The sequence below is a fragment of the Antrostomus carolinensis genome, unplaced genomic scaffold (assembly GCF_000700745.2).
Source record: "Antrostomus carolinensis isolate BGI_N321 unplaced genomic scaffold, ASM70074v2 scaffold6091, whole genome shotgun sequence".
Taxonomy (NCBI): Eukaryota; Metazoa; Chordata; class Aves; order Caprimulgiformes; family Caprimulgidae; genus Antrostomus; species Antrostomus carolinensis.
In genome coordinates this window covers 1-62,163 of record NW_010293385.1, presented here as the reverse complement: position 1 = coordinate 62,163, position 62,163 = coordinate 1, and the positions used below count along the sequence as shown (strand labels likewise).

General features: G+C 37.0%; 1 protein-coding gene across 1 annotated transcript; it reads right to left on the bottom strand.

Annotated features, from left to right (window-relative positions):
• Window positions 1–26,360: 26,360 nt before the first annotated feature.
• On the bottom strand, window positions 26,361–55,093 carry IL1RAPL1 (interleukin 1 receptor accessory protein like 1; the record flags this gene model as incomplete). Its single annotated transcript, XM_010177242.1, has 5 exons — window positions 26,361–27,079; window positions 28,371–28,541; window positions 41,747–41,890; window positions 52,886–53,031; window positions 54,961–55,093. Coding segments are annotated over 5 exons (1,313 nt in total), but the record flags the coding sequence as incomplete, so codon positions are not given.
• Window positions 55,094–62,163: the final 7,070 nt, after the last annotated feature.

The window sequence follows — 62,163 nt, the reverse complement described above, 5'->3', positions numbered from 1 at the left end:
ATTCTGTGATTCTGTGATTCTGTGAAGTACATTTGTTAGGTTTTAATGAAAACCCTCTACCTTTTCATAACAACAAATACATTAAACGGAGGAAAGCACAATAAAGTGGTATAAGCAAAGAAGAAGGACTCTGGGGAGATCATAACCTTTAATCAAGGCTGTAAAAAATCCCTTGTTCGAGACAGATTCTCAGACATCCTTCATCATGAGATGCAAAAAACCCCACCTATGGGCTTTTCTGGATACTCACCTCCCATTGAAATTGGCATGTTTAAGTATCTCTTCTCAGGTATTAATCTCATAGTTTGTCCCTTTCAGGCATATGTTGCATGTATTTACAATGAAGTCATGAGGGACTTCTGGAAACTAAGCAGTAATCTGCTGTCAAATCATTAAAGAAATTGAGTCTAGGTTTCTTAATCTCCAAACAGAAACAAATTGGGGAAAAAAACCCAGCAGTATTTATTATCTTGTGTTACAGAGCTAAAATTTACTGTTACCAGTTTACCTAATTGTTTTGGAAAAGTGCATGTTTTCCTATGAAACAGTAAGTGACTGAAACAAAGAACATTGCAAAAAAATTCATTTAGAAAAGAAAAGGAAAGCTAAATTCCCTGAAAAACCCCAATATATTTTGAGATCCAGTGCCTTTGACTGTCCCATGTTGCTTGGGAAAAAAAAAAAGAAGTTAACTTGCTGGAGAGAGTGAACCTGCAAACTTGAAGCTAAGTGGGAATGGAAAGAAGAGAGAAGATATATTAATTTAGACATCCTCTTCATAAACAAGCTCCTTACCCATAGGCTACAAAGTAATTTTTCTTATGCTTTCTTTGGACTACTGGATATTTAATTACTGTATATGAAGTGGAACAGCTTCAATGGAATGGATTTATCCTGCCTCAAAAAATCTTACCTGATAATGCTTAAATCAGTCCCATCACCCTAGGCAGTAATGGAGGAGAAAGACAGTGAAGCCTTCGCAACCCTTGCACCAGTCTGAGAAGGAGTTTTCATAGATGCTCAGCTCAGGGGCTGAATTTCTTTTGGGGACAGACAAGCTGTGATGGCCTGAAGGGAAATGTCTAACTCTGAGAGAAAGGTACACTTTATTATATGTGTTTGTTCTCATCATTTTGTATCCTCTGGCATAGATGTTCATTACCTGTGAGTTATTTTCTCTGATTTGCCTTAAACACAAGGTTTTCTTCCCGCATGGTGCAAAGAACATAAACCCTTAGGAAGGGTTGTGGATGCCACTAGGTAGCCATGTACCATAAAGATAGGCAGTGCATTTACTGTCTGCACTTTGAGACTAACTTCTCTTGAGCAATCTCAAATTCCTCTGTAAGGACACGATGTACACCTGTGTTTTGACAGGTGGCAGTGACCCTGGCACCGAAAGACTCAGTGATGGGCAGAGCATGCTGACAAAATTATATTTGTTTTTCCTTCTCCATCCAACTTGAGGTATCAAAATCAATCTTTTCCAACCTCCTTCTTCATTTTTTGTAGTATGTATTCTCCAGGTCAAATCATACCCTCATGTATATTTTTGCAACCCTACTGATTTCCCCACTCCCTTGGTGACAGCTGTGTACTCACATTACCTTCATTTTATGTCAGCTGTGGCACCTGAGCAACTGGAGGACATCAGTAAATTGGATCATTGCGTCAGATTACCTTAGACTGCAGTCAACTTTACTTTGGCTATTTCTGTGGAGAAGCTCCACTGTAGCTGGCTCTACAGGACTGATAACAGCAGAAGCAATAAAATCTTATATTTTTTACCACATTTAAAAGGTATTAGTCTGAATAAGTATCAGAAATTTTCCTGCTTCATACAAAAAAAATAAACATTTATAATTCAGACACTTTGCAGATCCACCTCCCTGTTCTCTACCCCAGTACATTTCAAGAATCTGATTTAAGTTGACAGAAGATAAGAAGATTTAAAATAATGCCTGACACTTCATCCATAATCCTCACCATGGTGCATCTTCTTGCCCTCTTTTAATTTAATTTAATACAGCGGTAGGTGGCAAGGATGAGTTAGGTGCCTTCATTTTAGATTTTCTCATTCTGTTAGACCACTGTGGTTATTTGTATGTCAACAGTATACTTCATAACAAGAAACATAATTCCTCTTTTGTGGAAAGACAATAAACATAGCCAAGAAAAGCAAGCAGATGAATTCTAAACTGTAGATTTGTGGTTAAACTAACTAGGAAAATAGAGAACTGAAAGGTGCTTCACCCAGGTGAGGCATAACACGATAAATTTGAACAACCTGTGCATAGATTTTGCAAGAGAAGTATTAAAGAGTTAAAATTCAGTTTAAAGTACCTTAATTTAGTGGTAGTAAATGGAGTTAAATCCAGCTGGAGCCTAGTTGCAAGTGGTGTTCCTCAGGGCTCAATGTTGGGGCCAGTCCTGTTCAACATCTTTATCAATGATCTGGATTAAGGGATCGAATGCACCCTCAGTAAATTCACGGATGACACCAGGATGGGTGGGAGTGTTGATTTGCTTGAGGGTTGGAAGGCTCTACAGAGGGACCTGGACAGGTTGGATTAATGGGCTGCAACCAACAGTATGAGGTTCAAGACCAAGTGCTGGGTCCTGCACTTGGGTCACAAGAACCACGTGCAATGCTACAGGCTTGGGGAGGAGTGGCTGGAAATCTACCTGGTGGTAAAGGACCTGGGGGTGTTGGTTGACAGCTGGCTGAATATGAGCCAGCAGTGTGCCAGTTGGCCAAAAAGGCCAATGGCATCCTGGCCTGTATCAGAAACAATGTGGCCAGCAGGACCAGGGGAGTCATCCTTCCCGTGTACTCAACCTTAGTGAAGCCGCACCTTGAATATTGTGTCCAGTTTGGGGCTCGTCATTACAAGAAGGACATTGAGGCACTGGACACATCCAGAGAAGGGCAATGAAGCTCGTGAAGGGGCTGGAGAACAGGTCTTATGAGGAGCAGCTGAGAGAACTGGGATTGTTTAGTCTAGAGAAGAGAAGGCTGAGGGGTGACCTAATTGCTGTCTACAACTACCAGAAAGGAGGTTGTAGCAAGGCAGGTATGTGCCTTTTCTCCAAGGTAACTAGTGATAGAACAAAAGGCAATGGCCTTAAGTTAGGCCTTGGGGAGGTATAGATTGGATGTCAGGGAGTACTTCCTCACCGAAAGGATTATCAAGCAATGGAATGCAATTATTGACCTAGGGAGGTGGTTGAGTCACCATCCCTGGAAGTGTTCAAAAGACGGCTAGATGGGGTGCTTGGAGATATGGTTTAGTAAGTAGATAAGTACGGCTGGATTCAATGATCTCAGAGGCCTTTTCCAACCAGGCAATTCTATGACTGATTAGTATTTTTTTGGCAGTGTTTATTTGGTCAGTATAAAACCTAGAAATCCAGAATAGGAACATTTTGCAATTTTTAGGGGACAGGAATCATCTTTCAGTATAATGTTGACTATATAACCACTGAACATCTGTAAACTGACACTCTTCCTTGGTAAATACACACAATGACAACTTATAAAAGAAACAGGAAAGCTTCAAAACAAGTGATCAGAAGATCTTATTGCAGATCACACTAATGGAATATATTGGGTGTACCTGGCAAGGTTTTGGCAGCAGGGTGGCCGCAGAGGTGGGTTCTGTGAGAAAATGCAGAAGCTGCCCCCATATTGGACAGAGCCAGTTCCAGTAGGCTCTAAGATGGATCTGCTGCTGGCCAATGCTAAGCCAATCAGCAATGGTGGTAGTGCGTCTAGGATAACATGTTTAAGGGGAAAAACTGCTGTGGAACAGCTGCTGGAAGACAGGAGTGAGAAATTGTGATAGAAACAGCACCGCAGACACCAAGGTCTGGGGGAGGAAGTGTCCCAGGCACAGGAGCAGAGATTTCCCTACGACCCATGGTGAAGACCACGGTGAAGCAGGCTGTCCCCCTCCAGCCCAATAGAATCCATGGTAGAGCAGATATCCATCCTGCAGTCCGTGGAGGACCCCACACCAGAGCAAGTGGATGGGCAAGGAAACAGTGACACAATGGATAGCCCTTACTGGAGCAGGGTCCTGGCAGGACCTGTAACTCCATGGACAGAGAACCCTGTGCTGGAGTAGGTCTTCTGGCAGGATCCTTTGACCTGAAGCAGGAACCATGATAGATCAGTTTGTTCCTGAATCCTGACTGCGCCCTATGGAAAGATCCCACACTGGATTAATTAATGAAGAACTGCATCCATGGAAAGGATTCACGTTGAATTTGTTCATGGAGGACTGTCTCTCATGAGTGGGACCTCATGCTGAAGCAGGTGAAAAGTGTGAGGAGGAAGAAGTGGCAGAGATGAAGCGTTATACACTGACCACAACCCCCATTCCCCATCCCTCTTGGCTGCTCATGAAGAGGAAGCAGAGAATTTGAGAATGAAGTTGAGCCCGGGAAGAAGGGACAAATGTAGGGAAGATGTTTTTAGATTCATGTTTTGGAAATTCTTTGTATGCTAACGCAGATCAGGAACTTTCTTAATATACTCAAAATTATTTTCAACAGAATGAAATAGTGTGACCAGAAAAACGTGGTATTTTTATGTAATGGGAAGTATGGAGGCCTAAGTCATGTATTGGAAAAGCTTGTTGGATAGAACAGAAAAAAAGGAACAACCCCCCCCAAACAGACTGTTGTTTAAATACACAGATTTACTAACATATACCCGCTTTTTCTCTCTTTTACTCATATCACATTATTAATAATGCACTTTTGTTTCAATCTGTGAATTACTGGAGTCTCATTTTTTGATGGCACAAAATAAATCTCATGCTTTGCTTTCTACTTTTTTTGCTTGTAGCTGGCTGTTCTTTCAAAACCATGAAAAGCATGTTTCCAAATATTACCTGTGTTGTTTTGTGCTTTCAGTTAATCCATAACCTGTCATGGTCTGATATTTCACATTAGAAGATTCTGCAGACTTTGAGAAGCATAAGTGCTGATTCATGTCCCAGTTCAGTTTTCTCTAGTAAAAGCTGAAGATTATAGTTTAATTAGGTCAGTAGTTGGTATGAAAATGTAGAAGAAACTACTGAAAACATCTTTCTAATTTTTTCAATCTTAAGTCTACTGGTATAGAAATGAGGAGAAAATAACAGAGTTCAGAATACCTTTTATGGAAAGTTTTTTGTGTTTATAGTAAGTGATATTTTTTCTTTCTCCACTAATAGATTTAAAACCCCCAGCCTATTAATGACAGCATACTATTGCGCTGAAGGCAGATACTTTCTCTATATTTTTGAATATATCACATTAATCCCTTCCATCAAATCAAAATGTGTTGAAATTTTATTACAGTACAATTTCAGCTCCTACAAACAAGGAGAGTGCCAAGGATTCTTCAGGCTGCCCCAGATTCCTTGCTTCCTGTCTGGGGATAGAAGATACTGTGGTCTCAATACTTGACCCTATATACACAAGTAGATTGACTGTCAAAGAACTCGTCTGAAAACTGCTTAGTTGCAAGCTAGATCATGCTTAGTAATGTTAAAGTTGTAGGAAGTCTGTAGTTTCAAGTGGTCTACAGTCTCAAGTATTCAAAGCTGTAAATTAAACTCCTCTCACCAAATTAACAAGACATTTACTATTACATAGGGAAATATTTCAGGTCTTTAAGCCTGTAGTATGTTGCTACTTAGTGTTTTCCTGATGTTTTTTGACTTCATGAAGATTGTGTGTTTTTTTTCTGAAAAGGATGATAAAGTTATCCCAAAAGATTTCTTTCTGAGTGTTCAAGCTTTAAGTTATACTCCGAAATGTGTGAAACTCATTATAAGATTGTGAGAATTAACAACTTATTTGCAGTGAATGTGGAGGAAGAGCTGGGTAACTCAGTGACTCATCTACGCAAGTTAATTAAACATTGCCTGTGGTGTTCTATTATCTCACTCTTACATTGTTAAAAGGGTGTCTGGCATGATTTTTCTCGGGGCCACTGAGGGCTCTCCTAGTCAGTGCCTGAGCAAGTCTGCGTGACTGTTCCTAATAGACAATTTGGATAAGGCATGTCTTTTGGATACCAAAAGATTTTAATAGTATTGATGCAGCAGTTATCCCAAGAGCCAAAGAACGGCCCCAGTCACTGTTTAATTTCCTAGTTCCAAGGTAACCAAAGTGCGGAAGACTTGTGAAAACATATGTGGAAAAAGTACAGCCAAGAGCAGTGGACTCATTTGGAAAATCCTTTACTCAAAAAGAATAAATAAAAACGTCACTAAGGAATGGAAAAAAAGAGGTAGATACTTGCAAAGTAAACTTAGAGGTCCCTATGATCAGATAAAATCAACAACGTCAAAAGTCAAACTGAGTTAGAACTTGAAAATGAATATATACCATAAAAGTAGTAATATAAATAAACAAGAACAAGAAGAGACATCCCACCTCCACCCTTACCTCTGCTACACAATAGGGATGGAGCAAAGATTAAAGGCAGTGTCAGCATGAATCCAAATGTAAATGAAAGTTTTTCCTTTCTTCTGGTATCATTGGTGAAGGTGACTAGCTGGCTATCCCAAAAGATAACGGGAAGGGCAGTAGGCAAATGGAATTGCTAAATCCAAGACTGAAGTAAAACTCAATTTGGATATATCCATCCCAGAGGTCTAAAAAACCTGCACATTAAACCTAGGTCAAATAGTAAGAATTATTAATACAATTATGAAGTTGATAGCTGCACCTCTTTGCTAAAGAATTGGAATTGTAGTACCTGCATTTAAGAAACAGAGCAAAAGTGACAGCTTAGTACAGAGTCTACTTGACTTCAGCACCAGGTAAGATTTTGGAATATTTCATAAGAGACTACTGAAAGTTGTGGAGGCAAATAAAAAGGAAGTTGAATAGTGTGGGTCTATCATCTATTCATTGTGTAACATCATCCAGGTAAAGCCTCTGGTTTTCTAGAAAATGGAAATAAAATAGATCTAATCAAGCCAGATTTCAGTAAAACATTTAATATGGTGCTGCATGGGAAATTATTAGTCAATAAAGATAAATTGATAAAATAATAGATAAAGGAGGTTATGTTGGATTATGTTGAAAAGCAAATCTCTCAGTCAGGAGAAGCTGATAATGGAGTTTTTCTTAGATTAGTCTTGTGGTCGGTCTTATTACAGTGCCTTTGCTCTTAGCTGGCTAAAGAAAAGTTCTGATTCACAACTTGGGGATGCACTGCCAAGAAATAAATCCAATAATAATAAGTGTAAACAACAGAATACCTTATGATTTAACTAAAGGCTGGAAATTGATGAGGCATTATAGCAATTATGTCCAAAAACAACTATCAAAAATAACCCCTAACGCCAAACCCTTACGTATAGAGTTCATAGTTCATCATGAGACAATTCTGAGTCATTGTTTTAGATATCCATAAAAAAGGATTATTGTAGTCAGGAAAAATATGGCCAAAATAAAGATAGGCATATCACTGACATTTTGCAAAGCCTTGGTGGAAAATTTATTGCACATCATTAACAGGATACCATAGGCACAACCATATTAAAGAAAGATATTTTCAAACCAGAACCATCATGGAGAAACCTTAATTATGCTGAGGGGGAAGGATATTATGGGAAGACCAGACTCACTTGTTTTGTTTATCTTCTCAACTTTTTTTCTAAGGTTGAGAAGAACATGGATGATACCTAATATCCTATTACTTTGTGGGTAAACACAAAGAATGAGAAAATTATTTAAGCATGGAAACAACATGGACACGGAAACAATATATTTAGGATAGATATTTAATGACTTCTGAACAGTAGAAAATGATGGTCAGGAACAATATATCTAAGAAAGAAATAAGAAAAAAATATGTTCAGATTTAATATTAAGAAATGTACCACATTAGTTACTTAGAGTAAGGACTGGACTTGACAGCAAATACTGTTTGCCCTCATGCAATATTTAGAGGACTGTCCTTTATTTCTACTCAGTGGCACCTTCTATGAGATATCTTAAACAGGTATCAAGCCTTTTTTGGACTTGTCTGGGCTTCTTTTATGCCGTGTATTTTTTATAACTAATAAAGGAGATTTACACTTCTACTTCACCGCTTTGCAACTAATTTTCTACATTGGCCACTACCTACAAATTATTTTAAGACAAGAAGGATCTCAAAAGACAAAATATTTCCCCAGAAATAATTTCCCATTTGTCGGAAGGGTAGGAAAAATTACTTCATACCCATTGTAAATTCATTTGTAGTTCTGGGAAGAGGATTGTAGTGGTTTAGCTGCAGCCAGAAGCCAAGAACCACACATCTGCTCACTCCACATCTTTCCCCCCCCTGCCTCTGGTGGAATGGGGAGGAGAAAGTACAAAAAAAAGAGGCTTGTGGGTTGTGACAATGACAGTTTACTAGGATGGAAAAGGAAGAGGAAACAAAGAACAAAAAATAGTAACAATAATACTAACAAAAGAATGCGCAAAGCAAATAATACACAATACAAAATATGTCAGCTCCTGATTCCTAACCTGTTCCTGACCCACAATCTCCTGCTGCCCCAGAACTTCGCAGTTTAAATACTGAGCATGATGTTACATGGTATTGAATACCCTCTTTGGCCAGCTGGCAGCTCCCCTTCCAGCTTCCTGTGAACAATTAACTCTGTCCTAGCCAAACTCAGGACAAGGGTGAAGTTTTTTCTCTTTCCTCTGGTTCCTAAGTCACCTACAGGTAGGAGTCAGGAGGAAAACCAAATTCTTTTCTGCTGTTTGTGATTGGATTTTTTTTTTTTTTATCAAGACTAATAAAAAGATGAACAGTTGCATAAATTTTTAATCTCTGAGCATAATCTCTCCAGGAACAGAGTTATCTCTTTCCGCATTGAAAGGAAAGTTCTGTAACACTATCACTTGTGCTCCAGATTCTGCTAATGTATAAAGCATATTAAACAGTAAATCTTAAAAAGTATCTACTTAAAGTTAATTTAGCTTCAGACCACAATATTTTTTGTAAAGTGGTCCATGTAAATTTGAAGGCCAGACCTAATTTCTCAGTCCCACAGGACAAGCTCTGAAGGGAACCACCAGCGACTGGTATTTTATTTTAGCATGAAAACAGAAATCAAGGATGGAATATCCTTCTGGTTTTTTAAGTCTGATGGCTTTTGACACTTTAGAATCAAATCCTTGATGGTATTTGAGTATTTGTATAAAAGAATTTCTGATTCTCCCATTTTTAATTAAAAGTTATAAAATGCATTATTTACCCAGGAGATTAGATCAGAGTCATTCCATTCTATTTACAATAAAGAGAGCCTGTAATAAGTCCTTGAAACCCCTTCTAATCTATTATATACATATTTATTTAACTAGTTTAAAAATGCTAATTATTTACCAGAGAAACCAAGATAACTTCTACAAAGTTACTAGGGATGAAAACATAGCTTTTAAAGTTTTTTTTAAAGTATCACTTACTTAATAGCTTGAAAGAGTTCCTTTACATGATGCCCAAACCTTTTTGGCAAATGCATATTTAGGTTGCTGTCTTTTTACTGTATTTCATTTAACTTTAATTGTGGTGGTTTCACCCACAGGTATGACCATGTGGTCCTGCACTCACTCCCTCCCACCCAGTGAGATAGGGAGAGAAACACAACAAAGGGCTCATGGGTTGAAAAATGAGGAAAGGAAGGGTTCACTCACCAATTATGGTCATGGGCAAAACAGACTCGACTTGGGGAAGAAAAATCGATTTAATTTGTTACCAAACAATCAGAGTAGGATAGTGAGACCTAACAACCACATTTTACAACACCATTCCCCTATCCCTCCCTTCTTTTTGGGTTCAAATCACTTTGCTCCTCATTCCTCTATCTTCTCCCCTGCAGCGGCACAGGGGACAGGGAATAGAGGTTGCAGTCAGTTCGTCTATGCTTTTTCCAGCATGAGTTCCCTTTGCGGACTAAAAGAATTCAGGAACAAAGTGTTCCAATGCAGGCTTCCCATGGAGTCATGGACCTCTTTGGGCACTGCTCCCAGCTTTGCCAAAGGTTGCATGGATCTAGTGCATCTCCCCCCCCTACCTCTAGCATTGAGCATCTCTGGGGGTCTCCTTGCTCATCAGCTGAGCACTCAACGTAGTCACAACTGCCCTCAGGCACAGCTTCCTGCTCCAGCACGGAGTCCTCCATGGCCTATATGTGGGTGTCTGCTTCACTGTTGAATCTTCATGGGCTGTAGGGGACTTCATTTATCTTCCCCCTATTCTTCTATGTACTGATCTGGGTCTCTGAGGTTCTCTGTCTCCTCCCCTCCTCCTCCTTCTTCATGTTGTTGGTGGTCTTTTTTGTTCAAGTCAGAGGTCTCTCCTGATGGCACTCTTCCTCCTGCTAAACTGGTCTTTCCACTCATGAATATGGATTTGAAGAGGCATTTCCCTATCACTAACTGTCTCAGCCTGGGCTGAAGGTGGATCTGCCTTGGAGCCAGGGGAGCTTCATGAAGCTTCTCACAGGGACCATCACCATATCCCCTTCCCCCACTACCAAAACCACCCCTCCCCCCAAACCCAATACAGTAATCTAAGGAGAATATTTTTTTTTTTTCAGGCCTCTATTGATTACATTAATTGCTAATTAGATATTTGCTTAGAAGTGTATGTTCTGTGATTTCAATAATTGGAAGAAATGTTACTCTTCACCATTACTTACAATTTCAAACTAGTCTCTCCATTCATACCACCCGTATTAGATTTGCATGGCAAGGATTTCGTAGCAGGGTGGTACAGGGGTGGCTTCTGTGCAAAGCTGCCACAAACTTCACCTATGTTTGATAGAGGCAATGCCAGATGGCTCCAAGATGGACCCACTGCTGACCAAGGCTGAGCCCATCAGCAATGGTGGTATCACTTCTGTGATAACATATTTAAGAAGGGAAAAAAGTCACTGCACAACAGTAACTGCGGTTCAGAAGAGAGTAGTGAGAAGATGTGAGAGAAAGAACTTTGCAGACACCAAGGTCAATGAAGAAGGAGGAGGTGCTCCAGATGCCAGATCAGAGATTCTCCTGCAGCTTATGATGAAGATGATGGTGAGGTAGGCTGTGCCCTTGCAGACCACGGAGGTCCATGGTGGAGCAGATGTCCACCTGTAGCTCATGGAAAACCCCACACTGGAGGTTTCTTCACATTTCTTCAGGCATTCTTCACATGCTTGAAGGAGGCTGTGACCCTGTGGGAAGCCTGCACTGGAGTGGGTTCCTGGCACAACCTGTGGCCCTGTGGAGAGAGAAGCCCATGCTGGAGCAGTCTGTTCCTGAAAGACTGCACCCCATGGAAGGGACCTACACTAGGGCAATTCATGAAGAACTGCAGCTCGCGGGAAGGACTCACATTGGAAAAGTTCATGGAGGACTGTCTCCCATGGGAGGGACTCCATGCTGGAATGGGTGAAGAGTGTTATGAGTCCTTCTCCTGAGAAGGAAGAAGTGGTAGAAATAACATGTGATGAGCTAATTGAAACCCCCATCCCCCATCTTCCTGCATTGCTTTGGATGGAGGAGGTAGAGAAATTGGGAGTGAAGTTGAGCCCAGCAAAGAAGGGAGGAGGGGTCGGGGGGAAGGTGTTTTAAGATTTGGTTTTTATTTTCTCATTATCCTCCTCTGATTTTGGTTGGTAACAGATTAAACTCCTTTCTTCAAGTTGGGTCTCTTCTACCAGGGATGGTAATTTCTAAGTGATCTCCCTTATATCAACACAGAAGCTTTTTGTTATATTTTCTCTCCCCTGTCCCACTGAGTAGGGGAGAGTGATAGAGTCACTTTGTTGAGCACCTGACATCCAGCCATGATCAATCTACCACACCACCACATCCTCACTTTTGTATACAGTCCTTAACATTACAACCAGTTTTCCATAATGTGAACATCCACTTAGATGTATTAAAACAAGTAGGATATCAAAAGAAAAAGCTATCTCCCCAGAAGACAGCAGAATAATATGGTGTATTGACAGTACATGAAATACTATAGGCAAGTAAACCATCTCATTAGTAGTTACATCCAGATGAGTTTTGAAAGTTAACTTGGAGGAAGTAATCTCTTGCAGTAGCGAGTGTAGAGGTGGCTGACCTAACACTGCATGGAGGAGTTCAAATGGTGTGTCTTGACTCTGTCTATCTATATCTGTCAGGGGTCAGAATCTGTGACAAAACAAAGCCTAGCAGAGGCAACAAGGAATTTGTCATGTGGGATGAGATGTCAACCAGGATAGGAGGAATAGCTCTTTTTCTTGCATCCTCTACCATGGTATAGTCCTTCTTTAGTGCTTATATATTCTTTCCTTTCTCTCCAGTACATGTGGGGTTTCTATGGGGTGCAGGATGATGCTCACTGGAGAACAAAAACCTTGTGGTTGTTACTGGCATCATATCCAGTGCTGCTGGCAGAGAAGCCACAGTATATTTCCACATCAAATATTTGGGCTATGTTTCTTCTGACAGCTGTCTCCACCATAGCCAATACTGAAGCTGATGATAGTCAACACCTAATTTCTCAAGACAGAAATGAGAGTGCCTTATAAAGTAATCATAAAGGACACAGGCTTTGTTCTAGCTTTACCTTGCTCAGTGCATATTCCTCTGCAATATAAGTATGGAGAAAATACTGAAGAGGTTAAGGTTAATCAGTGTTCATAGTCTAGAAGAATAGTTATTTGATTTTTGAGGGATGCATATTGATTTAAAAGAACAAACACATTCTGAATGTAACTGGAAAGTTAAGCACTTTAAAGATCTCTGACTAACTTTCTAGAGTCTATTTTTCAGTCTCTAGACAACAGTATGTTACTGTTTTATCTGCTCTATTAGCATTATTTTCTTTCTTGTTCTACTGAAAAATATGCTTGCTGTTCATTTTGCTCTTGACATTTGCTTTCACTGAGGTTTGAAACTAACCTGTGTGTAATCCAAGAATCTATTTCAGGTGAGGATGTGTTTCCCAGGCCTTTTAGAGGGATTTTGAAGACTTAAACTGCAGTCAAAGATCTACCTTGTATTGTAATGTCTCTCTTTCTTATTCTCAGCATCATCTTTTGTAGTACATGACTATCACAGTGTCTTTCATGATTCTTAGCAGGTTGTTTAACTGAAAACCTTGTATATAGTCCTCTGGTTAAAATGAAACAGCTCTTTACTTACAAACAACAGCTTTATTTGCACTTCAGTGGATACCATAAATACCTGAGCATTTAGTTTTCAGTTATGTATGTATTAAAATGACATTCTAATCTCCCTGATTAAGTAGTTAACACATAGGCCTACAAGCGTGTGAATAGTTTCAATTCACAGCGCTGTTCAAGAACCTATGTTTCAATTACAGATACTACATTGAATTCCTAAGAAGGCAAACATAGTACTTAGAAGATGTATATTTTTTCATTAATTGCCAAATTCAATTATTTATGCAAAATAATTATGAAAAAAGAACAAATAAAAAAAGCATGTTAGGAAAAATACAAAGGGGAAATAAGTACTCATAAAGGTGAGGGAAAATCTATAATCTAATAAATGAATGAATTTTATTATAATAATAATTTGGTGATCCAAAAGACCCTTGAAATAAGAGATAGTTTCCTTTGTTTGCAAACTTTGTTTCCAGTACTTGAGTTACAGCATATTGAAGGGAAGGGCCTTGTGAGGATGAGAGCTCATAGGCAAAGAAAAAGAAAAATAAGAATGATTCTGTGGTTTTGTCAGGTAACAGTCATCATGAAATGTAGAGTTTGAGATAATGGCTCTACATGGTGCAGGTCAGGTACCACCAAGAAAGCTTTTGAGATATATGCTAAGTGTTTTAGTCAGTACTGGAGTTTGTTGGTGCTTTTTCTCCGTCTTTTTGTTTCTTTGTCTCTGTCTCTGTCTTTCTCTCTCTTTATTTGTTTAATTTTTGGGACCAGGACTGGAATGCTTTTCCAAACAATCTTCTTGTCTGCTTAATTTTTTTCCTGTGATGGTCTCTCTTCAAGCATGCAGCCCTATGTGGCTTCCCAGTGTGTTTACATATGTATGATTTTGGGAAGGAATACCAGCAATTAATAAATTTTCTACCTTTCTACTTGTCTCACTCATGAGTCTAAGAATTGTAAGGAATGCAGAGTAATGCAGTAAAGAATAGAGCGTTGTGTTCTTGAACATTTTTTTATTAATGTCTGTTTAATAGAAGTATTTAAAAAATTTAAGTAAATATACATAAATAGTTTTTGAATTTACAGTGGATACTATATTTCTGTGCACTTGACATGCTGGTAGTTGAGCAATCACGACTCTTATGGTGTCTAACAGAATGCTAAATACATTTTCCGCCACCATATCAGGCCAATGAATTGTGTTGATATTGGTAAAAATGTGATAATAGAATCAGATTATTTTACTGATATTTTGTATAGCAAAGATAAAAATATCATGAGAGATGCAGCAGACAGCATCAAAGTTCAAAAAGGTGACTGTCTGTAGACACGATATTTTGTAATATAGCTTGGTTGACTCCACAGTCCAGACTGCAGGTGCAAAATACAGTGGTTATATCAAAAATGCATTTAAATATGACTTGCTGCAGGTAAACTGATTCAGTTGTTATATCTTAAAAGTCTTCTGATACTCATAAGCTACAAAGACATGGGGTAATCTATGGCCCAGTCCTCTGCAGCAAGAAGATATCTAGCTCTTTTGTGAACTTAAGCTCTAGCTTTGACATGCGATCAACCTTTGTAAGAGCTGCTCTGCCCTGGTGCCTGTCTGTTATTGCAAGGCTTCAAATTCTTGTGCCTCAGAGGTTCAATTTAGAGCAATTTCCCTGGAATTTGAGAGGATACACAACTTTAAAAAAAAGTAATGAAGATTGGAAACAAGTTAAGTGGTTTTTGTGTCTTTCAAAGAGTTGAGGAGATAAAGATCTTGACAGGAAAGACAAAAATAAGGTGATTGCAGTTCAGGTGACTGATATAACACGGGTATAATCCCATTGCTTTGGATAATGACACTCCTGATTTATGCCGCTGCAATTGAGAAGAAAACCATAGAATTTAGAGTCCATTCAGAAAACCAAGGATTGAATTTTCCCTGACCCAGGAATGCTGTCATATTCAACAAACTTAAAAAAGAAAAGGTATTCAGTAATAACTTTCTGGACATTTTCTTGTTAGCTTTCATTTGTACAATGACAAAATTGGTATGATTTGAGCTACTCCTGTTCCACCACAGTTCCTGTATCAGTCAGAGACCCACTCTGTTCACACACACCACACATACACACTGCTAAAAAAAATTATTCACTACCATGCTAATCTATTCTCCTGCCACCCTGTGGTTTCAGTGGAGCTAAACAGTCATAAAACTTGAGCAATGCAGTAGCAAATCAAACACATACACGTGCACCCACACACGTACACAAAATCCCTCATTTATGAGACTATGCTCCTTGCTTTACTATGAGTAAATCCACAACCCTTCAAGTTTTTAAGAAAAAAAGAATATGAATAGCATACATATATCCTGAAGAAATCTGCTTAAGAAATAAAACAGCAGAACAAGAGGAAACAGCAAGAAAGAAAATATTAATGGAAGGATATTTACTGTTAGAAGCGTTCTTAAGCAAAAGGTCATGCTCTTAGCTGGTGTAAGTTGGAGCTGCTCCATTGCCTCCAGTGGAGCTGTGCCAGTTTATCCAATGCATATGCTCTGGTCCAGTATGTCCTGCAAGTCAAATCACTGAACTGGAATCTTCAAAGCCTTCCCTATCGTGCTGTTAAATTTGTATTGCTATTAGCAACAACTTATTTTAAAAAAAGTTTGCGTACGAAAATTATTCACATTGCTTTATTTTTTGTTTGTCAGTTCACAAAAAAGTATTTCAAGTTGTCATAACCTTGCATTTAGCCAGTGAAAGCGTAATCTTGAAAGGAGAACATTTTTTTTACAAACTGGACACATACCCTGTTTATTTTTCTCTAAAATTTGCACACCATAAAGCAAGTAGGGTTTTTTGTTTTGTTTTAAAACCTTCTTCAGATATTATACAAAAATATTCATATGCAAGTAATATTTTTTTTAAACATCCAACTTTTTTAAACCTAAAGCAAAGTCACACCAAAAGGTTTTTTTTGTTTGTTTTTGTGGGTTTTTAATCTAGACAAAGTACACCTTGTGCTTTAATAAACCTACGGCATCGTGTGCTCTTTACAAGGATTCTAGTGAATATGCTCATGTGTCATTATTCATTAAATAATGCAAAACTTGCCTACTTTTGTGGATTTTATTTCCCTTAATCCTCTTTTTTCTCCCCCTCTGTGTTGTTTGCGTTTGTATATATGTGTTGAAAAGTTAAGGCAAGTGCAATCAAAGTTACAAAAAACAGTATTTCTATTGCTAACATGTGCAGCATTCATATTTAGTGAGTGATATCTTTTCTCCTGTAAGAATAAAAGTTATGAAAATACAAAAATGCTTAATATGTTATAGTTGTTACAATAAGCTATTCAGTTTTATATACTAGGCTTGGTGAATTTTCCAAAAGTTACAATAACATAAAACATGTTCTTTTTAAAGTAACGTACACTGAAACTAGGCAACATTTTGATCATGACTCTCTTGCTTCTCAGCGATGTATAGTATTACTACAAAAATGCAGTTGCTTTTACCTATGACTTATCTAATTTTTTTAAAAAATAAATATAAGTTAATCTCTTTAGGTAAAATATTTAATATAAAGTAGACATAAATATAGTTTGATGTATCTCTACTTCACTTTAGTGCTTCTGTTTTAAATTCAATGATTTTGAAAAAAAGGTATAAAGGAAGAGGCATATTTCCGAGTTTTTAGGCATATCTGTAGCCTTAAATAAAACCTTGATAAGAATATATATGTTAATCTATGGTTTATATGGCAATAGTAATGAACGTTTAGAAAAGGCAATGATGCTGATTGTAGAATAACCAGAAATCCATGTTCACAAACTCTGGGCCTGATTCTGCTCTTTTTTGCACCAGTTATAAACAGCATTCATTCTGCTGACTTGAGTAGCATTTTTTTTTTTTACTTTTACCAACCATTAAGTAAATTAAGAAGAATGATCCCAAAGTCTAGCATGGCACTTGCTTGTTTCTTTCCTTCAATGCAAAATGTTTTAAAGTTGGTAAATATACATTTATATCTTCAATGTATGTGCATTTATTTAATAGGAGCTACAGAGCATGTAGACTATTGTTGTTCCCAGGATTACAGAAGGCCAAATGAAAGCTTTTGTAACAAAGTGTTCTATCAAGATGCTTATCCAGTTATTAACTTTGAATAGTTCACTCCCAAGAAGGGACTGTTACGGCTTGAGCTGTGTTTTTCACTCTCCTTATGGACAGCGAGCTCCTCCTGATCTGAGTAAGTAAAGTAATGGAATAAAATTAAAAAAACCCTAAATCCCCTAGACAAATTGCAGCTGGTAAAAAGATGCTGCAGTTGACATTAGAATAAAAAAAAATATTTTGTTTCTTTATTTGTATTACATTTGCAGCTTTTTTGTAAAAGTGAAGGTGATAAAATTTTTATTCCACTATTACAGCTAGGTATATGTTCTTTCTTATAAAGGTCTTTTGGTCATTTTGTTTTCTTATCTTCTGAAGGAAGGGCAGTTTATGTACAATAAGCTAATAAAAATACTTACCCATGAAAGGGTGCATATGCTTAAGTTTATATATTATGGATAGTCACATTGTCACTAGTAACTGTACAGACTTGCTAGTGTGCTTTTCTTGCAAAAATCATATGTGACTCAAAATAGCTGTGAGTGACAGCAGTTGAAATTTAGATATAATGTTGGGAAGATGATTTAATTCCATTTTACTGTAAGAGCTAAGATGAATAAAGATGAATATTTTGTCTTTTATCATCTTCAACTCAAACTGTGTTGGCTGCTTCAGAGCTGCTTCAGCACTGCCCAGCACTGGACAGCTGCCTACTTTATTAGCTGATGAACAGTTATACAATAAATATGCAAACCTTCATGATGAAACCAGGATGTTATATTAAACTATTTCTGAGCATATTAGTTTCCTGACTAATATAATAATAAAAAACCTCCTAGTCTGTATTTTTACAGCATATGCAAAATAAATTATAGAAGATGACTATCTAGGGCAGAAGGACAGGAAGAGGTAAGGGAAGAAGGGGCAGCTATCTGCATTCCTGTCAGTTATTTGAAACAATCAGTGATGTTATAATACATTCCTTTGATTCACCTTGACTTTGAAATATCTGATTTTATTTTATTTTTTGAGTCTTCAGAGAACCTTAGAAAACCAGCAGATGGCAATCAGAAGGCCAAAATGAGAATGAAACCTCAGGTTTCTCACAGAAACCTCATTTCTCAGTGAGCTTGTGGCATTAGACTCACTGTGTCTAAGACTTCATGTATTATGGTATCTGAAAGCACCATTTTCCCTTTCAAAACCTCTTTCTTTGAGTGCCTATGAAATGGAGAATTGACTGAAGTGGGACCTAAGGAGATCCAAAGCTCTTTGAACAGCTGCAATGTGCACAAATAGGAGATTTTCAGCCTAGTTTATGACTGCTATACTTCAGTTTTCTGGAACTCATCTCCATTCTTTCTAATGTGGCTGTGCCATCCCTAAACTAATGTGGTGCTATGGTATCTCAGTCCTGATGTCTTTCCTTATGAAAACAAAACAAAATAAAGCAAAGCAAAACAAAAAACAATAGGAGGAGCTACAAGGAATGAAAACACTGTTGAAAAATATATGCATGTGCATTTCAGTCTGTCTCTAATCCCTTATGCTCTAGACTTATCTTTGCCAGGATCTTGAAAAAAATATATAAGGTAAGGTGCCCAGGTGACTGTCCAGTGCATTTTTCTTCAACATTCCCTAAAGAACAACTTGGTAGGCGTCATTTCAAGCAGACAATTTTTTTGCTACTGTTTCTCACTCTTCAAATACCTGAAGTTTTCTGGTTTTGTTGTTTTTTGTTTTTTTTTTTTTTTTTAAAGTATAGAAATGGTAGTTGCTATATGGCACTGAGAGATTTTAACAATCTCTTTTGTTTAGAAGAGTGAAAAGGTAAGCAGAGAAAATATGAACCATATTGACATTGATTACTATTTACAATGAGAGGAGCTCTAGCAAATATTCCTATGAATCAAGTAGATCTTGTAATCTAGAAAAAAAAATTCCCTACCTCTAACCAGGTCATATAAATTGCTTCAGATAGCATCCAGGAGGTGAAGGAAGTACCTGGTACATTCGGGTATTAGTGTCCTACAGGCAAAGAATGTTTGTAATCTCCCATGACAGTAAGACTGCATGAGCACTAGTCTTGTACCACCTACCTAGTTGTGACATGACCAGGAAAAATCTTTGTTATACTTCTTCCACCCCATGTCACCCCTAGCTACATATCTGTGTCGAAATGCCACCTAGCAATGGCCTGGTTACAAGTCTGCTGCCTTCTTGCTGCACATGGAGTGTCCTCCCATAAACAAACACAGGTTTTTGGGACTTCCTTGCATTTTTATGAGCATGCTATTTATTTTGTTGTATTGTTCTATGATTAAATAATTAAAAGATAAAATACCTATGTATAGACCTAAAAATATATAAAGTGCTTTCTGTGATGTAACTAAGATTTGAGAGTGCTTATTGCAACAATTTTTGCCCAGATTTCTGCACATTTTGCGGATTCATGTGTTTTGATGAGGTAGGCATGGGTTAGTGATCTCAAAGGAATCTGCTGTCACTAAACATCTAAGACAGATGGGAGAGACAGTTGTCTCACTGTTTTCCTTTCTAATTTGTATTTACGTAATTGTTCCATTTGAAGTTCCTTGGCTTTTAAGAAGACAAATGTACAACTTTCTAATGTGATGCTGAAGGTACATGTGCAATACTAATTGTTTAAATTTTCTACTGAAATGTCCCTAAGAACTTAATTAGGGTTGCAGTGAGCTGTTCACCAGAGACTATTAACTCTGGCAAACAATTTCTTCTAAGTCTGTAAGTTCATTGCCACTTGTGTTTTAAACTTAGAAAGAAAAATGAGACTTCCTAAAAAAATAAAATCTTGCTGTGATTTACCTGTCATGCAAAGAACAAAAAGAAAATTTTAAACAGTCTCTCATGTAACTTCCTACAAAACAGCAGGAGAAAACAACCTTCTCTGAAAAAATATAGCCCTTAAAAAGCACATTTAAATAGAGTTTAGTAATTGCTATTTTGCTTTTCTTTGTTTATTTTTGCTTTCCAAGTGTGTGTGCAGACTTTGCAGCTTAATCATAGATGCATGGGTGAAAATATTTTGAGCCCATGGCTGACTTAATTTTAAGACTTTTTTTTTACTACACAGAAGGTTCATGACAGTATCAGAATGTTGTTTCATATGAGCACCCTAGAGGGGTGTGAAAAATGATGTGCAATCTGAGAACTAAAATAAAAACTTTTTACAAATCAAGGCTTTGCTCTTGTAAGCCTCTTAGGAGAGAAGACATTTACTCACCCTAGACATCTCTGCAGAGTATTCACATATGCCCCAACCTCAGGGCTCATAGCAAGCTTATTTGTGCTTGTGCTTTTAATACAGCCTGCAAGGTGAATAGACAGGAGAAGATGGAACAGGATGGAATGGGATGAGATGGGATGGGATGGAATGGGACAGGATGGAAGTTGCTGCAAGGGAGCTCAGGTGTGGTGCTTGTTGATAGAGATGGCAATTTCCTGTAACTGTCATTTAGTGAATTGCACACTAACCCAGTAAGCTAACCTCTTTCTATGCTCAGTGCTGGCTTTTACTCTGCACACTGAACAAACAGGAAACATTGTCAGCTGTTTCTGCTCTTCTGCCTGCTTTGCAATAGGGGATCTTTGTGCAGTCAGCTAAAAGCACTCAAGTTTACTGTCACTAAACTCAAGGCTTACTGCTCACCTTCTCTGCGTGTTGCCTATAGCAGGTAGAAGAATGGTGATGTATTGAGCCTGTGGTTCCTTCTGCACCAACCTGACACAGGAGTAACTAAACACAATGTGCCCAGTGCTCTCCCTCTCCCTGTGCGGGTGCACACAGTCTCCCTGCTGCAGAGCTTTTCAGTTGTAACCATGTGGTGCAGCCCCTCACCCCAGCTTGCATGTCTTTATCCATCACCAAATGTGTTTAAGAGTATGGGCTTTGCAGGTATTCATTTTTCCTGGATTATTTTATATTTTTGAGGGGCACAGAGAAAGAGTTAATATTTGATAAAAAGAGAAAGAGAAAGTTAAAAAAACGTCCACTTTATTTTTGGAGTAGTTTGTGTGTTCCTTCTGTCATGCCTTGATGGTTAAGGGAGACGTCTTTATAAAAAATATCAAAAATTATTTCAATTGAAATTACATTATCTAGGATATTGGCTACTTAATATAAGAACACTGAAAAGCTTTTGGAATGAGGCTGGTTCTAATAACAAATAGAATACTTCCCTTCAACAACTCTTAATACCAATGTATTCCATTTTCAGTAATCTGAGCAGTTTCAGAATGTATACATTTTCCAGATAAGATATCAGGCCTGCCTTTGTAATTTCTGCTCTGAATACTTAATGTCTCTGTGGACCCTTGACCTCCCACCTGCAGTGTTTATTAGTCCAGAGTAAAGGTCAAACTTTGTCTTAAACAGAACTTAAACAAACAAAAAGCATAGGAAAATTCTTAATAGCTGAAACATTTCTATTAGCTTCATTCCTCAGGGCAACAACTCCAAGTTCTGGAACATGAACCCAACACCAGCTGGAGAAGTGCAACGCTGCCAACGTGTCTTCTTGGAGGATATAGCCAGAGTCGATGGGAAGCAGTCCAGCAAAATTACATCATGAATAACAGCTCAGTAACCATCCTAAATTCAGTGAATCTCAAATGAAAGACACAATGGTGTTCTCCAACCTCCACTCAGTGGCTATTTAGGAGGTGAATAGTTGTGATTATACAGAAAAAATGCAAGGGAACTTGCAGCATTCATTATGCAAGGAGACTCATTGTTAGGAAATTGCTTACATTTTTTCTGATACAAGTCACATTAGTTTCTTGCTCATCTGAGAAATGGGGTAAAATAGGTGTTGTAATAACAGCAAATCAAATAAGGAGTGGATGTGAAGAATATAGTTTCTCTGGGTAATAAACTCAGTCTGTTACAGAGGGTTTTTTTAGCGCTGACAGATTTCTGCCATCCTTTGTATCACAACAATAGAAGACACAACAAAAACTCCCTGTGCTAGACTACCAACAAGTACAAGATCATTTGGAGTGTATTAGACATACAAGGACATATTTGTGTTGCTGATCTGTCTGGATAGGCCTCCAAAAAGTTGCTTTATATAGGTCAGCCAGAGTATAGAGCGTTGCATGACAAAAAAAGCCACAGTACAGTCAAAAACCAGGTGGGTTATTTTGACCTTTCTTCTCCATTGGCCTTTTCCTATTTTTGAGCTTACTTTACTGCTGTGATTTTCTTTTTCTTGTTTGGATTTTAATTAAACTCTCCTTAGGCTTGCTAGCTTAACCTTTTCTTTTTTTTCTTTTTTTTTCTTTTTTTTCTTTTTTTCCAATTTAAGAATGAAGGAAGCCTGTTTACCAGGCCAGTTTTCCTCAAATCTTGCTATTTTATCTATAATTTAAATGTGTCATTAATGTACAATATCTAAGTAAAACTTTGTGAATTTTAATCAGGAGGCTATAACAAGATTTCCAATTATTTTGAAGCTGATTATCACCCATTATGTAACACACACATGGTTTTCACAGCTGTTCGGTAATAGAAAAATCTTAGTTTGCATCTAAGCCTAACAGTATTTAGCTCTGAACCAGATCATATTGCAAATGTTTCATGTTGGCTGCCAGGTAAGAACTGGGTCCCTACTAAAATGCAGAAGACATTTTGCTGCTGCTTTCCTTGCAGCCAAGATTTCATCTTGACACAGACTGCAAATACGAATTCTTTTCCTCTTTGCTTTTCCAATTTTCTTCCCCCACACAAATCAATCTTACACTCATTCAGCTTTATTAGGTTTACTCTCAAATCCCACTGCTGCAACTGAGAACAGAATCAGACCCAGCAATGCACTTTGCCTTCAAAATAATTAGCTGTATACTGTACGGTCCCTCATTTCTGTCCAGTCATATGTGCTGTCCGGAAAACCTATATACTGAATTTCTACAAGTTGTGCAACAGAGTCCTTTAGTTTTATATCAAGGACTACCCTGATTAGAGAGAGACTTATAAAGACAAAGCACCACACTTGGATAATTCACGTGCATAGAATCCACATACAGACCCAAAGTAATTGACCAGGCAGAGTAAATTTTTCCAATCATCACACTGCAGTTTTTAAAATAAAGTGCTATTTGCTTATGGCTAAATGTTATATATGGCAATTACATGCACACTTCAGTCTGCATTGTCAAAAACTGGAGAATCTTCAAAAAAGTATGGAGCCTAAGCACTAGGGCAATGACAAATTTGGTTGTTTTGGTTGTTTTTTTCATTTTATTTTGCTTTCCAACAGAACTTCTCTCAAACATAAAGCACGTGAACACACAACAGTTTCCTTCACTGTTTCCCACACAGAGCTGTTCACAGAGGAGGAATACTAAGAAGGAATGTTTCTAAAGCCACAAACAGCTTCACCATTTATTTCAGGTTTTGTTTTGTGGTTTGTTTCTTTTTTTGTTGTTGTTGATTTTCTTCTGTTTAACATTATGACAAAACATTATAAGAAATACTTCTTTTAAGTAGTGAGAATACCAAATAGTATCTGTCAATCCCTGAATCATGCTATTCAAAGTGCTTAAATCTATACTAAAAATAGAACAACAGAAAAGTACTCCCCATGTGGCTAAAGAAACAGCTACCAATCGTGTAAAAGTGACTGTGGTCAGATAGTTACATCCTACATTTATTCCACATCCCAGTCTTTACCCCAGGGCATGTAAAGGGGAGGGAAAAGGGAAAGAATAATGCATTGCTTTCAGAGGATACTGGGGCACTTGGCATCCAGATGAATGAAAGAAAATGCCATCTGTGCCGGACAGGTGTCTAAGAGCAAATAAATAATAGCTTTCTTACACTAGCAAAACAACCAAATGTGCAAAATTCTCTTAATTTTTTTTCTGACCTGGCAGCTTCATTTCCATTCTGTGGATGTTTGGCACATGTCCAGAGAGAGACACCATAATAAAGAACAAAAACAGATTGTAGAAAAGGACTTGAGCAAGTTGTCAGAGAAATAAGCATTTTTAAGCAATAAAAGTCAGTGCACATCCCAAAGTTCTATTAGCCTGTTATGCAGATACTAAGATTTCTTGACTTTCACAGCAGGAGCATAGTCATTTCCTCCCACACTGTCAGTTCTGGTTTACTCCCACAAACATCCCCCAAACTGCAGTTTACCCACTCTCTACCCATCACTTCTCATTAAGAAGAGCAAAATACTATAAGCTGTACTTTTCCCCTTGTGACAATCAGGACGAACAAACCCCACGCATCCATTATATTGGCCAATATCATTCAGGTACCATAAAAATACCTGAAGCTAATTAATTACATAAATAGATTATAAGGTCTATTTTCCAGGATACCAGTTACATTTCTGCCAGGGTAAATCAAACCCATGACTATATAACAGCGTGCTGCAACCAGTAACTCCACCCCAGCTCCTCTGCTTCTGCTAGCAGAGACTAGCAGAGAGCTTGTCCTGAATGTGTTGTAGAGCTACGCCACCACTCCTCTCTCTTTCTAAAACCAGAAAGGATTTTTCTGTTATTTGAAATGTAAGTATGTTTTAAATGCTTATTTCATTTGTCTTAAAGATGTACAGATGTAAACATAGTGGTTTGATTTTTTTTTTTTCTTCCCTGGCAGCTGTGGTACACACATTATTTGCAACTCCTCAAATAGAATCATACATAAAAAATAAAACTAATTTATTTATTCATTAAAGTGAATAAATCATTTTTAATACTTCCAGGTCTGATTTAAATATTAATTTTGTATAAATAAAGTTTATTCTGAAAACAAAGATATTTGTTGTTATTCATGTCATTTTTTTCTGCCTGAGTTCTTCCTGAAATCATATTGAAATGAATAAAGTTTTACGTGTCATTACAAGCTAAAACCAAATGAAAGAAGGCTTCTTAATCCTGAATATATCATTTTAAAGCAAATAACAGTTTTTGGAACATTAAAATACAAGGGGACTCTGTAATCCACAGCAAAAAATAATGTTTTGCTTTTACTTTTTTAGAAAATAACACTTTCTATAATACAAAGTGACAAACCATCTACAATACTGTCTTTTCATTCCCCTTTGGTTTGGAAGTCATGGCTGTAAATATCAGTGGGACTCTGCACTTCAGTGCCTATTGCCTCACTTGTCTTACTTGCCTGACAATTGCAAATGATCGTATTTGCAGTATTTTGAAAGGGGGAAAAGAAAAAGTTAAATGCTTAAAAATAAAATCCACAACCATATGAAAACTTTTCGAGGAAGTGTTAAAAATAGGGTTTGTTTTTATATTTATAAAAGGGATACAATAAACTAATTCTTAAAATAAAAATTAAAAAAAAAAAAAAGAAGACAAATCCAAGAAAGCAAAAGCCAAACCATCTCTAGTTTCTACACAGTCTGTAGTGACTACTGTGAAGCAACTGATACAGATTGGGTATATTCTGTTGTTTAACAGGTATCTAGCAAGTTACATGTTAGATGATCAGACTGAGGTGTTACCCCAATTAGGGGTCAGTGTAAGGGCAGGGAAGGAGCAGTGCACATTACGGGAGTAGAAATGAAACTGGAGCTCTCAGTGAGGGATGGGGTCCTTCTAAGAACAAATATTCTCCAAAAGAGGTGAACTGCAGCAGGCACGGCCTTCAGGAATCAGGCTAGACAGGCCAACAAAATGGATGGTGCTTCTGATATCAACATAGCTTTGTCCAAGCATTCCCAAGAGAGGTTAAAAACAAACAAACAAAAAGTCTAAAATTATACTAATGAAGCAAAAAATTTTCCTATCTATACAGCAGTCTCTTCATTTAAAAAAATGTAAATATACAAATTCCAATGACGTATAAAACAAAGTTGAAAATGTGAATGGGAAGAGACATGGGTAAAACAGGAAGACTGATGCTACAAAGAAATTGCAAAAAACATATGTACAAGACCCTGTTTTTCCTCGTATGTTATCAATTGTAATGCATGTTTAACAGCAGCAGTCGAGGATGTAGTTCCAGGCACCGGACTGCAGACTCAGCTCCTGCTCAAGGGGGTTGATGGCCCCTTGCATTTCGGTCACCAAATTACACTTGATATACTGGTCTCCCGTGGCAAGAGGGGCAGTATCGCACTGTTTGTGTGAGCCTCTTCGGGATTCTGCTCCCTATTAGTTTTTGTCTGTGGCCGCTGCCCGTTTATAAGTGTCATAGGGATGTTGCAGTAGGTATGCTGGTTACCTATTGAGGTAAGCGGCAGGGTGCCAGTAGGAGGTACATCGTATTCATAGCTTCGATAATAGTGTTTCTGGCGCATCTGTGAATGATATGTGTTATGAAAGGTGGAGCGTAGGTCTGGATGGGCAGTGGCAAGAGCAGTGGAGGTGGCAGCAGCCATGGAAATTGCGGAGACTGTCTGCAGTTCCCCAAAGGGCCCCTGCTCACTGACATCTAAAACCTGCTCGTGTGTGATGGGTTCAATCCTCTTAAAAGGCATTTCGTACTGTAAACGTTTCCAGAACTTGGAATTCAACTTGTTGCATTTTGGTCCATGCCATTTAATGACAGTGAGGAGCTTGATAGTATGTTTCAGGGCCTCAACCTCCTGGTAGTTCATAACTCCTCGTAGTTCACTGCATTCAATCAGTATCACTTTGATTTCGCCTGTGACTAACATGTTTCGAAGCCTTGTTTCCAGTTCAAAGATGCTCCAGCCTCTTCTTACCACATAATTTGGAGTCATGACGATGATCAGTCTCTTGCTTTGGTCTACACATCTTGCCACGTCTTCAATGTAGGCTACAAAATAAGACAAGTGCTCAAAATTCAATCTAAGAAAACACTTCACTCCCATAGACTGAGGAGAAACAACAGAGGCAAATCCTGCTCCCAGAAGAGCTCACTGAAATATGCAAAAATATCACTTGCAATGTGCCAGGTTGGCTTACCAGGACATGCTCTTGGGAAATCTGCTCCAGGTGGCCCTACTTGAGCAGGGAAATTGGATAAGATGACCTCCAGATGTCCCTCCCTTCCAACCTCAACCATTCTGTGATCCTGCAAAACAACTATTCCCCCATGCACTGTGGATTGTTAGTGTTTGTTCATGAGCTGTGGTTTTGTATAAATGTCTATCTCTTTATTGGAACAAACGTGTTCACCTTTTTTTCCCTTAAAAAAGCAAAGTCACCCAGGTAGGCAACAGACCAGCAACTATGTGATTCACTCTTAAACCTAATGATACTCTAAGGTGTACTGTAAGGATAGATTCCTGTATTCCTTTCATGACCCTGTCACATACATTCACAAAAACAGTGTTGTCTCCTTCAAATTAATGTTTAGTTTGCTGTAGATTTAAAAAATGCTCATGTAATTAGCTTTGATGTTGTACTTTGCTTATACCAAGCATACTTTCTTATCCTCAGTAAAAGATATTGAACCTAGTAGCTGTCTATATGGTTGCACTGAAGTTATGAAGAATACTAGAGCAACTTACAAAAAATTGCTGTATGTAGGCTGGAATGCACGAAAGAAACATGAAAAAGATCTACCTGTACCAGCTGGAATAAATTACGATTTTCAGCCTCTGAGAATGGTCCAGTACCTGCACTATATATTTATCTACAGTGGACACTAACAAAATTCACTACTTTGCTCTGCTGTAGTTGGTGTTATTCAGCCCTTGCCTTAGTCCAAACACAACTGTTTCCTTCCTATCTAAATTTCTGCAATAAATAGACTCATGGATATCTTTCCAGGCAAACTCTAAGGAACAAAAACCAAAGACCTCTGTAGTCATTCTTCTCAAAAATCTGTGAAAAAAATATTAGTCTCATTCATTTTCTTTACTTGTGTATTCCCTTTCTGCACTGTCTCACCTTCAATCCATATAATATTATTAATGAAAAATAATCCTCTTATCTGGGAAATAAAAATTAAGTATGTTTGGTGGTTTATCTTCATTGTTACCTAAAATGAGGAAGGAAAGATGATAATCTGAAGAAATAAGCATAGAAACAATACCAAAACAATCACTACAATGACTGCATTTGCTGTTAAGGAAACACACAAGCATAAATATATGACTTACTTCCTGTGGGAATCAAATCTCTGTCTGGTATGAACAACTTATATCCATAATGCTTTTCAAGCATATCTGGTAGGATCTCAAGAGCAAATCTTTCTTCTTCTCCAGTTTCTTGGTTCCACTGATCAGGATCCACTTTGGTATAGGATAGATATGCATCATAGTCTTTGTTGTCTACAGATAGAGAGGAAGAAAGTAAGTTAGTTTATTCATTATTCTTGCAGATTTCCTAGATAATTACCCAGGAATTATTTCTGGGAGAATTTCACAGGTATAGGAAGTTGTTTAGGTAAAGTGGCAAGCTTTCACCCAATCTCCAGATATTAATCCATTCACCTTTCCTGTTTCACCTGGTAGAGGTAATTCTTATTTACACAGATGCAAAGGAGAAGAGATCCTTATCCATAGGCTGAAGTCAATTTGTGCATAAACATTTGTAAAAGGCTCTGTATGAAGGAAATCCACTCAACTGCAGGGTGACAGCTTGTAAGCACAGAAGAAAAAATTGACTGAAGATAATCTGAATCCTTCTCTAGCTTTACAAGGGAAAAGGAAAGCAGAGAAATACCTAAACTAATGTGCAATTATCTCTTTTGCATAGTAATAACATTTCAGTCTTTCCAGATTTTTACTATAAATTTAGGGCCTGGGGCTGAAATATTTTAAGCATATCTGTGTCCTTACTTGTAAAATTCATTGGCTTTCCAGGTATGAAATTATTACCAAGCTTAAATCTTTGCAGCATCAACTCCTGATAATGCAGTTCAAATCTCTTGAATTCTGTGTGCTTAACATTGCCAATTTAATGTTGCATTAATGTACATTTCATTACTTAACTGTGTGTTATTTCATTTCAATATGAGAAAGAAATATGCCTGTTTCTTAAATGTGCTTGGTGTGCCTATTTGAAAGACTGGATCAAAAGAGCAATCATTAATTTTCATTAGGAGGTCAATAATGCTAAGTGCTCTGGAACTAATTCAGTGGAATAAGAGGTCATGTTTTGACTTTTGTTGTGAAGAAAGCAGAAAAAATCAATGGCAAGAGTAATGAAATGTTAACATCCTTCTAAGTCTCTTGAGAACATTATGCACAGGCTATCAAGAATATCAATTGCTTGTAGAAGAGACCTGATTGAATACTGTGTGTCATACGTAACGTTATATTCCTTCAATGTTGACTTCAGTTATTTACTGAGCCACTGCTTTCCTCATTTTACACCTTTTTGTACTCTGGCAACACTATGTGGAAAAGCCTGACAAATGCAGGATGGGTGCAAAGAGTATAAATGAAATTAATGAAACAATGCTAGTCTTGAACTTCTGAGGGACCATGCATACTATGCTCATTAACATTTGCAGATGATAAAATTAAAATGGTAAAACTGTAATTACTTTCAAACTTACCAAACCCGCAAAATGACCACGTGCTTATGCTCTCCCCTGTACACTTTTTGTGTGATATTATCTTTTGGATTGTTATATACACAGAAAACAAAACGAACAAAAATCCCAACAACAATAAAAAAGAAAAATAAGAAAAAGAGAAGCACTGCCTTCTGTGGTTCACACTTTCCATTATTTTTCTCTGGAGTATTTGTGAAAACATGATCCTTCAAAACAAACAAACAGCTAATGCCTTTGACAATGCCTTGAATTGACACTGAATGAATCAAGTATGAGATAGAGGGAGATTACATAGCAATTTTTTTGTTTCTGCAGTAGGACAGTGTTAACTCAGCAACTGAATTAACACACAGAGAGGTCAAGAGGTCTATGGGGAAATGACGACAACCAACAAAATGAGGATGTGGTAATGCCATTTTCTGTTGTCATCTTAGTAATGGTCACGACCATAGTATATGCCTGAGAGCAAGCGTTGCTCTGATGAAAATCTTTGAGTAAAGATGAGAATGTATAACTTCTCAAAGGGATAAATAATAAGAAATAATACAGTGTTCAAACTGTTTTAAAACCTCAGAGTACTGTCTGTTAAGATGCTTTGCACATTCTTAGTTAGAGGGAAAATTATTCATGCTATGCCACTGTTTTCTTGCATATGTAAACATTACACTAATGCATTTATTTGAAATATACATTTTTCATACCATGGAGGCTCCAGCATTTCCACTGACTACAACTGCATTATTCTGTATTGCAGGGAACATTTCTTTCCACCCTACTTCCGTAGTTTTAGTAACATTTGAAGGGCTATGAATAGCCAGGATCCAGGGTAGGTGTACACAGATGGGTTCAGGAAATCATTAATTTATTTAAACTCCATTCCAGCAAGATGTGTAGTCCAGCTTGGGAACTGCTAGATGCATTAACACAGTGGTTTCCCTCAGCTATTATACTCCCCATCTGTCAGTTATTTTTAACTTTTGATTAAAAGTAAAAAGTTCAGTTTACAGGAGAATTACTTTATGTGCTAATTTTGTTTTCTGATGGGCTTACATACTGGCATGAGCAGAAAATTTGCAAAATGTGAAATGCCTGGGATGATCACATGTGCCTTTGTTTTACTTCTATGATATGTATGTATTAGCCTGTTTTTAGTTAATTAAATTTATTTGGGTTACATTGTCAACTCTGTGAAACATCTTAAGAACTACAGCAGACAGATAGCCATCTTTTCTGTTATGTGATCAAAGAGCAATGGCATTATTTACTATTTTCACTAATTGTTATAAACATTAAAAAAAAAGTAGAATTTCAGTTGTAATGAAAAATGGGAGAAGTTATGAAATGGTTGAACTCTCCCATCTCCAGGGAAGTATTTAAACACACAGTAGATAACAACTCTGAGTGTGGTTCTTCTCAGTTAAATGGTCCCACCTACCCTTGCTTGTAATGTGTGGAACTGATCCCTACATTCTAAATAACATTTCTGATCTTAATTCATAGTTTTTTAACATGATGTCCCAATGGACTGAGAGGGAGAGATGGGAGCCTGCAGACATCCAGATCTTACGGCTGAGTCAAACTGGGAGCTGGGGCTCACATCTTGTCAGTCTCTTGGCCATGTCACGTGGAAGCAGGAGGCTCTCAGCTTTGCTCTCAAGCTCTTTGCTCTCTGGCTGTTTTGCATGAGAGCCTTGCTTTGAGCAATGCATCCAGGAGTCCCCAGACTCCTAGCAAGCATGCAGGAAGTCCATCACAGCTTTGTGTTTTCTTGATCATTCACTGGAACAGGTATTTTACCCATGAAAACATTTAGTGTCAGCATATCTACTTTTTCCAAGGAAAAAAACATTTAATCAGAAAATTCCCGATCTGCTCCTAATCACAAATCAAGTAAGAAAGGATTTGATATTATGACTTATTATGTAGTACAATAATTACAGATTTGGCTACACAACAAGTTCAGACACTGGCTACATTTAATATTCAGTGTCAGAAAAAAAAGTACAAAAATACAAATTCAAAACAAACAAAGCTGATGGTAAACAGCTTTCTTTAAAATGAGAAATTCCTTATTTCCCTTCATCAGCAAACAATTAAGTCTCCTATCCAAGCGTCCTTGGAATGAAAAGGTGATTGGTTGTTGCTTATACTTTGTCTTGAGATATAGATCATATAATTTCAAAGACTTTTTTCTGTCAGGCTTCTCTGTATTAACAAAAAACTAGAATATAGTTACTCACTACCTGTTTCCTCCCACACTTAGGAAGAAAAATACCCACTAATAACCAAAGGTAAGGATGTTGATCATTTAATCTGAAACTTTTTTTCTTTCTTGTGGAGATAGAAAGCAACTATCTACATATACTTTTGCACATGAAAGCACTGTTATTCCCTTAACCATTTCAGGGTTTTTAATTTTTTTATTTTTAAACATAACAGAGTAAGTTCACCTTGCATTGCCTCCAGGTATGTTGTGGAGCTGTATTATGTAATAGCTGTCCTTTAATTTAGTGAACACAGCTGAGTGTGACACACAATACATGCAACAGCAGTACTTTGAAACATTTTGGTCTAGTAAGTTTCTTCCCATTCTTTGTGAATGGTCAAGTAAAACTCAGTTATGTGGTTTTCAGTAGTTTTCTGTTGCCTACAGGTAGCATACAACTGGGCTCTTCAACTCAACATCATCCATTTCTGTGAAGTTTTATTGTATCCATTAACTGAAATTATTGAAACAAAATCTAAAGCAGAGCTTGCGTGGCCAAATTCAACCAGACGAAAACAAAAATTCTTTATTATTGTACTCTAGACATCCAAGAGAGTATGTAGAAGCTCTAGAGTAGTTCATCACAATAGGGTCAAATACAGCCTGTGCTCAAGGTATTATACATTCCATCCATGAGTGTTTCAGTCAGCCCAAAACCATTGATACTCTGGTCCAAACAGACTGTGAGGTACAAACTTTAACATATCATTTTAATTGTTCTTTGGAGTTGAAAGCAAGGACACTGAGTAATGGTCATTAGCTGAACTCAGCCACAGGTCTGAAAAAAATTGGTTGGATCAGTCTTAGGGGCTAACATTGAGAGTGAAATCTCAGCTTAATTAATAACACATGGAAACATTACTTCATTTATTGGCCCAGGATTTTAGCCAAAACACCTGTTGCATCATTACAAAATGCATTCTTCAATGCAATCCTTTCCTTTGGTACTCATCCAAATGTTGCATATGTTATCATACTCCCAGTAATTTTCTACAGTGTTAATCCAGCAGAAGTGATATAAACTTTTAGAGGATGAAGTTGCAAATGCTGCTTATTATTCCAAGGATGTGCTCAGCAGCAGTCAATTAAATGCTCAATGTAAGCACAAAATGAAACCCAGACTCTATATGCATCTACTTTGTCACATGCAAATAGAATCTTTGGGTAAGAAAATTGCTATCAGACATCTAAGAACTCATCTGTATGCATGCTCTTTCAACAGCTTCACATGAAGAAATGGTAAGCTTGTGCCTACAGAAAGACAGATAAAACTTCCTCTTCCACAGGGACCATCAGATTCAACTTTGAACGTGTATTATAGATGTACATGTTTTCTAATGATTTCCATGTTGCGCTCCAAGAAACCAGCAGTCTGGGCCTTCGAGGGTTTATTAAACCTTAAACATTGCAGATATTTCTGGTAATGGGGGACAGAAAAATTATATAGATGGATGAAATTTAAAAAAAAAAAAAAATCCAACAACTTTTATAGAGTATTTTTTTTTCTTATCAGCCATGTTCAAGCTGATGAGAAACTCTGATTTTCAGCCAGCGTGATAGGTTTTAGCACAAGACAGACTAATAGATCAAAACAAAGAGAAATCCCACAATGTTATATTTCATAGTGAATCTTATTTTAATGAAGTTGTAAGACCTAGACGCCAGGGTCAACCCATGCTTCTGTGCATCCTGAAATCCTCCAGAGTAATTAGCAGTGCCTTCAGAAACATTCATTGCACTGAAGGCAGCTGACTGCACACAGGCTGCTCTTGCAGGCTTGGTGTAGCTGGCAACACACCTGTCTGGGGCAGATCTTCCATTTTTATGTCAATAGGGAACTGGACAGCTGATTCCCCTCCTCCAGAGCACATGCCAGCCTTGTAAAGACTCAGATACTCATTACTGGAGTCTAGGAGCAATGTGATGATTTAACTCAGAGTTTCAGGATTTCAAGTGGGGTTCTTAAAAATGACAGATTGGATCCTCCCTCTTTAAAAATGGTGCTGCGTTCAGGAAAGGTTGTTGAGTAGTGGGCTTTCAAAATTTCCTAGAGACTGGAGTTGCTTCAAAATTATGACAACTAGGGTATTTTATAAACTGTTTTTGTTTCATTATTTATGGGGCCACATTTAATATCTGCATTGCAATAGTGTTCATCACCCTGAACGTAATGAAAAATGTAATTTAAACACTTAGTTGAGTAACATAGCCAAATCTTAAGTCTTTCAAAATGCTTATACTTTTCCTCACATTATTTACTGTTGCTTATGAAGATCACCTTAACATTTTCTTTTATTTTTAAATGTCAAGCCCTTTTAATGTTAATAAAAATTAAGAACTTCCAACACTAGCTTTTTCTGTGGCAAAGTATTTGTTAAGTAAGTGCAGCATTCCTGATGATAGTTCATATCCTTGTGCAGAGTAGGTAATAGTGAATTGGAGGGAGGTTTTGTAAATGCAACACGGGCAGAAGTTAAAGAAAAATAATTAATTCTAAATAGGTTCTGGAGTATTCTCAGCACACCATAGACCAGAAAAAAAAAGAAAAAGGTCCTCTGTTCCTAATAGTCACATTTATATGTGTTTCTTTTTACCTTCCCCCTCCCACCTCCCCCCTTTTTTTTCTTCCCATTAAACTGCATTGAATTTTGGAAGTCTAAAGAACATGGAAAAACAAAAGAAATAGCAATTTTAAAGTTGATTTTACAATAACATTTATGAAAACTCCAACATATAAATGCTGCTTTTGACATTTCTTGAAAATTATGAGTGATTCCCACCAGATAAAAATTCAGCTAAAAAAGAACACTATGACATGATTTCAAGTGTAAAATAAATTATCTCTGTAAACTATATTTTCTTTGGTTTTCTATAATTACAGCTAAAATTTGTCATTGATAGATACATAGGGTATGGTATTACTTATTTAAACTGAATAACCCATTATTAAAGTTATTTTTTTCTCTTATACTTAGTCTGATTTTGTATACCTAAGTAAATAGAGACTGCATCTCAAATGTTTCTCATTCTCATTAACAGGGAAGTATAAATTTATTATTACTACTGAAGATATTCCATTCTACTTTCAATATAAAAAACTGATGGAGCATTAATCTTAGAAGTTGCTCTTGAGAGATATGAAAACTCAGAAGTCCGTATAAGAGTTTCAGAATATTAAAAAATTATGAAAGTTAAAAAGATAGCAATAGAAATTATTCTCTTGGTTGCTATGAATTATTTGCAAGTCAAATGTCAAACTAAGAAAAAATATATTATTAGAGGATATTGAAAAGCTGAATGGTAACTACCCAACTGGAAACACAGCATAGCATAGTAGTTATCTATGAAAGACTGGAAGAAACTAGCTACTATTTAAAAAAGGAGAACAGAGGAAGAGGCACTAATGAAGAGTGTCATGTAAATTCTGAAAATGGAAGAATATAATTTTTTCTATACTAAAGAAATTTCTTAAATAAAAAATATATATCAGAGGTGATGCTCTTCTTATGGTCCTAATTCAACAAAGCAACTAGTTACTTGTATAAAATACACGCTTAGTGTATGTTCCTTATTTCAGTGGATCGCAGTGACAGTACTTGGATCGTATCGTTGGGTTAAGTATTGTGAAAACTGGAACTAAGACAGCTTGGATCTATGCAAAAGCAGTGAAAAGTTAACTAAATCATTATAGCTATAAACAAAACTCAAGGCAGAAATGACTTGGAAATTGATTTTCAAGCTAAGATTCTTGAAATCAGAAGCTGATATACTGCATTCATCTCATCTAACTTGGAAATTTGCAATGTGCTTTGGCCTTTGATAAAAAAACTTCAAAGCTTAGGACTATTTGACAGAACTTCTTGTTGAAGAACAACAGATATCTTAGTCTTCATTGATTTATATATGGTAGGTTTTTTTTTCTTTTTTTCACTTTACATTTAGAATTTCTAACCTATAATCTATCTTTTAGTTTGTAATCTAAAGATGTTTTTGGTGATATTGCTATTTTATTTTTTAATATGTATCTATTACTCGTGTATGTTAGATGCTATAAAATAGGAAGAGAGAAAAAAAGCAGGAATTTTTCTCTGGATCAGTAAGTTTCAGGAACAGAATCTGGAAAGTTCCATATTTGGTGGAGATATAAATTGAGATTTTATTGTTTGAATGTCGTTTCAGATATAAATAAATAGCATAAACAAGAAGAGTTAATAGAAGCAGTTCTCCAACAATAAAATTGTAATTAAATAAGAGGAAAACCCCTTTTTGTAACCACTAATATTAAGAAAGATTAAACCTGCATTTTTCTAAAGCTGATTTTAATAGATTTTTAAATTGGTCTTCATAGAGCAGGATTTCTTATTGCCACAATTTGCCAATAGCCAACAAGAACACATAGGCAGAGGTGAGGCTGCAGTTGCAAACTTATTCTATGTGTCCCCAGGGAAGAATCTGTAATTGCAAAGTCACTAACTTCAGTAGTAATTTCAGTCTAGCTATACCTGCAAAGCATAATCATTAGCACAAGTACTTTGGCAGTGCCTAAACCATTGGTAAAAGTTATATTTGAAAGTTAGTAACTAAGTCACAGTGAAACATTAAGAGTCTCAAAGCATTACCTTTCCTTACTATGTAAGCCGTTTACTAGGATGAAACCCAGGAAAGCACTAAGAAGTATATCTTACCTGCTCTTGTTTTGTACAGTTAAGAAGGTATAATCTGGGCAATCCCATAGATCTGTCCATGAACTCTGCTAGTCTTTTGCAGCTAAATAATAGCAAGGAACAAAAATCTTGATTACCTAAGGACTCTCAGGTGAAACAGAGACTTCAAAACAGAAACTGTCTCATCAATATCCTAATTTGAGCATTGATTTGCTTCCCCTCAGCAAACAGTAGAAACTCATGTCTTAAGAAAGTGTAACCAGGCAGCCAAGAAACAGCCACTATAGATGTCATGGACCAAATCCAAACAAGATTTCCTGAATTAAAAAAGCTCAGCAGTGACACATTTTAATCACATTAGGAGCACTTTGTGTTTTTTCAGCAATGTGAGGGGAAAAAAAACAAAAAACAAACAGCAACCTAGAGAACTGAAAGAGAAACCCCGAGGAACTCCCCCGTCCTGGCTTCCGGGTACCTTCCCTGCCTGCAGCCCAGATGCACAGAGGTTGTGTCTTCTCTCAATTCACCAAGGTTTCTTTGGCAAGGAAAACTGAGAATAAGATCAAAGACACCACAGAGAGCTCCTGTCCAACATTGTAGAAGTAGTGGGTAAGACCCACTAGGCAGCAAGGGTCATCAGCTGCTAAGCAAAGCTCTCACTTTCTAGTTATCAGCTGGCTACAGTTGTGGCTTTTTTTGTTAGGTTCTTTTTTGTTTGTTTTTTGTTCCTGAGCCTAAAGCTTGACTTCTCTTCAGCCTAGCTGTGAGAAAGGAAATTTATGTAAAATTCATTATAAAACTCTTTACAGTACATTTGTTCTGAATTTCTCTTTAATTGCTGCTTTTTTATTCTTATGTAGTTTAATGTCAACCTCTTAAAATGCCTTCTTTTTATGATAATGTTCACCCCTTGCTTATTAATTATTTCATACAAAAGCTTCCACCAATTTAAATGGTTACTAATGTACCCAGGTAATGGTAGGGGCTAGAGCCTGCAGACTGTTTCTTCTGCTAATGCTACCATACACTTTTTTTTCTCTGAAACTGGAATCCAGAATATGAACACATATATAAATTCATGATTTTGAGTAATTTCGTTTATCTGACCACGTCAAATGGTTTTCAGCCTGTCTGTAGACTTCTGAATTTATTCTGAGAATACCTCAAAGCTGGCATTCAGACATCTGCACATTCACTGGAAACTCTCAGGTCTTAAAATGGCAAGAAAATGTTGAAAATAGTTATTTTGGTGACTTTGAGCCTCCTGGGCCCTTTAAAGCAGCATCAAGTGGTGCTTCTTAGAGAAGTGGTTCGAGTCCCCCTCTCCACCCTGGCTGTGTCTCTCATGCCTGGGGACTGATCCTTGCACACCTTAATGAGCAGGAGCAGCTTCAAAAAGGAGAAAGTTGTCCCCAGTAAAATCCTGGGGAAATTTCCTTAGTTTTTAGGAGGCCTAAAAGCCAGCTCATACGTAGGCAAAGAGAAGATTTCTATACAGTGGTAATATCTTTTTCTGATACAAATAGCCTTTTAAGGTCACAGAGTGCAAGGTAGAAAGATGTCAGGGCATGTGTTGAGCACAGGTGCTTGTAAATATTTAGTTGCATTTTAACTCTTCTCTGTTAGTTAAAGTACAATACATATTTTGTTCACTGAGTCATTTAAAACCTGGGAAAGGCAGCAAGAGAAGACCCTTGGAAAATAAAATACATAAACAGTAACTGCTAAAACACTCCTCAGAGGATGAATGTGGTATAAAAGCTCTTGTATTGGAGCTCAATGTACAACAAAATAGAAGAAATAATAACTTCTAAAAGTGACTTTTATTAATAAGAGGTTAGGCCTTAAAGTGCACTTCACGGGCAAGGCTTTTTAAAATAAGCTTTTAAATTTAAGTTTAGAGCTGCAAACCTAAAAAGACTGCCTGATATTTAACAATGATCAGCTCTCAGAAGTGGAGTATCTACAAAAATTTTGTTGTTTTCAGAATAATACTGGGCATTTATTTCTTCAAGGTATCATCTTCATTTTGTAGCGAGATCTGGAAGTGAAATTCTCCACTTAAACAGATTTGGGAGCTTCTGACCACCAAACTGTTAGGAGTGAGTTATATCTCTGAGACACAAGGTCATGCCAAACACCTGCAGGTGAGAAAGCTACTGTTTTGCTAAGGGTCAGAGAGCTTTTCTTGCCCCTGTGCTCCAGCTCCCAGGGGATCTGTCAGACATTCACTGTGAGGTCCCCTGACTGTACACTAGCATGTCACGTTGCTCCACACTGAAGGATACAACACAGTGTCTGTCACGTAGCCCCCCGCTGTGGAATCAGCTCCCAGGCAGCTGCAAAGCATGGGCACAGAGTGGGAGGAAAAGTGGTAACATGTGAGCTAGATTTTATTATATTCCAATTTAGTAGGAAATGCAGGGAATTAACTCTGAAAAAAAAAAAAAAAGGATAGTTCAACGACCATTCCCAGGAGACAATAAATGCGAGACTGAGGTAAAGTGTTTGCAGGAGAGAGAAAAAAAAACCCAAACAAACAGTAGGAGAATCTAGTCTCCAGGATGAGAGAGAAGAAGGGAAATTCAAAGCTGCAAGTTAGAGAAATGAGGAATCAACAGCCGCGATCACTTCCTTCATCTGCAGTACTTCTACAGAAAGTAACAAATTAAGCTGCATGAGCTGCAAGGGTTAAATGCTTTGTTTTCAAATATTTCTCACAATTTACCCATGCCTCCCATAGAAAAGTGTCTGTTAGCCTGAGAAAAACTGATGTGTCTAAGGCTTAGAATGGAAAAAGGAATTGTGATGAGATTTGACATCCTGAAGGGCTTGTTCTCTGATCAGGGAAGAAATGAAGCGTTGCATTTCAAAAGACATTTTAAACTGAAAATTTTAATTGGACCTCACTTTTAAAGTGTTTCAAATCTTCTCTGGGTACAATACAGTGCACACAAAAAAGGCTCCGATATTTTGATGTTTGCTTATCTACATGCTGTCCCAAAGTATGATAGAACATGATGTAAATTATGAATAGCACGTGGGTGCTCTGCAGTTGTACTGCAGGAGATGCAGTTAGAAGATTTTAGAGATCAGCATTTCGTGTCTGTCAGTAACAAACTAAGCAAAAAGAAAGGATCTGAATGTATGCCTGAAATTTATTTCTGCACAAGCTGTGGCTTGGTCTTCCGTGGGGAATTTTCTCTCTGTCTTCTTTCAAGAGTGTAAGTGAAGGAGATTAAAAAGTCCAGCTGTAATAACTTCACTGGTACAATGGGTCTTATCCATGTTGCTAGTATAATTAATACAATAGAAACTACAGGTTTTCATTAGGAATCTGTAAGTAGCATTTTTCTTCTTATATTACTGTGGTTAAACACCCAAGCTATCAGTGTTTGCATGGATGTTCTAAGAGAATCCATGCCTTTTCTTCTTTAACAATGAACTTTACTTAGAAGGATAAACTGAGTGGATATTGGTTTTCCAATGTGTGAGTAAAGTAAAGTTGTTCCCAGGTGACCAATGTTTGAGATGGGAGGAGACAGACACAAGCGTCTAACACCTGGTGGAGTAAGTTTGCAAATGAATTGGAAGGATTTGACATAACAATAAATAACAGCTGTAAAAGTAAGAATTACTGATACTGAAAGAGAAAATATTAAATTGCATCTTTTTAAACAATTACTAATTCAACTGCCTATTCTGCATAATATGACTATTATTAAAGTCACACAGTTCATGCAAGTAAGCCTGCCCATTTACACTGGGGGCTGCTTTGTGGAGAAGAGAGGATCTCAGCTCCTGAAAAAAAAAAAAAAAAGTGCCTTCCAAAATCCTCCGTGAGTCACAGTCCCTCTGGGCCTCAGTTTCCTCCTCTGTTATATAAGTAGAATAACCTGGTTTTTTTCCCCCTCTGAGCTGCTATATTAATGCCTCCTTTTTGTAAATCCAGTAGAAGGACACAAATGTTCTAATGTTCTCGAGCTTGTTGTTCTGAGCATTTTCTATTTCAAAACCTTCTGCATTTTTACATAGGAGGCAGAAGTGGGTCATTCCCTAGTGATCTTATTATGGAATTCTTTCCCTTATATAAGGATCTCTAATTTTTCTGCTGCTCTTCTTCCTTATCAGTGACAGATTTGGCCAGCATTTGATTATCAGTACGCATTTATTTTAATATGTCACAGTGGGTTCTGCCCACGGGCTATTACCTTGAACTGTAAAATAACTTTTATTAGTATTTCAGTAAAAAAGAAGATCCTGTCACCAAAGCTGTAGTGGTAGCATAAAACAACAGGAACTCTGACCCAAGAAACAAAACCTAATTAATCAGAGTCTGCAGCTCAACCCAGTTTGCTGTTCAGCAGCAGTTTTGATTAGTAGGGCTAGAGGTGAAGAAGGTCTTTTACTTCAGTGCCTAGAGAGAGAAGAAAAGAAAATGCATGTATACATTTGACACAAGCCAGTGCATACATTGCAGATTACTTTTGTTTAGACTGGATGTCCTTGAATCACAGAACAACTTTAATGACCATTAGCCACTCATTCAATGATTATGTAAATGAACTCAAGAAAATGAACTTCTGGGTGCATTCCCAAACACTCGGTACAGTTTATTGAAACTGATCAGTGTAAACAAGCAGTAAATTGAGATTCACTTCAACCTCTACCTGTTTGGTGAATACAGTTAGGGAAGACAACCCTTAGCTCATGGAGCAGTGAAGCTGGCTTCCAGTAGTGAGAGAAAGTGAAAATCTTTATTGCATCAATGTTGGTAATTCACATTCAGTCTCAGAAATAAAAATCTAAAAGAGGTGGGTGTCTTCTGGAGCTCCAGAGAGCAGCATGTACATCAGCTCAACAATCACTGCTGCTAATGTGCTGTATGAGGAATGCATATTCAAGCCAGTGCCTAATGCAGTGAGAAATAAAAATTGCAGTTGTTAACACATCTCAAACTGAAATGATATTTGGGCCTTGGTGGAGAGAAATGAAAGACGGGCATACTTAGAAAGTAGGAAATGCACTACAAAGCTGCCTTACCTCCATCTAGTTCTTCAGCTCCAAAATGATTCCTGTAGAAGAGCATAATCTCTATCTTGTAACACTTGTAGATAGTCACTAAACAAACAAGCAGCAGCAGGATAGCACCAAGCCCACCAGCAAGCTCAACTGTGTACATCAGCTCTGCAAAGAATTACAAAACGCAGTAACTTCCACATTCCAAACCAGAGAAAAATTAGCAGCAGAACTTGCACTTAGGTTAAACATTAAAATAAAATAATGAATGATGGGTTATTTATGTATTTATTTCATTATGGGGTTCTTGAAGAAATAATTAATTAATAGGGGGTTTTGTTTGCGATTTTTTCCTTTAATAAAATAGTTTTTTCTCTGGTACACCATGCTAATTGCTTATTTAAAAAAAAAAAAAATTGCTGGGCATGTGTGTGCATGTGAGTGTGTGCATATATGTAAGAGCTATTTGATAACTCTTTCCTTCTCTCTCTGTATATAAATTACAGTTTGCTTTACACAAATAAATGTTGACATTCCACTTAAAATAAAAGCAGAGGTGAATGTTTTGTTTTTGGAGACTATAATACAAACACAGCTCCTCCATTATTCCACACACAAATAAGATGATTTTCAGTCTATGGATAAGATTACACTAAGGATTTGATTTTTTTTTTCCCCCTAAATAAAAATAAACATTAAAAAAACCCCAAAACTTGAGAGATGTGAAGACAAATTATCCAAGGAATCCCACAGCCTCACATCTCAGTTATGTGCTAATATCTTTGAAACAGTTTCCCAACAATCCACAAGTCATCTTTGTTCTCCCCTTTTCCCCCATGAGATTTGCTTATGTGTAATCACAGCAAACCATCCCAATTTCTCCATTCTGGCATTCCCATTCAGACCATGACCCGCTGTTGTCTTTACTGCACTCTACCACTGGAGACTCACGTGATGGATTGATATCCTCAACAATGTAGCTCCATTCCTGAGGATGAGGGCTCCGGTGAAATGTGGCCACAACTGTCTAGCCCCACCAGTATCCTCAGTGGGGCCACTTATCAGTGCATGAGTAATACGCCGTTGTGGACTTTCACCACCCCCAGTCTTAACCATTGCATGTTCTAGGACGCTCACACAGTTACATGGCATCCGTTTTGTTGCTAGTTTTTATTTGCTTATTGACTGAAAACTGGTAATGCTAAAAAAGAAGGTTGGGAGGAGGAAGAGCTGTACTAACAAATAAACGGCATATCTTAAGACCACCCATATTTTTCCAATATCATTCAGTTTTGAGAAATGCCAAGAAATCAGATCTTGGAAATGACAGAATCACAGATTCACAGGCGTTGGAAGGGAGCTCAGGAGATCATCTAGTCCAACCCCCCTGCCAAAGCAGTCCTCTACACCAGGTTGCACAAGAAAGTGTCCAGGTGGGTTTTGAACATCTCCAGAGATGGAAACTCCACAATCTCTCTGGGCAGCCTATTTCAGTGCTCCAAGATATACAGTTTTCTTTGTAAAAATATGTGCTGGCAAAAGCTCAGTTCTATGTTATTTTCACAGTACCATCTTCCAGTGGGCACCTTCTGTCCGAGTGAAGCATGGTAGCCCTGAAGTAATCTGGGGTTTTTTTGTGTGTTTGGTTATGTAGATATATTATTAAAACACAATACAATTCAATTAGAGAAATAAAAGGTTAGAGGAAAAACTGACAATTCCATTTATTTTGACCTCGTCTACTGAGAATCACACTCTTTTTTTATTATTTTGAGGCAACTGTAAGAAGATTTCATTGCTCTCTAGAAGACACTAAAAGTGTAATAAAATAAAATAAAAAGGCATTTATATTCCATGTCATTCTCTCCAAAACTGTGCTGGAAACTCCTTTGTGTTAGATATTTTTAAGACCAGCATGGTTATTTCAGACTTTCAATAATTTTCTGGTCCAGAGAGAGGAATGTTATTAAAAACAACCAACAAGAAATTGTTTCCGTAGACAAGTAATACAGTATTTTAGAATATAAATGGAAATGGAAATTACTCTGCATGGGCTTACTATACCCTGTTTATCATTTTGTATTACAGGTGATGCAGCTGTTCAATGGTTACTAGAAGAAAGGCTTTAATATTTCAGGTTGCTAGGCACAAAATATTCTTATGTGCCTGCTGTTATGACTCATTAAAGGCAAGGAAAAATGTTACAACTGGAAAACAGAAGTTTTTACTAAATTAATGATTTTGAGATTCAATGGAAAAAATAACTGCAGGTAGTCATCTGTTCTCTGTCACTGTGCATGCAATCAGACTAATGCACTGCATCACTTTTGATATCAAAGGGTCCCTCTTAGTTATCTTTTTCCCCATAAAATCATTCAATATTATGCCTGTATTTTTATTTCAATAAAGTCCATCTGAACACACATGAAACTGACCTAAATTAGGCAACCAAAGCAAACAACAAAATTCTCTAAGTTATCCTGAAATATACTAGAAATTGCCTTTTTATATGCTGCTGCTGAGCCTATCATGATCACGTATGAGCACAAGGGTAAGGTGGTTCTTTCTCAAACATAGCTGTTTGCAAAGTAAGTTTCACTCTCCATCCATCTAGCATAGCAACCTCATATTTTCCTCTGTGCTGGACAATGTCTATTAGAACATGTTCGTTCTGTCTTGGGTGCTATCGGTCAGGGCCCAGAGGCAGAGAGGAGCAGCTGATTAGCCTGGCAGACTGCTCCATCCTTGCACCCAGCCCTGCAGTGCCTGAGCTAACCCCCAAGGTGCTGGGAGTGGGACAGCTGCCCTGTGCAGCGCCATGGAAGGTGGGTCAGATTGGCCTGGGCACAGGGCTGCACCAAGCTGACTGCACCAGGCCTTCAGTCCTGTCTTGCAGCATTGCTAAACCACGCCTCACCAGGGCACTGCCTGGCTTTGGGCTTACGCAGGGATTTTGTGAACAGTTGCCCTGTGTTGCACTGAACTGAAGGCATGAGGAGCAGAAGGTTTGGTCTGGCCTCTGCTCTTGGCCCCGTGGGTGACTGAAGCCATTTCACATGTCTGTGCCTCGGTTTTCCCAGTTTGAATTGGGGAGGGTGTGTCTGGCTCCCTCATAGGAAGGGTTACTCCTGAGAGGTGCTCTGCGAAAGTCAAGGGCATTGCTGATGTGTAATGTCAACAATGATGTAGTGACTGTTAAAGCTAAGTTAAAGTGTAACAGCAAGGTTAGAGTGTAAGGCTACCTTCACAATAATATTTTTTTCTGCTGCTTTATTCTGCCTTTTGCATTGCAATTTGAGCACAGTTGCTGCAGCAGGCATTACACTCCCTTTAAAGTGTGATCTGTTTCTCCTGTTGAAACTCAAGTTTCCTGTAGTGGCTCCACATGAAAAAGATTCAATTTCAGCACAATTCCACATCAGAGGGGAGAGGAGGGCAAACCTTTTAAAATCTATTTAGCCTCTGTGTTATGTTGCTCAAATTATAGACCTGGCCCTCCTTAAGGAGCTGAGGCTGAATGTAGAAAATAGTAGAGCAAAATTACTCAGCTAACCCTCGGGGAGACAGGGATTCTGTTAAACACAACAAATAAGTGAGTGCCAGGGAGTTACATCCAGAAGCACAGCAATCATTTAGTTACAGGCAATTAACAATAGTCCTCCAGTAGCACAAGAACAGTTCTACTCCAAGGGAAAACACATTGATTACTGCTGCAGTAGTAGATTGGTTTCTGAATAAATAGCTTCAATTTAAAACAAGATTTGTTACAAGCATTTTGTCCAATGGCTACATTTTTTTTTTCATTATTGTGAGTCTTTGGCCAAACAATCCAGTGAAAGAGATGGCTAATTAAAACAAAGTACACGTCCTCTCCAAATATCCAGCAAAATATGGCTGGTAATAAACCCACTCTATCCTAATTGTTAGGTGTATTTGTAGGATCTATCTTTGATCTTCACCTGGCTTTAATATTTGATAAACTTCCTTTCGCTATGTCATACATGTAATTCACTTATCGTAGCTGGACTTCTAACAAGAAAGTAAGTGCCTTCAAAGATTCATATCTTCTGACTTATGTGACATGCTTCCGGGGCTTTTCATTTAATGATCTGTGATAATTTAAAATTAATCATATTCTATTCATTAGTCCACATACAGCTAGCTACTAAGAAAAATAATTATATTTCAAACATTTTTTTTGTGATTTATAACTCTTCAAGGACATGTGATTTATAGCTGTATATTCAATTTCTGAGCCTTCTTCAAAATTCAATTACAGTCTATCTAAGGTTTCAATTTTGCAATCACTTACGCAGATGGCTTAACTTCATGGACTATAAGTAATCCCTCTGAAGTCAACAGGACTATTCACAGAGCTTCACATTAGCACATATATAAATCTTTGCAACTTTGTGGCCTAAACTTATTTCCATTCTCTGCTTTTCATGGATGATTTAACTCATAAAGCTACAAGGTTTGGTTAGAGACAGTTCTTAGTTTGTAAAGGTATACGTTCATAGGCTTCAATTATTAAATGAAGGATAAAAGTAATGAATATAATTTGGAAGCAGTTGAAGACAATACTAAAGCTCTACTGATGACACCTGAGAGAAGGTAAGGAAGGCAGATACTGACACCCAACACAAGACTGATGTGTCATAACATGCAGCTTTGGTTATAAACAGGTATGTTTCTTCTAAAGGAAGGAGGCTGGCTAGCACAGGAATACTCATCTGAGTGTCATTTCAGACATTAGCAGCTAATAGTAGGCAGAGTTTAGGTTATGAAGAAAGAAATCCACACTCACAGTTCAAAAAAGGAAAAGTATGTGCTTTTTTTTCTTATTTTTTCCCTGCTTAATACAGTATTCATTATGGCATGGTTGTAAAACCATTTGTCTTTCCAAAGTATAGCATATGGAACCACAGCTTTATACAGCATATACATATGTAATATATATATATATATAATCTACTCTCTACTTTTTAGGAATTTTTATTTGTTTATTTCAATATGCCAAACAAAATCTGTTTGTATTTAAGGTACCTAGATGACTTTATGTATACTGTTGTGAATAATTATTCATGTATATTGTAGGGCAATAATACTTCTGATACCAGTAGAAACAGATTTGAGATGTTTGTTAACTTGATTATGAAATAGTTTCTTAGCATGAAGTATATACTTTCTGCCAGCATAGGCCATGCATGCCCGTAGATGTCTGCAGAGTTGACTTAAGGTGGCTAAGTTTAGTTACAGATTTTAGTGTAGTTTTTGATAGAGTAGTTTCATTTTTTTTATTAGAACTATTGAGATGCAGTTATCTCACTTTATTTTTTAGGTCAATGTATAATATATATTCCTGGTTCATCTATGAAAAAGAACTAGTTGGATTTGGGAATATATGTACATATTTAGACATGTGCGCAAATACAAGACAGGGATCTTGTTAACCTATTCATTAGTATGGTAAGCAGCATATCTGAGTGTCGTTGGCTTTCTCAGTGTTACTAGAATAGAGACAGTAAATTATTACAACAGAAGTATATTATTACGTATGACATTTTTATTTTTCCTGAGAAGTGGGGGATACCTTTTCCCAGAGAATAATTACACTGACTATCTCCAACAGTATGTTAGCTCAAAAGAGGATAAGGTTGGAAAAAATATAGATGCTGCAATGTTACTGATATTTACTTCATTTAAATATAGAACACTGCATTTTAATGGCAGTTTGTACTTCAGATTGAAGGAAAAAATTAATCATGGTGTGTAATTGCATTAATCTCTGGTTAATTTCCCCAAATAACTTAACTATGTATGATTTAAAACCTTACTGATTAGGAGAGTTTCTATTTGCTTATTCCATTACAGAAATCAGACAGCCCACACAATTACTTCTTTTAGATCTTCTGAAAAAAGTGAATGTAAGAAGCACTGGGAGGTGCTAAAATGTGGGGAAGTACCTTGTACCAAGTTCCAAGGATGTACGATCATGAAACATACTGTTTACATTTTTTCTGAGGATAGCATTAATGAATATTTTAGCTCTGCATGGATTATGGGAACAATTTGTGACATTTTATTTTAAAATATTTTCATCCTTGCCAATCAAGGTTAGAATTGCACTTAGACATTATATAAAGACAACTATGATAGAAGTGGTACAAAAGCTGTTTAAAAAAGCAATCTGTTAAACAAACTAACTTGTCTGACATTTTTGCAGAGGAAAGTTAGATTTAGGCACATGCTAAGTAATCTGACTAACCTTTTTACTGGAAATGTCTTAGTCCAATTTTCAAAAGGGTGAGAAAAACCTTACTGAAAAAACGGTCTTATGAAGAGTCTCTGTCAGGCAGTAGGCTTTAATACTCTGCTAATTTACTGATTTAAGTTGAGATTGAGTGTAAAAAGAACAGTCATTTTTGGTTAGGTTTGGGACAGGAAATCCAATTTCAATTCCAATTCTAAAACTTGATGAGGAACTTAGAAAAACTTTTCCTGCAGTGCAGAATAAAAATTGAATGCTTTATACACTGGAAGATGTACACGTGTAAAGTCTTAACTGACCAAGTAGATCAGAGTTTTACAACAGCTTCACTTCCACTGAGACTCAGAGATTTGCTGAGTATTCAAGTAATCAGGATCAATTAGCATAAGTTGAAACATAAAACTCACTGCTCTCATATCTCACATGGTGAGCTCCCATTTAGAAATTTTAGAAGCACTGTGAAGCTTTATGACAAAGGCAGTTACAACACCTGCAATTCCTTTACAAAGGTTAGAAAATAACTAGTTTCTTTTCTCTTTTATGTCTTAATTGTCACTCATCACTACCACCGTGTGAAATCAAGTCCTAGAGACTGAAAATGCTCATGAGATCAAAAACTTAACTTATTCAAGTCCTTAAGTAATAAAACAAATTTACACTATCATATAAATGACATTGTAATTTAAGGTGCTCATCAGCAATTCCGTTATCATTAATAACCATATGAAGAAAATTCAGAATTACTTTCTATTCAGAATTTGCTATTAAATTGTACAAGAAATATTAATATGATGTTTAAGCATTAATAAATGATGAGTTTAAAGTATGCCTACCTATTTGTAAGTTTCCTCAAGATGCATTTCGAAGAGGAAATATTAACTTGTTTCTTTTTCAAATATATATTCTCAGGGGCAATTTCAAACAGAATAAGTATCTTCCTCTTAATAAGTTATTTCAGTGAAAGCTTTTTTTTGTCCCAACAGAAAAAAAGTTGGTTTAACCATCCCTCGTTACCTTACAGTCAACAAGACCCATATATGCCCATTGAGAACACCTATGACAGAGGAATACATACCCAAAACATAAAAGAGGCCCAACAGAGGAAATTAGACAGCACTGAGAAAATGGAAGGAAAGGAAAAGATGCTTTGAAAAAAAATGCATAAAGTATGTCACCTGCTCTTAGTTCTGGTGTCTGTCCCATGAAAAATACAGGTACGTTATTAAGCTTTTAAAATAATATCAACAACATTAAAAAAAGGTCAAGATATAATTTGAGATTATTTTTGGTTTAGAGTTTTAGTTGCAGATGTGCAGACAATAATTTCCACAAAAATAATCACATAATGAGATAATTATCTGTATTTCCAACAAAGTCCGTGATTAAATGAGACTACGAAGGCTTTGATCCAGTAAGAAAGTCATGCTTTTCAATACATAACTTCGTAGAAGAGCATTCTTTTGCCTTATGCATTACATTTTTATCTACTACACTGATAGACTATAAGCTTGTCTTCTTGCATTAAAAACCTGTGAAAAAAATAGAATTATAGCTTGTGATCCACCCCTTATATCATTTGCAATATGTGGTGTGTTGTTAATAAATTTGTGCTTAACTGCTGTCACTATCACTCTTAAAATTAATTTCTAGAAGCTTCCTCTACCTGACTGAAGATTAACCTGTAACTGCTACAAATGATTGATGATAGCTATCACCAATAAATAAGGAAATCAGCCTTAGATTATAACAAATAGATTTTTTTTTTTTTTTGGCTCATACAAAAGAGAAAATAACTTGATTATTGTAAAGGTGATAGAAAGAGATTTGGGCAACAGCTGGAGGAAGGGTATGAAAGTTAAATCTCATGGGTTCTGATTTCTCTTTTTTTTCTGATTATTTTTGGACAAATTTAGTAGGAATGGACTAAAAAATGAAACAGCATTGGCGTTGTCTAGCTTAAGATGCTCTACTGCCTTTAGCTCTGGGTTAAATGCTCCCTATGCACAGCATCTGAGAAAAATTAAGAGTCTAAAAATGGTTAGCTGACTGCACAAAAACATAGATCATAGGTTTTCTCCACTGGCAGTGAGAAAGTAAAAGAAGCTCAGGAGAAAATTGGGGTTTATATCCCCAAGATGCAGAGTGTGGGCCTCTGGGCTAGAGGGAGGTGCCAGTGGACCCCGCTTTCCCCGGCTGCTGGATGTTCAAACTGGGTTTGCTTTTCCTGCACCAGTGGTTCTGGAGTCCAGGGGAGCTGTGTTTTGCTTCCCTCTCGAAATTCCCTCAGGAAAAGGGAGGCTCTGGGTTTCTGTTCCAGTGCCAAATCTGGGAAAGAGCAGAAGCCCCCTCTTCCTGGCTGAATGTGCCAGGCACTGGTTTGTGATGGGGGCCACCATCAGACAGACACTACTTTTATTTTCTGTGAGGTGAGTGTGTGTACCTCCTGGGCTGACCAGCAGGAAGGGTGAGAAAGATGCATCGAGGTTTTTGCTGGTGATTTAGACTCTGAACTTCTTGCCCTTTCAGAGCCTGTGTAATTGCAGGCATATGCAAAAGCTCCCCCTGGAAGTTTAAGTTTACAGATAATATATTGACCAGGGCAAAGCAGCAGTTGCAAGGGTGTTTGAAGTGCTTAAATTTTGCTCCTGAATCCCCACTGCAGCATTTAGCCCCAAATGCCTCTTTTCCAAGGAAAGCTTTTTGTTCAGTAACAGAGCTTTCTATTTTCCCATCCCTTCTGATCCTGATGGTAATGTACCACATACGAAATTTAAGAAGGATTATGATTTCTTTTTCAGGTATCCAGTATACATTCCAGATTCAGCATTTTGGTCAACTTATACTGCTGGAAAAAAAGATCGCTAATTAGAAAATCAAAACTAATACCTCTGCAAATGCCTCGGTGTTCAGAAATCAAATTTACCTAATTGTTAGGTCCCAGTTGTTCTAAGTGACCCAACAGTCAGAAATTAATAAACAGCTAACTCATTCCGTGCAAAGACTAAATGTGAATCTAAACAAGGAAACCTAAAATGAAATGTTGTCATGGTGATATACAGGAAACTAAGCAAACAGTACAAAGCTCCTCTTCCTAGGAGACCTGAGAGACTAGCTCAAAATTTTATCTGTCATGGTTAATTTATCATTTCACTGAAACAGTTGTCAACATGCAAAGTATGTAGAAAGCCTGTAACAGGTACCTTTTGTTTTTTGAGGGCACAGCAGATTGTATTTCCAAATTATAATTTCAGATTCAGCCTTACTTAAAGAGGAAAAAAAAAATTTGGGGAGTTTTTGTTTTTTTTAGATTTTTACTATTTATAAGGGCAATTAAATATTGAGATTGCTTCCTCTTAAGCATGTCATCATGAGGCCACATACTGTGGTGTGTTTGACGTACTGACTTCTCCAAGAAAGGAAGCAAGAAAAGTAGACCTTGCGAAATTTATGCATGCACACTGTTAGATTAAAAAGGTGGTGGTCACAGAACAGAAAAGTCTTATGTATCAGTCCTGGAGCTACTGCTTATATGGAAGGGAAAATAGGGACTCACCATCAGCATGTGACTTAATACACACCAGTTAATTAAATATTGGTTTTAAAATAATCTGAGCCTCAAAAAATCTTTATTTTCAGTGTTTCATGCACACATGTCATCATTAAGACAAGCCATTGGTTTTCAGTGTTTGTTGGGTTAAGCTCTCATTCTGGATTCAAACGTCTCTGAATTAGGAGTATATGACTACTAGCTGGTAAATTGTTGAGGTTAAATTACTTAATAAGTTAATTTCCTGTCTCAGTAAATTCAAGAAAATATGGCAAATGCCAAGCTAGACAGAACATCTGGTTATGTACATCTGCATCTTTTAAGAAGCAATGATAAAAGTTCAGAAAAAAAGGCTACAAATTACTTCAATTAATTGGAGGTACACAAAAATACATTTAAATGAATAAGTCACACTATCTTGGCTTCCTTTTAAACTTAGGCAGACTTTGCATGCTACAAGACTAAAACTAGGGAAGACATCACAACTTTGATATAAATTGAGATGCCACTAGTTCAGCATCACAGTAAGAACTTGGTTGGCTCACTTTTACAAACAGTCTAAAAAAACCACAGTAATGACAGTGAAGTACAGACGCTGCTCCTGATTATTCTTTGCTCTCTTAAACCAGTGGGATGCTGCATGAGGGTGGGGAGTGTCAAGTCCAGGCATGTAGAGAACCTTCTGGCAGGTAAAGTGAACAAAGTGGATCTGGGAACCTTGCTTTGCAAGAGATTCTCCACCTCTCTGTAATTATCTCCATGGGAGATGGCTGTAGCCATTAAGCAGGCTGGAATCACGGGATGTGAGTGGTGAGTAGAAACAGGAAGGTCCTTAGAAGTTTCTGTCATGATACTTCACTTCAGAAATATTGGCGTTAAATAAATGTGTTAGAAGGAAAATGTCCACAGTCAGGCTATGCAAGAATTCCCTGGGCATGGGTTTTAGGTGCCATTTCTGACAGAAGTGGAATGTATTTTTGTTGGTTTTTCTAATATTTGATTTTATTTCTTACAGAAAATTATTACAGTTACATTACCTGTGACTTCCTATTATTTTTTTCCTCCATTGAGCCTTTATTAGTTTTAAAGTTCATGAATTATTAAATGCATCTTTGATATAAATATAATTAAAAGGTGTTACTGTATTGTTCCCAGTGACAGACATAGTTAACAACAACCTTTCTGTTTTATTTGGAAAGTTGTATAAATGTCTGGGGAAAAATAATCATTGCCTATTAATATCTCAGGAAGCCAAAACATCTCAGGATGTTTGCATCCAAAGGAAGCTCTACAAACTGACGACCCCTATAGTGTAACATTTCATGGAGAAAAGCTGAGTATTTACCCCTTTTATGTAGAAGAATACTAGCATGGCGGCGTCCATTTCCATTTTCAACATAGCATGAGTAATTCCCCAGGTCTGCTTCTTCTACGGAATCAAGAATCAATGAGATGGAAACCTCCTGTTCCCCAAGATGCTCCTTGAGAACCCTGAGAAAAAATCAACCATTGCTGCTATTCTGCTTGTATCACAGCAAAGCATTAGAGAATAATGACATAATAATGCTACTTAAAATTCACAACTCTCTGGCTTCAAATTTGGCTATGGTTTGATGAAATCTTAATTAAATTATATCATGCCCTTTTCTTCCTCACTTCTAATGAGGAGGTTTGGCTTTGTAACTGTTAATGACAGCTTCAGTTAATTGTCTTCTTGAAGCAGAATGATATGCACACTGATAATATATTATTGCACACTGATGGAGGCCCTGATCTATAGTATGTGAAATCTTGTAATGTTGGAAGAGAGAAAAGCGTAAACAGTTATTTTGGGGTGCAGGCTCACACTAGCAGTCTAGGCCAAACATGCTATTTGCACACTTTCTGCAGCTCTTCAACAGGCCACTCAGAAACAGGGTATTCAGGCCAGGGTCTGAAAAATTATTTATTGAAAGTATTACAAAATTTGAATGTGTATTATAAATCAGTTAAAAAAACTGGCATACCAGATGCCACTTGTTCATACAGATGATAAATAAAGACCTCCTGCATAAGACTTCATCTGTCTTCACTTTGCTATCTTTACCTCTTAGCAAGCTCATCAGTGGTTTTAGAACCAGCAAAGCAAATGACAAACTGCTCTAGACTGCTCCCTCACTTCACACCTGACAAAAGGAGTGGAAACCAGCCTTCCTGCTCCTCCCTTCACAGAATAAAAAAATTGTTAATTAGGTTCTTGTCACCTTTTCATCAGCCTTCAGAATGCCAGGTCTCTGGGTGAAGGGCTTAGGAAAAGCTTTAGATGGGAAATATAACTGATCTGGATGTAATGCGCCATTTAGTGTATTGCTCTTGAGCTTTATAGAATAAACTTGAAGTATACCGTGGTGAAATATGCTTCCAATTTGCCTATATCTAGGAGATGGAGATAACCTTGGATGTTTACGTGGCCTGCTTGATTTTGGTAATTATCTTTGTTACTTAGGTTGTACTGAAGAAGTCCAAGGTTGAGCTGAAAATGAGTGTGACTTCATGTCTTTTGATGAGATAGTAAACTCCTATGTAAGAGGTGAAATGTAAGGAAGCTCATTTTGTTCTATTATAGACAATCACTGTAGAGAACACACCTGTGATTATTTAGCTTCCTTTTTAATGCACATTTAGATTTGCCTTTTTTTCTGGGTGATATACAACTATTTCACAGTGATATACACATATACAGAATGATAAATGAAAAAGGAATCTCTTCAGATCCAGGTAGATACTTCAGATTGAATTGGTATGGTATGCTATGTCAAGCATGTAGTTCTCAATATAAAACTGCTTTTTTCTTAATTTCCAAATGAGGCAGCACTTTTAGGAACAGTAAAAGTACATGACGCAAATTGACAGATCCTCTCTAAAACAAGTACTTCAGCAGATATAAACAGCCTACATAACAGGATGCTTGGCTCTCACAGGCCAGATAACATCCCAGGAAATTCAGCTTTTTCCTTGAAGAAAATAAATCAAAACATTCCAAAAAAGAAGCCAGGCTTCATAATTTATTTAAAGCTCTATGTTTTATAAGACTTATTTTAAGCTGTTTTCTTTGATGTATTTATTCTTCTTTATTTCATCTTAGTAACTGTCTTAATGGTTCTTATTGTAAATTGCCACAGTTTAAAAAAGTCACTATGCCAATTCCAGACGATTACACTGCAGTACTTGTTGGGCAGCTATTCTACTTTTACAGCTCTCTAACACCAGATCTGGCCAAGGCATGCATTTTTCTGTTCTCTACTGGTGAGTTGAAAAGGTAGAGTGGATGTTACAAAAACAGGGATCAGACCCAAAGTGTTCCTCAGTTAGTGTGTGATAATAAGTGTTACATTAACTACCAAAAAAAGATAATGACCGAAAAAAAAAAAATTCTTTTACCTGATGTCACTTTCCCAGACTCGACTATCATCCAAATCTTCAATAAACTTCTCCCCTTTCATCCAGTAGATTAAAGGACTGACATCTCCACTGTATCCAAAGAAAGCTCGGCAGGTTAGATTAGCAGAACCACCTGTTACAAAGAATGCAAGAAAATATGTTATTTCAAAATTTGTAAAAAAAAAAATAAATAAAAAAATCATTTTTTATTCAGTTGCTTTTATTGATTAAAAAAAAAAAATAAATCTGTAGAGGTCCTCAATTTCCAGGTGCTGTTGAAAACATCCAAAAATATCACTTGTCTTGCAACTGTTGTTCAACATATTTTCTGAAAATAAATACAATAAAAATGAAATTAAATGTTATACAAAACCAGGATTAAATTTTGTATTCGTTCACCAAGTTTTCTGTGTTTGGTGCCATGAGAAGTCCATCTGGGTTCAATGAATTTCCGTAAAAATACACCACTTTGTGTCAGGACATGGTCCTTCTCAAACATATGACACTAATATTTGAACATCTTTATTCCTTTTTAGTATGGTAAAAAATGCAGGATGCTGTATAACAAGATTAATTATTAAATAAATGTCTTATTTATCTGAAATGATTTGTGGTTTTCTGTAACAGCATATGACTCCTCTACCTAGCTTGAACTCACATTCCCATCATAAAAGGTGCTGAACCAAACATTTGCAAACAAAATATACAACATCAAGGCAAGTACCCTCTATGTTGCTTTCACAAGCTGTTTAGGAACTGAGCAGCTTTTAGTTATTATATGGACTTCTGGTTAGTGCCATACCCTTTGCCAGCAATGCCTGCTAAGGAGAAAGGAATATCCTAGAACTTGAAACTAAGATGGAAAGAAGAGTCTCATTCGAAATGAAATCAAATCTGTGGCTAATAAGACATTTTGATAATTTCATCTCGTTATACCAAAGTTACCAAATGTAAGCTGAAGATCTTCAGTAAGAGGGCAAAAACTCTCTTTGTAAAGACAATCACAGCTTCTGTTTCCACAGCGTGGGGAGCAATGGTCAGGACACCTCCCTGCAAACCCACCTCCTCAACCTCTACACAGCTCAATAAGTGCTCTTTGGAACCACTGAAGAGAAATATTTTTGCAATCTTGAAGCTATTTGCGGAGAATGAGATGAATATTGGGTCACCACTTAATGTGGGTCAAGTACATGGAAACCTGTAATGGAATATGATAAACTTCCTAGTTGTTCCCAGGACATTTTAACAGATGCAAACCCAGTTGTTTTAGCAGTTGCATAACAGATAAGAACTAACTTTTTTGTTTTGTTTTGCATCATAATTATGACACATGAACCTGTGAAAATGAAAATACAAAACCTTGTATTATTAATATCTTGGCCACAATCATCCAGTCCAGCACATACTCAGGGCCATGAAATGCATGATAATCATAGCATTCATGGGCTCTGATCGCTCTTGAAACAGAAGGCACCTGCACATCTAAAGCAAAAGCAAGCTCCTGTGACTCCATAACCCCTATGGCATTATCTACCAGTCTTAGAGGAAAGTGTGCTACCTAATGCATCACTGCCACTTCTTGGGCTTTTTCTGGAGCTTTCCCACCAAGTCAAGGCCCAGTTGAAAATTTTTAGCTTTTAAGAGCTGGCAAGATCACAGCTGGAGAGACTGTAGCTTCTGGCCAATTTATCCATGATTCACAGAGATTAGGCATCACAGGCACTGAACTATCAAAGTTCTTCAGGCTCCTGCAGCTAACAGGCAACCACTGAGAACTGATTTTTGCACAGTGCAGGCCTCTAAGCCTTTTACAGGTGAATGTTAACACATGTAGATTTGTTTTTTTAAAAATACACATATTTTGTTAAGGGCAAAAGATAAGAACATAAGAGCTTGTAAGATTAAGGCTTATTTCCTCATTAAATTCTTAAAAGAAATTTCCCACTTAAAAAAAATATATAAACATATTTTTAAACACAGAATCCAAGGTTTCCATTCAACCTGAAATATTTACACCTCAGAAATAAATTAGGATGAATGTAATGCCTTTTAGTAGTACTGTGTTGCTTATACCTTTGCTGAGGAAAGGTCATTAGCATCCCAGGTGTTCAGCTATAAATTACTTATACTGTCTACCTTGACCAGTCTTCACAATAAGCCAGTGGGAAGTTCATTAGCAGGTCATTGAGAAAGATTCAGGGACCAGCTAATGACCAACTGTGACCATTAATGGGGAGGTCTGTTACTCTGGAGCTCCCAGCTCTTTGCAGAGGGTAGTGGAGCTTATTTGTTGGAGCAGAGATGCTCACAGCTTCAGGTACATGTAAGTAATGGGCAAAGGTTGACTGAAGAGCAGCATTTTAAATGAACAGAATATTTTGGGAGCATATTTTGATCTGTGGTCCAGAGCTGTCCTCATGTGAATGAGTGTATGCTGTAGGCTAGGCTGCATTTTTGCCTAGAATCGCACCTTTGAAGTGAGCAGTCAGAGGATGCTGAGATTGGCCTAGAGTGTCTGCTTTACATGGGCACTCTGTGTTTAAGAAGTCTGCATATTTTTAGAAAGCATACAAGACTTAAGTAAATAAGTGCATTTAAGTAAAAAAGCTGCTTCATGTCACGTATAAACTAATGTACAAACCAACCTATCAGCCAGTTAATAGAAATCACTCACAGTTAACCCAAAACCCTAAATCTCTCCATGTTTTCTATGCTGAGAAAAACTATAAAAGTGATTTGAAAACTATAAAAGTTTGATGAATTAATATGTAATGTTTTCTATGTCATTAATTTAATTTTTTTCTGCAAATGCTGGATTATTACAGTTTTATAGTCTATCTTTGAAGGAATTTAAATACATATTTTCAATCCATATCTCTCTCTTGGTCCCCTTTTCTGTGAGATGTTGTAAATTCTTGAGAATGTTCTGTCTCAGTTAAGGTGCTGGGTAAACTACCTTTTTTAATGGACTCTGGAAAAGTCCAAATGGATGAGATTAGAATTATTAAGTGAAACTGATAGTACTGAGGTTTTTATTAACACATCCTACCCCCCTACCCAAAAAAATTCCAACCCCAAACCAAAAAAAACCCCACCAAACAAATACCCAAAACAAAAAGCCAAAACACTGTCAAGAAAAAGTAAAGAGAAAAATGATACTTTTGACTTCTCAGTATAATTATAATTTTTTACTGTGAAGTAATACAAGACATGTAAGAGAACACTTAAAAAGTAAGCTTCAACTGCATATTTCTCCATCACTCTTATTTCTGAAGATAAATATGCTCTTATTCTATTGAGCTGATTTCTGGAAAAACTGGAATATATAGCACTTCTTGTTCCTGCTTCTTGCTGTGATAAAGTTGCACTGTCAACTCTAGCCAACTGGGTTCAAACTAAATTAATCAAAAGCTCTTTGCCACCTAAACTGTGAACAATTTTTGTTACACAGTATGGTTTCAAGTAGAGCAGAATGCAAGTAGGAACCACAACAAAGTGTACTTCCTTGAAACCATCAAATCCCATCAGCAGAGCAACATACTGGTTTTGCATCTGTTTACTCTAATTGGCAACATTTGGGGTATTTTGCAAATTACTGCTATGGGAGCCTATGTCCAGGAGAGGGCACTGTCTAACGTCTAAAAACTTAATATTTTTAAAAAAACAACCAAACAAAAAACCCAACAAAATAAAACACGGAAGTAAATTCCTAGTGTATTAGCTCTAATCAAAAACATCAGCCTGCTAAGAATCTGCTACTTGTAATTAGCAAATAGTGAATGTTTTGTGGTTAGTGAAATGTCATCTCGTATGGGCAGTTTAAATTACACTTGTACAATTAGTCATATGATTTAGCATACACTGTGATGTAATCCATTCTAGCCTTTGATTTGACAGATTTGTCATTGAAAGGTAATCATTTTTGTTGGAAGCTATTACAATTATCAGGCACCTTCTGCAACATCTTTTTTAGAAAGATCTTCAAAGATGTGTTACAGAAGGAAGGTGTTTGAAAGCCATGATCAGCATCTAGTAATATGGAGGGCCAAAAGAGTGGAAATTGTAAGCATACTGAAATATGGGACTTTCTTTTACTGTACAATGTAAACCATTTATAAAACTTATGTGCAGGCAATATCTACACACTTGTAAGTATGCCATTTATTTGTAATATTAACACTTCAAAATGAAATTAGGTCAAGGCCGACACAATCAAAATCTCACACACACAAATTAAATACCATTCTTTCTGTTCACGTTAGAGAAAAATTACTGACAAAATATCAGTCTTCCAAGTGGAGAGATGTAAAAGCTGTTAAATTCCTCGGTGTGATGGATAGGTGGCAATTCCTCACAAGGTCAATGACCCACTTGTTTTGCTATTGTCATTTGCCAAGCCCAGTAGGCAGAGGTGTAGAAACTGCCTATATTTTCAGAGAAGTCACATATCTTAAGACAGTTCTTGAAAGCTTTCTTGTAAACATGATTAGGAAAAAAAAGTTATCATTTACTTTTCAGTCATAGGATCATATTCAAGGGATCAGTAAGACTTTCCCTAGAACAGGATGAACTGCAGAGAGTTCTCTTAATTCCTTCCTTGTTTGCACAAAGCACCACCTACTGCTATGCTGCCCTCCAGTTTACATACAGATTTTCCCTTCTTAATACCTTGTACACTCTTACCAGATTGCAACTGTCTTGCTGTATGTTTCATATAGAAGGTTAGGTCTAATTAAACAACAACAACAACAACAAAAAATAATGTTGTTTACTGAAATATAACTGCAAGCTGGGAACTGCTAAATTCTAGTCTTGTCACTGAGTGGTAGGTTTTGAAGTCTTTGGGCAGGTATCAGGTCTTGTATGCATACAATTGTGAAGATACAATGTGCATATTCTTCCTACTTTGAATTCATTGGATGTAGGTTTGAAAGGCTGAGTATTATCATTCCTCTAAATATTATCATGCAAGCATTATACAAAGTGGCTGAATGTGATAGCACAGCTGTATCTCTTCATTATAGAAGATCTGTCCATATTTTGCTATGCTGTGGAGTGGAATGTTGATTGCACAGGACTGAACTACGTATCAGGTAAGTTCTTGAGGTCACAAATGGATAAATTTAGAGGACATATCACCATTCCTTGACAAAAAAACAAAACAAAACAAAACAAAAAACAACCCAACCAAACCAAAATAAACAAAAAGAGCTGAAGGTTTGCAACAAATTTAGAGGGATTGTAGCTTTTGCACTTTTGCTGAATTTGTAGGTATCACTATAGGAGGGGCTAAAAATATCTTCCGTTAATTTCTGAATTTCTGGGTTGGTTTGTGGTTTGGGTTTTTTTGCTGTTTCTTTGTTTGTTTTTTACTTAGAATCTCTTTAGCATAAGACAAAACTTATTTGCTCACACATAGTCATTTCCTCCAACATGAAAAGCCCCTTACCTCGTAAGAATTTCAGCTGCTGAATTACCATTCAACAGGAAGATACTTAATAGAGGTGTCTGTATGTTGCTGTTTGCATGTTACCTGCCATCAGCCCTGAGGCATTTGAGTTTGGAACACTTAATAAAGTGCTATACTGAAACATACATGTTAAGATCTAAGATTAACCTGAGAGTATTAAAAAATTTTGATGCACTGCTTCATAGGTTGTGAAGGAAAACAAACTCAAATTCTTTCTGCTTTGAATGGGCTCTTTAGCAGCAGGACTGTCAGGGACAGACGCAATGAAGACAGCAACCACCAGAGCAAACTGTGGAAAAGGAAGTGATGTATGGGAATTTGGGTTTGAAATACCAAGAACATCTCTCAGGTACATATATTGTTAAACTAAACTTCCTTTCATAAAAGGTAACAAAACCCCTGAACCAATAATCTTGATTTTCTTAACAGCAGACCTCTCTTCTTGATAGATGATATTGTCAAGCTGATAAATTTGTTGCTCAGTAAGTATTTTTTATTCTTTTCCCTTCAGAAGTAGAGGCTGGAGTGGGAGACAACTATCACAAGCATAAAGCAAGAGTTGCTAAAGAAAAGGAAAGGCACTGCAGTTGTTTTACAAGCTTGACTTAACTTTTACTCCAGAAGCTCATATTTTCTCAAATGCATTTCTCAAATACTTTTTTCCTGTGCCCTCTCTGTCAGATCAAAAAATAATTTCCATTTTAAAAGTTTACCTGTTTTTCGATACAAGTCATAAGAATATATCCTAGATAAAAAAACATCTCCAATGGGAAAAAAGAAAAAAAAAAAGGTGGCTCTAAATGTCAAGCTTCATATGTTTTTTAGTGCTTACAGACTTATGACTTGGGAACTTTAAATCTTCTCACAGCAGGTATAGTTTAATATTGTTATTGTTCAGTGTTTTATTTCTGTATTCTTTTTTGACCATACTGCCTTTGAATCTGCTGCTGTGACTTTTGCATTTTAATGATGCTACATGGTAAGAAAAGAAGCTTAGATAGGAGCTGGAAGTTCCCTTTGCATAAAGGAACCCCATAAGGATTCACATACGGGAGACTGTCCTTCTTATTGTCTCTCTCTGTGCCTCGAAAGCAAGGCAGGTAGGTCGCGCACCCAGGGGTGTCACTGCCCCTCAGCAGTTTCTGACCACAAGAATGGCCTCTTGGGGCTTTAGATTTGTGAAGTCCTGCTCTGAGTCACTTTTTGGGAAACTCCTAGAAAAGCAGAAAGAGTTTCCTCTTTATCTTTTTCACATTTCAGGGAGATTAGATTAAGCAAAAAAAGAGAAAATAATTCAATGTGTATGTCTCTGGTAAAGAATATTTATTGATAAGAAATATATTAAGAACTGTAACATCCTGGAGTTTTCTAGGTGACTGTGGCCCCAAAAAACTACAAAGTTGGAATAAATTATCTATTAGTTAAGGAAGGCAGTTTTAAGCCATTACAGTTCTCACAGCATTTTCTTTATTCTCGTACAGAACTCAAAGACAAAACAATAATACACTGAGAGTGGGATTTAGGCAGCTCATCTGTATTACAATGCAGCTAGACTTGTTTTGCTAAGGAGCTACTTGAATGTTATGAGAAACCCAGTCCACCCAAGCCTATGATGACAATAATTTTCTAGTATAGCACACTTGCAATAACACAGCTTTCTTTTCACTTTGCTTTCTTTCACCTCTGCAAGCTGTAGAAATAACTTACTTTTATTTTATTTTATTTTATTTTAT